This window comes from Triturus cristatus, chromosome 2_1, assembly GCF_964204655.1.
Source record: "Triturus cristatus chromosome 2_1, aTriCri1.1, whole genome shotgun sequence".
Taxonomy (NCBI): domain Eukaryota; kingdom Metazoa; phylum Chordata; class Amphibia; order Caudata; family Salamandridae; genus Triturus; species Triturus cristatus.
Window position 1 is genome coordinate 380,919,419 of NC_140581.1, and position 72,089 is coordinate 380,991,507.

The 72,089-nt window shown below is 44.3% G+C and overlaps 1 protein-coding gene across 2 annotated transcripts; it reads right to left on the reverse strand.

Moving 5' to 3' along the window:
- Window positions 1-8,768: 8,768 nt before the first annotated feature.
- On the reverse strand, window positions 8,769-28,710 carry LOC146865343 (uncharacterized). Of its 2 annotated transcripts, none has more exons than XM_085640728.1 (7): window positions 28,648-28,710; window positions 26,880-27,011; window positions 26,090-26,208; window positions 11,274-11,377; window positions 10,866-10,962; window positions 10,548-10,671; window positions 8,769-10,371 (listed from the first exon to the last, which is right to left on the reverse strand). In XM_085640728.1, the coding sequence occupies exons 4-7, from the start codon at window positions 11,323-11,325 to the stop codon at window positions 10,177-10,179; spliced, it is 468 nt and encodes a 155-aa protein (XP_085496854.1). In that variant the 5' UTR covers window positions 11,326-11,377; window positions 26,090-26,208; window positions 26,880-27,011; window positions 28,648-28,710; the 3' UTR covers window positions 8,769-10,176. The 2 variants fall into 2 exon arrangements, with proteins under 2 accessions (XP_085496854.1, XP_085496855.1); XM_085640729.1 differs by having other exon boundaries at window positions 10,340-10,371; window positions 10,548-10,652.
- Window positions 28,711-72,089: the final 43,379 nt, after the last annotated feature.

Below are 72,089 nucleotides of genomic sequence, written 5' to 3' on the forward strand. Positions count from 1 at the left end.
TGCCACCTCCTTGAAACAGTATTCAACATACTCTATCATTTTTTTTACTATTCCAAGATGGCAGACCAGTGCGAAGTTTTACTTTTTAATTTAACAAAAAGAAAACCACCACTTCGTTTTATAGAAGACAAGTCTGACTTTTGTTTAATGCTAAGACTCCCGGCTACTAAAGTACAGAAAGATCAGATTCACATAATCTGCAGTGCTAGTGCAATTGCTTCTAATGGGAGGTTAGATAACCTCACTAGAAATTTGATGCATGATTCACAACGGTAAAGTTCGATCAAAAGTCTAACTTTCCTTCTTTTCGGTATTCACAAGGGGAGATACGAGTAGTATCTTTACGACTCCAGAGGTTCTGCACTCAGGATGGAATAAGTGTAATTTAATACATCTGCAGATAATTAATGTCACCTACAACCCCTGCAATACAAACCACAAAGAAGCAGCATACAACCGAGGCTCTAGCTTTTCCTCACCCACACGTCACATCCTGCTTTGTCTCTTGCCTTGCCATCAGCATGCTAAATGTGAGGAGGAAGAAGAACTTTACTGAAGAGGAGACCCAGATGATTGTTACTTTTGTAGTGTGGAACATGTTGGCTATTGAAAGGATGCATGGCCCTAAGTGGCTCGGTAAATCAGCAGTAACAACACAGCACAAATCGCTGTGTTGTGTTACTCTGCAACAGGGAGGAGTTGCATGGGCGTTCGCATGCAAACTCCCACAGATTTTGATGCGTTCCTAGATTTACCATTAATATTAAACCGGAGAATGCGCCAAAATGATGTGCCTCCCAGAGGAGGCATAACAAGAATAAATATTGTCATCTCTCCTCATAACTTCCTATTTCTATGTGTGCTACATTCTGCAGTACACATAGATAGAGGGACATGCCTCAGGGGATTGTTTTGTGCAGGAAGGTACCCCTTCCTGCGAACAATGTCCTGCATGCAATAGCGGCATCCTTGCACCATGGTGCAAGGATGCCTGCATTGGCGCTAGACACCCCATTTTGCACCAGTGCCCTGTATTGGGAAAAATACTGCACATTGCAGCTCGTTCCTTGTAATGCAGCACTGTTACTTTTTTACAAATCTTGCCCTAAATTGCTTATATCGTCTCATCTAAAGAAGAGTATACCCCATTGTGTTGAAAGTGAATACCTATGACATGTAACATGATTCACATCATCCTTTGTATTGAAATATGGATATGCTACATTCCAGCTGCTGTCAGGAGTTCCTCAGTTATCCAAAGTATCTCATCCATGGATTTGAGAGACATACTAGCTGACCCACTACCATCCGTCCATCATACTGTTGCGACCTATATGCATTTCCAAATAGAACACAGTAGCAAAATCACTGGCAAAGGCAAATGGCAGATATTGCCACTTTTTTTAAGCCTCTGATGTTGGTGTGTGATATATTCCCAACATAATTAGTGATGCCTGTGTTAATTGTGCATGTTCACCTACTATTCAAGCTGGACGTTAATTAAGGTGTCACTACTTCTGAAGCCGCTGTATTGAGGACCATGTCTTCTGCCACACAATCAAGGAGCCAGGTTAGCAGCAGACATCATGGGTGATCTCAATGCCACAAAGAGCTATGGAAAGAGCTTGTGAGGGTGACTTTGCATTGAACGTATGCATTGAACACCTCAATGCTATAGTGTGAGCTGTCACATGTAGCTTTTCACAAACCAGATCATATATGGAACTTTAGATAGATACAAAGAAAAATGGGTCTAACCCTTGTGTCATAGCAAAATATACTATGGCAAATACTTATGTTTCAACCTCTATCTTTCGAATGCTGACAAGTAGCATGATGAAGCTGAACCATCTACTAGTGGAGGGCGATGGACAATCAGAGAAGAAAAAACAATCCACTTCCAAGCAGCAATATCAGCGGCCAGCACCGTTCAAGAAGAGAAGGATGAGCAGGAAGACATGCTGATGTTGGTTGTGGAGGAGGACCTGGATTACGAGGAGTGCATTGTCGGCCCACTGGCCAAAACACTGAAGCTTGCATCAGTTCTGGCCAGCATTGTACCTCCCACTTCACCTTTGCGGATTGCTGACTCCCATTGGACAGCCAACCAGCCACAGCATTCACCTACTCCAACACAATCATCACCTCCTTCCAGCCTTGACATCCAAGGGAGACGTGTTTTTTCTCCTATACTCTCCTCCCATGACAGTGAATCCCAGGCCTTCTCTCAAGCATCGAATACACCCAACACCCCGGGTGAGGAGCTGGTATCCCCGGGGAATGAATCTAATCTCCACAGCCACCCATGTGCCACCCTTTCATGAGCTGGAGGAGCAGACAGATTTATCATAGGTCATCACATACGGAGGGGGCTGTCAGAAGGTCATGGTGGCCAGTGGGAGGAAGAATTCTTTCACAGTCTGATGTGAGGTAGGGCACTTGTGCCATAGGGGCTACTCTGACATAACAAACTCACTACAGGAAATACCCCAGATTATTGACAGGCAGGCCTGTGTCTTGGACAGGATTGAGAAATCTTTCCTAGACATGTCAAGGAGGCAAAATTACCTAATATCAATCTATAGGGATGAGAGTGCAAGACCCCATGCCTTGGCCACGAGGAAGATGGAGGGCATGTTGAAACAGTTTCAAAGTCTACCGTCAGGGTCAACGCATAGAGGGGACCCAACACACCTACCTGCCCCCCATCCCAACCAGTTACCTGTACCACACCCTGCACTGACACTCCCCATATGTACACAGGTACCTCCCCATGCACATGCTTCACCCACAGTTATGTCCCTCCCTGCACAGCCACACCCCCCACCTGTACAGGCACCCTCACCACCTGTACAAGCACACCCATTAACTGTAAACGCACTTCCTCACAGAGATCCTCTCCACCACAATTGCGAAGTCGCAAGAGAGATCCCCCATAATCACTGTAAAATGTAAATGCTCACAATACACGTAAATCGAAAGATTTTTCACAATTCAATACAGAGTTGAGCTAATGATGGTCAAATGGTTACTCTGGATGGAGGCTATTGATGGGATGATAAATGTGTGCGAGTAAGACATGTAGATCAGTAGGACCATTTGTGTTACAAGGTATCATGTTAACAGCATAGCGAAACCCCTTCTGATGTAGACTTCCATACTTTAATTCCAGCATATGTTACGAAAAACACAAGACAGATGGCGTTGAAGAAAAAAATGTATATATATTGTATGAAATGAACATAAAATACTGTCCATTTGGAAGGAAGGAAGGAAATTAAATATCTTCTGGCAGAATGGACAAGGAAACTTGGACGGGGGTAGGGCAAAATAAATAAATCCGGAAGCTTCAGGTGAACCGGTACACGTACAAGGGGCCAAATAAATGTCCACCGTTCAAAACATTGCACAGTCACTGGCCATTCTCACTCTCTTTTTTGACCACGACGTTCAAATCCTCTGCTCTTGTGGATGCTTCCTGGCTGGGCGATGCAGGACCAGACACCCCACCAGAGTGGGAAACATGAGGGGTATGAGAGGTAGCAGGGAAAACAGAGAATGAAGACATACTTGGGGACACAACGCTGGTGTGGGCCGGATGTTGGGCCAATGCAGACAATATGGCTGCACCCAAGGAAGAGATGGAGGAAGAGATTCTATCAAAATGTCTGGACTGTGCCTCTCGAAGCATCTGGATCTCCTCTTTCAGTTCCTGGAAGCCCCGAGAGATCACAGTCTTGACATCCTCACTTGGCACCATCATTTCCCGGGATGCAGCCACAGGAGATAGAACACACAGAGAATTGTGGGTTGAACATGAGAAGTGCAGGATGTTGGGGGCAGATGTCTCCCTCAGCTCTACTGGGCAGGCACTGGGAGGGAGAATAGTGGCAGGGGGTTCAGCTGGAGATCCCGTTGGACTGGGGGCCTCATGAGTTAGGGAGGGGTTGCTGGCAGCCCCAGATGGTGTTGGGGCCTGCTCAGAGGACACAAATTGATTGTCCAGTTCTTGTGAGCCAATGAGAGACCCACTTTTGTCTGCCACCTGGCTGGCATTGTCACCATCAATGTCCCCCCCTTTGATCTCCGTAGCCTCCACCTGGGCTGGTGATGCTGCTGCTTTTGGTTTGGTCTGGGTGGGGGCACTACCCCTGCCTGCAGCTTGGTCTCCCTCCTCACTTGTGAGGTCTAGAGGATGTGCCCGCCGACGAGCCGGGGATCCACTGGTCTGCCCCTGTCCAGATGTACTTTGGCCAGCCTGGTCCACTGAAAATGAAGACAAATATTTATTTAGTTGGTGTACAATAAAGGTTTTGACTGCATAAAGAAAGTTCTGACTGTACTCCTTCGACCTTACTAACCAATAATATGTTGGTTGGACTTAAAGGTAGGTGTGCGAGTCACTAATGTCCAGACGTTACTTACACGTTGACATAGTTCTCAATTTTGGCCATATAGGTATATACAAACTCTCCCCTTCAGCATTAGTGCAATGTGAGGTCCCTGACATTTACATAGTTACCTTCCAATGTATTCTTATCCGTGGATATAATACACAGTCTGGATAGATATCTCCACACCTACAAGTGCATCCAGGTTCATCCTGTAATGCACAACTGCAACAGTCGTACACTTCCTAACAACTGTCATCTGCTGTGTAGTATAGTGAAACACAACATACATGCTAAATTTGGTGTACGTATGCAAACAATGCCTTGCATTTGACATTACATTTGCTACATTGTGATGCCAATGTTTGGCAATTTCACTGTACATGGCAAGGGCCACATCTTACACGACAAGACTGCTTCATTTGCTTCTTCCCTGGCAAACAGATGTGCTTCTTAATGCAGCTACCTATATGTTTGAAATGACATATGTGCAACTGTTGAGATTATGTGTGCATGCTGTACACTTTGGAGTGGTTTGTATAATTGAGTAAGAAAAGTAACACGTCAGCCTTTACTTCATTTCACAAAAATATACTAGTCATCATGCAAAACATTACCACCCCAAAAGCATGCATGATACAGCAATACAACACCCAAACCCCTCATGTGCCAACTATGAACATTGTCAAAGGCATTCATTCACCGTAGCATACAACTGTTATAAGGCCCTTAATGCACGAGTCATGAATAGGTAAGTGCTTTCTCTCATAGAAATGCAAATGTACGGGTAATTTAGTCAGTTGTATTTAGAACACTACAAGTCCCAGAATGCCCTTAGAAAACAGTATTCAATGTGCTGCAATGATGCATAGACATTATAAATACTACAGCCATTACACTGAGCAGGGGAAAGGTGACTAAACACACAATGGTACACCACTCACATCCTTCTTAAAGACCCATAATGCAAGTTTATGTGCTTACCAGCTCTCTGCTGCTCAAACTTCTCCAGCTGAGCATGGAGGGATGGCCAAGCTGTCTTCAGGACCCTCCTGTACAGTGGGCTCAGGCGGGGCCTCTGTGAGTAGGGCTGAGTGGGCTTGCCCATTAGGTCCTGGGCCTTGATCCTGGCCAAGTGTCGCAGGTCCTCCCAGCGCTTTTGGCACAGCTTGCCCCGCCGCTGGTATACCCCCACTGTACTGCATCGCACAGCAATATTTCTCCAGATTTGGCTGCACGCTGCATCACTCAGCTGATGTTCAGGGTCCCCATAAAGCTTAGGGTATTTATCAAGCGCTCCCTCAGTTAGGGTGCTCAATTCCGTCTCACTGAAAGGGGGTGCCTTGTCCCAAAGTGCCTCATCCATGTTGGGAGCAGGTATGAGTAATAGAGGATGGCAGGGGATGTTGCTCTGAGGTGAGGATGGCACAGAATGACAAAATGCCTGCAACTTCCTGTATTTAACTTCCTGTATTTTCTATATCCTGTTTGTCATTTCCTGTGTTTTATCATTGGGTTCTGGCCAGACTATGGAATCTCCGCCCTGAGTGCTGAGATTACGCCCTCAGGGCGGAGATTCTGTAGTCAGGCCAGGACCCAATGATAGTCCACAGAAAATAGGAAAAACAGGAAGTTAAATACAGGAAGTTGAAGGCAGCCATTTTAGGTCATTCTGTGCCATCCTGCTGCTGTTACTCATACCTGCCCCCAACATGGCTGAAGGACTTGAGGACAGGGTACCCCCCTATCAGCGAGACAAAATTGATCATCTGAACTCAGGGGGTGTTTGATAAGTACCCTCAGCTTTATGGTGGCCCTGATGACCAGCTGAGTAATGTAGTGCGCACCCAAATCTGTGTAGATATTGCTGTGGACTGCAATGCAGTGGGTGTGTACCAGCGGCGGGGTAAGGTGTGCCAAAAGCACCGGGAGTACCTGCAACAATGGGTCAGGACTAGGGCCCAGGACATCGTCAATTTATCCTCTCCGCCCCATTCACAAAGACCCTGCATTAAATCACTGTGCAGGAGGGTTCTGAAGAAAGTCTGGCTGATCCTCCATGCTCAGCTGGAGGAGTTTGAGCAGAGACCTGGTATGTGTATGAACTGCATTGTGTCCTGAAGTATCACAACATTCTTGTGAGAGAGATGTACCATCATGTGTGTTTGGTCACCTTTCCCTTTATCAGAGTAATGGCTGCAGTACTTATAAGGCCTATGCATCATTTGAACCTTGTTTTCTGAGGGCATTCTGGGACTTGTAGTGTTCTAAACACAAGTGACTAAATTATCCTCGCATTTGTGTGAAAAAAAAAATGCACCTACAGATTCTTGACTAGTGTACTAAGGGCATTGAAATGGATTGCTATGGTGAAAAAAAGGGTTTGGGCACTATGCTGTTGGTAAGTGAGGGGCTTGGGTGTTGTATGATGTATCATGCATGCTTTTTGAGGTTTGTTAGGCATGATGACTTATTTTTAGTAAACTGTAGTACATGCTGACATTGTGTTACTGGTCTCACTCAAAATTACACAAACATATTCAAGGTGTACTAACTATACACATTATCAGCGGCATGTATCTCACATCAAATATATAGGTAGTTGTACTGCCTGTGACTATCAGTGTACATCACAAAGAAGTCTTTTCATGCAAAATGTGGCCCTTGTCATGTAGTGTCTGATGTTGTCGGGGAATATACTAAACATTGGAATCACAACTTAGCAAGGTCATATCCAAGGCCTTGTCTGCATATGTACACCAAATTTAGCATGTATATTGTGTTTCACTATGCTACACAACAGATGAAACTTGATAGTAAGTGTGCAACTGTTGAGTCTGCAGCTTACAGGTTAAACCTGAATCCACTATAGGCATGGAGATATCCATCCAGATTGTATACTATATTCACTAGTAAAATAACATTGGAAGGCAACAGTGTTAATGTCAGGGACCTCACATTGCACTAATGGTGAAGCTGAGGGTTACTAAATACTGAAGCTGAGGGTTACTAAATACTGAAGAGCATACAGACCAAAATGGTCAAAGATGTTAAAATGGGAGTAATTTCTGGACATTGCAGTACACCTTCTTTTGGGTCCAACCAACATTAATGGTTAGTGAGATCACAGAATTACAAAGTCAGCACTTGCTTTATGTTGTCACAACCTTAATCATAACTTGTCCACCTACTACATAATTGTTTGTCTTCATTTTCAGTGGTCTAGGCTGGCCGAGGTACAGCTAGACTGGTGCAGACTAGGACATCCTCAGTGGGCACATCCTCTGGACACGACCAACGAGGAGAAAGAAGACAGCAGGCAGGGGTAGTGCGCCTACCCAAATCGAGCAAACACCAGGAAATTCACCAGCCTGGATGGAGGCTGAGGAGATGGGAGGGAAGTTAAGGGGAGTTGGAGGGGCATTGAGATAAAAAAAAAATCACCAGCCAGGGTAAAGAAGAATGTGGGCCTCCACCTGGCACACAAGAACTAGACATTGGCATGGTGTCCTTAACCAGGCATCAATGCCATCTGGGCCTGCAACCAATCCCTCCCTAACTGTTGATGCTCCACTGGGGCCTCCAGTGCACCTTTTCCCACTGCTCCCACTCAAAGTGCCTGACCAGTAGAGCTGAGGGAGACATCTGCCCTGACATCCTACACCACACCTGTTCCACCAAAGCTCCTCCGTGTGTGGTTTCTCCCATGGCTGCATCCAAGGAAGTAATCAAGCCACGTGATGTCAGGACTGTGGTCTCAGTGCTTCCAGGAGCTGAAGGAGGAGACTAGGATGTTCCTAGAGGCACAGTCCAGACATTTTCACAGACTCACTTCCTTCATCACTTCTTTTGTGCAGCCATACGGTCTGCGTTGGCCAATATCCTGCCCACACCACTGTTATGTCCTAAAGTATGGCTTACCTCTCAAATGTCCCTGCTGCCTCTTGCACCCCTCATGTTTCTTGCTCCTATCAGGTGTCTGGTCCTGCAGAGCAGAGGATTTGGATATTGTGGGCCAAGAAGAGAGCGAGGATGGTCTGTGACTGGACAAGGTTTTGGACAGTTGACATTTATGTGACCCTTTGTACTGTTTCCCCCCGACATGTTTTTTTATTTTGCCCAACCCCCTCCAAGTTCCCTTCCTTATTCTGCCATAAGATTTTATTAATTTCTGTTCTCCCTTTCCAATGGACAGCATTTTATTTTCATTTATTTCCTTACATTACCCAATATAAATCTCCAAGTAAGAAGCAACTCAAATAGATAAATTCACTAAAGAACAAAAATATATTTCCACTACAACGTTTCAGCTTCCGCCTTCCTCATGTAGGACAAGATGGTTTGCTCAGTGGCTGCACAGAGCCAGATCAAATTAGACCTAAAATTATTTACATCCTTTATAGATAGGGAAAATGCGATCAAATGTGATACTTTCTCGTCTAAACCCCGCTCTCTGCCCTGTGGAGTTCCTCAGGGATCATCGCTCAGCCCTACTCTTTTCAATATATATGTAGCGGAACTTGCCCCTCTTATTCAATATTTTGGCTTTTCGCTCACATCCTACGCGGACGAAATGCAGATCGTGCTGTTCACCTCTAACAACTCCATTGAATCCAGAACTGCATGAGACAAATCAGCATCTGGATGAGCAAGCACGGTCTTAAACTGAACTCAGAAAAGACGGAGGTGATCTTGTTCAGAAACCCCAACTTCTGGTCTGCACCCTGCTGGCCTGCAGAAATGGGAATGCGCCCTTCCCCCACAAGAGTCTTGGGGTTATCCTGGATGACAAATTAAATCTTGGTAAGCAAATTAAAGCAGTTCTCATTCTCCTACAACACGCTTAGAATCCTTCAAGAAAATATTAAACTTTCTCCCCATCAGTTCCAGGAAGACAGTAAATTCCACTCTAATACTTTCCAAGTTGGATTATTGCAACGGCTTATACAGCTGCCTGCATGCTCAATGCATCAACAAACTTGAAGTTCCACAGAATTCAGCAGCAAGACTACTGCTTGGACTACCAAGACATCAATCTGTCACACATGCCCTAAAAGATTTCCACTGGCTGAATGTAAAAACATAGGATCAAAATCAAATCTCTTTGCTTTACTTACAAGGGCCTCCACGATTCTGGACCAGTTTTTCTGAGGAAAACCTCTTCTTGGTACGTTCCCACTAGAAATAAGATCAATGGGATCTTTCAAAATAAACACCTTAAGGTACAAAAAAATCCAAATGGGGGTGGAAGCAGCTTCCGGGCACAGCAACCAAACAGTGGAATCTCCTCTCTTTTCACATTAGATCAGCTCTCTCTGTTCTAAAATGTAGAAAGTCCCTAAAAACCTTCCTCTATAACCAGTGGCCTTTTTCTTTTGCATCTGTTCAGCACTCTGACTAGTGCCAAGACGCCCCCAGGTATACGCTGCGCTCTACAAATTTCTTTATCATAACATAACCACCGGGTCCACCAGCACAGGGAGGAATGGCACATGGAGGGGGGGGGTGCTGTGGAAAGGAGATACATGCCTAGGTGATACCTGCTCCTCACCAGGGGTGTTAGGTCCTTCAGACACTTGAAAGAAGGCCTGAACTGCGCAATCATGGAAAGAGTGTGTAGGAGAAGCAACACTTCTACCTTGTATGTGAAGGCTGCAAGGAGGTGATGGTTGTGTTGGGGGAGGTGAAGGATGTGGCTGGTTGGCTGTCTGCTGGGAGTGCCCAATCCTCAGGAGGTGAAGTGGTACAATGATGTCCAGACCTGAAATAGGCATCAGTGTTTTGGTTAGTTGACCGATAATGACTCCTCATAATCCAGGTCCTCCTCATTGACCAGCACCATATCATATTCTTCCTCCTCTTCTTGGAGCGGTGCCGGCAGCTGAAACTGCTGCTTGGAGGATTGGGTGTTCTCCTTGGATTGCCTGCCGCCCTCCACTGGTGGATGGCTCAGCTTCATCAAGCGACTGATCATAGGCGCCTGAAAGACAGAGGTTGCAACATACGTACGTACCATAATATCGTGGTATAACACAAGGTTTAGACCCATTTATCTTTGAATCCACGTGTGACCTGGTGTGTAAATCTGCATGCGACAGCTCGAACTGTAGCATTGAGGTGTTTAATGCAGATGTGCAATGCAAACATCACACTCACCACATCCAGCCACAGCTCTGTGTGATATTGAGATCCCCTTTGATGTCCGCCTCTGAACCTGGCTCCTTGATTGTGTGGCAGAAGACATGGTCCTCGATCCAGCAGCTTCAGAAGGAAGTGACACCTTAATGTTCAGCATGACGCACGAGTGAATGTGCAAAATTAACACAGACATCACTGATTATATTGGGAAAACATCACACCAACATCTGATGTTTCATAAACCGTGGCAATATCTGCTAATTTCCTTTCACAAACATTTTGTTTTACTGAACTATTTGGGAATTAATGTTTCACAACTGTATAAAGCACACTTACCCGACGGATAGATGGTAGTGGGTCCGACTGTTACAGCCAGAAGGTCTCCCAAATCCCTTCTGAGGTACTTTGGATAACTGAAAACTCCTGACAGCAGCTGCAATATACCATACAATTCCATATATCAATACAAAGGATGATGGTACATGTATAGGTCACAGGTATTCACTTTCAGCACATTTGGGGCTACTCCTTCTAAGATGACAGTATAAGCAATTTGGTATATACTGTATTATTTCAATTTAAAAAAGTAAAGTCGTCCATTTATTAGACATCATGTTATGAAGTAGCATACTCTTATGAACCATATCCGTGCATGGGGATATTAGACACATACCACATACTGCTAACACATCATCCTATATTAAAGACTGAGCCTTCAATAAAGTAATCTTTAGGTGTATTTACCAGGATCTACCATCTGTGCAGTGTGCGGTGCCTGGCCATCTGCCATACCCATACGTGGAGCATCGATAGCTGTAGTAGGTGCTTTCCTGCCACCATCACAGTGCCTAAAATGATAGGAGTGGATTTAGTTTACATTCTAGTTGACACGTGATCAACAACATAGCCTAGTTCAGTTCACATGTGTGAGACTAGTAATGGATTCTGTGTGACATATCTTTGGGTTGTAGGATCACATTGTAGTAAATGAGAACCTCTTCTGATCATATTTCCATTCCAGTTTGTACCAGTGGTATAGGTTGACGGGCCCCATGATCTTGCCTCCATGCAAGTGCGGGGACCTCTTCTCCTGTGGGTGGATCTGCTCTGTATGTGGAAATTAAAAGTACTCAACAGACAATGCCAACAAAGGAAGATTATGTACAACTTCTCACATGATTACTCATTAACATTTACAAGACAACTACGATGGTTACTAATTCATGCACATTTTCATGTGCCATATACCACTGTAAAATGAAATGACTAGCAGTGATGGACCACTGTTTGTGAATAAGAAAATGGAAGTGGACATTTCCATCACCTTGGATTCTGAGACTTGTAGAGATAAAGAGAGACACATGAGAGTCTAAATCAGCATGAATATTTACACAAATCTGAAGTGGCTTCCATAGTGACATTAGCTGTTACTTGGACACATTTAGCAAATTAGGTCATTGTTTGAATCAACACATTACCTGGCACCACATTAAAGAACATCATTCATAGGCAGCCCATGCAGCAGGTGGGGGTGCATGGTGGAGAGGACATCCTTCTCAAGGGGGGAGTGAAGGGGTTGGTCCCAGTTTGTTCACCAGGGAGAGCTCTGGCTACCACTATCCTGGTGAACTTATTCTTCACCAGTCTCTGCTCATCCTGCCATGTTTTTGATCTTTGTGATGGTCTGGACATCCTCCCCCAATGCAGACTGACTGAAGTAGCCAACTGCTGCCATAGGGCGGCCTTCTGCGTTGCACTGCTGATGTATGGAGTAAGATCATGCAGTTTTTTGTAGTTCCGAACTACATAAGTAACAAGCAACTGGGTCTCCTTATGTTTGGTGGATTGTTTTGGGGTATGATCCTGCTATTGGATTATCTCCCAAATTTGTAAAAGGACTATGTGGCAGTGGCCAGATCTTTATTACTTCAAAGGTGGCGGGGGGAGAGGGGGTGGACTAGACATTTTGATAAATTGTGGGGGCAGTTTATGTTAGAAACCTAGAGGTAGGTCGAGACGGTAAAATGCTGAACTAGGAAAGGGAGCTGTTTAGATAAGTTTTTTCTAATGAATTCAGGAGTTTTAATGTACTTTTGATTTGGGGTTTATTCTGTGATGAAATATGATTTGTATATATATTTATTTATTGCTGGTGTATGGATAGATTTTTTTTCCTTCGCAATTTTGGATCTCAATTAAAAAAAAATATATATATATATATATTTAAATAAAAAAACTCAACTGGGTCTTTTCCTCAAAGTTCTTCTTCCTCTTCATGTGTAGCATGCTGATTGCAAGTCAAGGTGGAGAGCAGGCAGGTGAAGTGTTGTTGTGGAGAAACCAGAGCCTTGAATGTGTGCTGCTTTTATGTGGTTTCTAGTGCAGGGGTTGCAGGTATTAATTGTTTGCCGGGTATGAAATTAAACTTAATCCACCCCAAGTGCAGAGGTTCTGGCCCGAGTGCTGAGCCTCGGCATTCATAAAGACTTTTGGTCTAACTTTACCTTTGTGAATCGGGCCCTTAGGCTTTAGCGTAGCTTACTTCAAGATATTCGCATTACTCTAGAGGACTGATGCACCAGATGCTCAACCTAGGTCTCATTTGCCCCCTTCTGTCCAAACTCTTCTCCTTCCTAGTGAGTGGTGTACCTGTGTGCAGGGTAAGGTTTCAAGTCGTGCCTGTGTGAGTGCGGAGTGAGGCATATGCCTGTGCGAATGCAGTTTGAGGGATATGACTGAGAGCAGAGTGAATACAAGAACAAAAAGCCCCTAAACAGAAGTACATTTTTTGAGTGCGCTCTGGGATAAAATAATCATTTCCTCAGGAGGTTTCAATGACCAGAAATTTGAAAAATGTATTTCAAAACCTGCATTTCAACAGGAAAAATATAGCAATTACCCCCGCCGGAGTGAATTCAGATCAGGTGTTAAAAACTGACAAAAACAGGCCATTTACAAACATACAGTCAAGAACCAGTGACCATTGATAATGTACAACACTCGGGTCACTCAGACAAAACTATACACTTCTGCACCCAATCAGATTTTTATTTTAACAATCTAGAGGATCAGAGTATGTGTCGACAGCGTTTCGATCCTGTTAAAATATGGGATCATCAGGACTGGCAATCAGTTGCCTCATATAAAGCACATTAATTTAACATCATTAATCAATATGTGATCATGAACAGGCCAGTCACTGCTCTGCCGGTTACCAATTTATACATATATGAACCACCGGGCGAAGACGGAAACAAATGCGCAGGAGACTGAAGATGTTGAGTTTCCGGTGTTCTTATGCGACTAATCAATACAGCCATCAAGGGGCGACTGTGACCAAGTTCCGTCGTGTTCTGAATAGGAAATCCGGGAACGAGCTGTGCGATAGTTTTCAGGTCGCATGGAGAAATCGTCCACTGCGAAGAGATGCTGCTGTCGATGTGAGAGCAGAAGCATGTGTGTGGGGTCCCTGCATGATCTTTGTGTGCATGCACTTTACAAAGGCCGAACCTACTGGCTTTGGTAATCCTTTTTAAAATGATGGCTTTGACTTGCAGTGCGGGTAGTGGAAATCCAATACGGTGTGTGAATGAGAATGGCAGCGAGTTTTGATATGGTAGATGCAGGCTCTGTCAAAGGAGTTTGAGGAGTGTCGGGCAGCTGACAACTGAATGAGATGTCACCCGAGTGAGGAGGACCAATAACCCATGGCAGCCTAGCTTCTGCCACGGTTAACCCCCACCAAAGTGAATGTAACGTATAAAGCACGAAACTCATGCCCGAGGGCGTCTTGGCCTCGGGGATGTCAAGCTTAGGATGCGATAAGGTTTTCCAAATGGATGTCACATCCTTGGCAGCGCTCAGGACATGAAGGAGCTGAGCCCACCTGGATGAATGCGCTGCTGGGTCAGACATGAGCGGGTCTGAACACCTTCCCGCCCGCAGAGCTGCTCCAGGGAAGCACTCTTTGTTGTGCTCAGAAGGATGGTGGCCTACTCTCTCCCCTTCCCATCAAGCAATGCCACTTGAAGGGCTTATTTTAGAAATCTGTGGGTGTGCCAAAATACGCAAATCAAAAGAAAATACGAACTGATCTTTTAACTTCTTTTTAGACATCACTTCAGACCTTAGCATACTATCCTAGACAGACGTTTCTCTCTCATCATTGCCTATGTATTGCTCTAACAGTCTACAAGTTGCAACATACACGGTAATGGAGTGGAAACAAGTCCAATTTTATTTTAAGAAGCAGAGTGATAGTTCACGGAGTGCAGTTAAAAGAGATACATGTTAACTCTGCCCTTTTAAACATTCACTGTGTGCAAGGAGGGAGCAGATCACCGCAAAAGATGCCCAATTACTGATCGACAGAACCAAAAGCACATTAGCATAATCATCATTATACTTTCAAATAAGCCGCAACACTCATTGCTCATGAATAAAAGAAGCTAAATGGAACAAAAATCCTCACAGGCGATTCCCGCCACTTCAGCCAGAATTATGCGATGCGTCACGCGGCTCTGTGGAGATAAAACAGACTCGCGCTCAGCCTCAGAATGCGTTTGTCGCCCATTTGTGGAGAACAAAACAGGAGTTTATTTATACATGAGGTGGTATTTTCAATTGTGCTGCTGTCGTAGATGCTCTTTCGTGGTGAGTTTGCAGATGCGGATTACCTTTTCCTGGTCAGCTACAACTCTTCCATTAACTTCCGCTTTTGAAGGAAGAAAAGGCGCATTGTATTTGTTTATTGGTTAGTTAGCTAGTTACATGCCTGTGCACGTGACCTGCTAAACAGTTCAGTGGGGGGCACATATAGCTAACGCAGACCGCATAATACACGTGTTGAGAATTCTACAATAGACTGAATTACATTTAAAAAAAAATGTAAAAAGATTGAGATTTATGTCAAGTGTTCATCCCAATTTTATATCAACAGCAAGGTTATGATACGGAGCTTGAGGCATCGACGCTTGAGCTGTGTCCAAACTTCTCGCCATAAGGAAATAAGCATCAAAGAAGTAAAAACAGGCCCACCCTTTCCCTACCTCCGAGTCAGTACTAAAGCGTGTATTAAATAAGGCTTGATGTCAGTTGGGAACATGTAGAAGTGGATATGAGATGGGGACAGGTTTGCACGGAGGGGTTCCGAGTGACCTTATAGACAGACCTATACTCACATTTTTCTGTCCACTCAGGGCCTCGAGGAGGAAAGCATGCACTTGCTAACGATTACTCACGCACTATTTTATCGTACATAATAAGCCCCTTGTTCCACATCCCCTACGAGTTGCCTGTATGGACATACAAATTAAGGGTGGGAGATGTGTTGATGGAAGTCATAAGTAACCGTGTGGTATCACTGGCCCCCAATATGCCAATGCTCCCCAAACAAAAATATACACCTAGCCCCTTCCACTCTCCATAGCCACATGTGTGTCATTGAAAGAAGCCATTTAGTGAATGAAATTACAATAGGTTTTACAACCCAACCAAATATCAAATAAAGGAATATTTTTAAATCCTTTTGATTGGTAATTGTTGAGGATGTAGCATTGAACAGGAGAACAAGTCTTTTTCAGTGGCTGGCTTCTTTCAAATACATGAAAAGCAGCCATCTTGAGCATCCCACCCTAACCCCCATCCACTTTCACAACTCTGCTTTTTCCCTGGTATTGACCAAGTACTTCTGGCATTCTGCCACACCCCTTCACCTCCATCAGCATTCCCTTCCTCACCTAAAATGTAAACAAAAAAACAAACAAAAAAAAAAAAACACACAAAAGGGACCATAGTTTACCGCCACTCTACCACCTTCCTCACCACCAACCCACTCATGAGTTCAGACTGCTTCCCTACAGCCCTCATTACAAGTGCCTAGGGTTTACCATTATAGTAATCCTGCACCACAATTAAAGATCTAGACGGCATTTTTATTTTGTGAATGCAAAATTACAGAATTCAATTTTGACCCCTCAAGAAATGATTAATAACCAGGGAATTCTGTGTTACCACTCTGATTTCCACAGGTTAGTCCTCACTTTCGGTCCGTTTTCCACCTGGGTATTCTGCTGCTGAAGTATCCAGGGGTGGTGGGGAAACATCAGGGGTGTAGTGTTTCCACATCATTTGTGATCCCGATTTTGCCTGAACCCCTGGTAACCGCTGAACCAAGTTTACCAGGCTACACATTACAAGGGCCTGGTAGACAGTGGGCAGACTCCCAGCTACTGTCAGAAGGACACAGCCGCTGCTGACCTTGGGCACATCACAGTATTTCCATGGAGTCTAGTGACTGGAGAAGGATGCAGCAGCGGTCTCGACAGAAGTGGAGAACGCTGCAGACAGAAATCATCCTACCTACCTTCCTGCAAACTGAAGACAGTATAAGTAGTAGTAGCAGCGGCGGCGGCATTAGTTACATTGTTTTCCCCCCTTCCCTCGGGTCTGTGGAGAACCAGGGTAGAGTTTGGAGGCAGCTGCTGTTCCACTGACGTATTTCTAGGGTACAATCAAATTGGCTGCACACTGGCACCAAGAGTCAAAAGTTGAGAACAATTGCCAGTATACGTTGATTTGTATAATGGCTTCTAGTCAGAGACGTATATAACATAGAATTATAGATGCGTAACTCTGAATAATGTCTGTTTTTTGCTGAGAGGGTTCTGCCGAGTGACAGCAAATCGACGAGTGAACGTCAAGTTCCCGATGATGTCACACAGGACTCTGAAGTGAAAATCATCCCAGTTATTCACTTTTTACCCATCTATAATTTTATGTAAAGCAGATCCACAAAATAATGTGCCCCTGCTTTCAGCTGGTACGCAGTTACACGACTGTGCTGCTTTCCAGCACAAAAGCCAGACACCCTGGGACAAATGCAGCCCCCACGGGATCTTTTTTAGGAGCAACCTCATGCAAAGTCTAGACGGCCCAAATGACGTCACCTGTTCAGGTAAGCAAAACTCCTCTTCAGTAGCAAGGATCAGAGCTCCTCCAGGAAGGGGGCTTCATTTGGGGCTGCACAATCTTGCTTACTGGTTTAAAATCTTCAGCAGCCTGGTCGCAGGAAGACCACCACCACAATGGAATCAACCAGTGTAATGTCCCTCAGGAGAACCAGTCCTGGAAGCCTCCTCTGCAGTGGCGTAGATAGTGTGGACAGTGGGGTGGTCCACCACGGGTGGCAGAGGTGAGAAAGTTGTCTGTCGACTACTCCCCTCCCCCACAGCCCCAGGAACAAGTTGTCTGTCAAGAGCCATCCCCCACCCGCTCTTACCTGTACCGGGCAGCAAACTCAGGGAATATGTCTAACTACTCCACTGTTGATCTGCGGCTTTAGCGGTGTGATCGCCTTTTGAAGACCTCAGTTCTTCTGCAGTTTTAGGATTAGGTTGTCATATGCCTCCTTAACCACATCTTATAAGTTTACAGTTAAGAGTTTGTTATTTACAGGTATTTGTTTCACGCAGAGCAGGGGCGGCTCTAGGCTCATGGTGGGCCTGTGCAGGGAGCGCAGGTAGGGGGCCCCGGAAGAGGGGGTCCGGGCGGGGCGGAGCTCAGGAAGGTGTTTTAATAAAACGTCCAGAAAAGGCGTTAGATGACCAGTAACATGGTAACAGAAAAACAACGTTTACTTTTTGAGTGCTCATCACTTGGATACTTGGTTTTAGAATCTGGGTCTCTGGAGGGACCCCTTTCAACAAGAAAAACACGTTGCACGTCCGTAAGAGAGTTCGGCCACAAAGTAGGATCCCTCCAATCACATATATCATATTCAGAACACGGGTCTGTAACATGGTCTTGCTCTTTGGCTTCCTTTTCAATACCAGCATCATCCGTCTGTAAACTCTGAACCTCCTTCAGAATGCCAGATGTTGATGGACCGATGAATGATGTTTCAGTTTCTCTGTCTGAGGGTCTTTTGTAATAATCCTCATCCTGAGTTGGTAATTGCTGCATGTTTGTATCAATTTCAGAGTCACCTTGTTCATATTCATTGGTCTGCTCATGAGTATCATTCTGCTCATGGATATCATCATTTTTTTGTTCTTCTTTATGGTCGTCAGCGCCTGTTTTACCTAGTGCATCAGCAGTACTCTGGCCAGAGGATTCTCCATCTTTAGGTTTCCCTTGGGTGATAAAGTTCAGGATTGCTCCTTCCTGTGACACTACGAAAGCCTGCTGAGCCACCTTTCTCTTTCGTTTCGAATAACCAGATTTGTGTACTCGAATTCTCTTCATTTTGCTTGCAATGCAGCGGGCGAGGCTAGCAGTGGGTAGGGAAAAAAAGAAGACAATCAGCAGTGGCGGCTGCTGAAAGATTTTGATGTGTCATTTTTATTTTCTTGCAAAAACAACAGTTGATGGACAGAATGCAGAACAATGTCATACATTCACCTCAGTACAGAGATCTGGGCCTAAATCCATCGTTTTTTGCTCACCACACCACCCCAGTTCAGACATGGCCATATGCAAATCAGCCTTGACCCTGTGCCTCATGGGAACAGCCCAGCCCGAACTGCCAAGCCATGTCTTCCCTGGACTACACAATGAAGGACCAGCATACCTTAATGAACGAGTGAATTTCCACCAACCTACCAGGAAAATATGTTCCAGAACCATCTCCCTAGCAGCCACCCAATGCAGCCGCTGATAAAACAGTGGAGGCCGCTACTTCTCCCACCTGGCAGTGAAGACCTGAAAACCCTCCCCCTGCACCTCAGAGCCTCACCATCGCTCCAGCAGTTCAGGAAGGACCACAAGACCTCGCTGTTCAACCAACAAGCAGCATTATCCAGCAGCATGAATCCCACACCGCCTCGAGACCCTTATGTGTGAAGCAGCTGAGCTTTACAAACCCTGACTGATTGATAGTAATTACCCTTCCCACTACATGTATGACACATTATGAGGACTAGCCACATATGGAAGGTTTATTTGAAGAGTGTTATAAAACTATAGGGTAGATCATGTGACTTGGCATACAAGGTCTGTTTTATCAGTCAACTGAGAACAGTAGAGCCTGGAGAATAGTTCATGATCTATTTGGGAAGTGACCTTAGCAGGAAGAGAGTAAGCTACCTTGAAATCATGGCACACAGAGACCTGTCTCAGTACGTCACTAACTGAACCTGAAGACAGCCTACAGGTAACCAAAGACTCGTCCACTTTACCACATTGTCAAAAGACAAAATACAATATATTTAATTAAGGTTTCTTGTATAGTGCCATATTCCAGCAACCAGTTCTGCTCGCTTTACAGAGCACCTATTAAACAAGGATTAATTACAGTGAGTCCTAAGGCTATGAAAAGGCACTAGAGGTTCACTGAAGCAAAATGAATGTGCAAGGAACATCCAGTCAGGAGACAACTTTCAAGCAGACGTACGAATCACTAGCACAGCGTACCAACGACCCCATGGGCCGTGGCATAAGCAAGGAAAATGGCCCCTTTGGCTGCTGCTCAGGAAGTAAAATATAGCAATTATCAGGGTTCAATGGGCCCCTGAGGGTTTTGGGTCTCAGTACCACTGTACTTGCTGAACCAATGGTAACTATGCCCCTAGTATGGACAGAGAAGGCTGCTTCACCAATTGCAAACTGAGGACTAGTTAAAACAGTTTTCTCTGCTAGTCACATGACAAGCACTGGAATGTAATTAAAGAAATGATCAAGAAGCCAGTCTCCTACCAAGGTCTCTGCAAAAGGGCGTTAGATTGAGTTAACATGGGTAGGCACTGCCATCCTATTCCAGGCGTCCATCCATAGGTGCTTGCATTTCATGTCTGCCTCAACACCATAAAAACAGACATAACCAAATGCCAAGTACATTCGAACACTCGATGTTATAAAAGATTTGTGCAGGCAGATCCGCTCCTTAGAACACAAGTATCAGCTTCATACTCTGTTTTCATGATTGTTGATAAGTAATTGTAATCATTTTAATGAATCCTTAACATTACGTCTAACACCTCGTATCCTGCTCTCCTCTTCCCCCAATACGACCGTGCCTCCCAAGTTACACCTCCAAAAGTCACCATGCCTCCCCTCAGCCACAAGTAAACACCGCCCCTGCACTCTTGACTCACATTTCCCTCAACATACAGCGCCGATCTGTACCACTCCCTACCCCTGGCGCACAGTGACCACCTATCCGACCCGCGCCCTCTCAGAGATGAATCGTGAGAGAGAGGCTCTCTCTCACGATTCATCATGCCCTCCCTTCCCATGACCACCAGAATACCTCCAGCTCGCCACCTCACATGGCTTACCTCCACCCAGGCCCAAAGCACACACCATCTACAATAACATCCTCACCCAACCTTCCCCACGCCCCCGGCTCCTCACCCCCACGGGCTGGGATACATTCCTATGCCTGATCTGCCCTCCTCCCCAGGGCTCCCCACACCCTCGTCCAATGGCTCACCTTCCCTCGGATTCACTCTGCAGTGGCACACGTTGACCTCCTCACTCCCCCTCCCCATGCCCTGACCCTCGGGCTGCTCACCTCGCAGCTGGCACCAAAGGTTGCACACTGGCATGCTATCCTCTGCAAGGCGGCCTTTCTTGCCCAGGGTCGCTAGGCGCGCCGGTGCATGGCCTCGGCCGGTCACGGTGCTGCTCGCTGGGCACGGGTGCTGCCACCCCTCCTGCCGCCAGTGATGCATGGTGCTTCTGTAACCCCTTCGCTGCAGGACTCGCGGGCACTGCGCATGCGCGCGCATGCGAGCCTCCGGAGGTGCCAGATCTGGACTATTAAAACAAGCTCGATTCTCCTGGAAAAAAGTCCTAAACAAGCACAAGACCTACCAGAAGAGCCCGAAACAAGGCCGACCCCACACAAAGACGAGACTGGGTTAGAAAGGAAAAGAGTATAAGAACAACCATTCAGCGTGCATCACATTAGATTTAGCACGCCTCAGTCGTTCATGCGCCAAATCCCTGCCAGGGGCCGCCACGAATATGTATTGTATCCGATTCCTCGTGGTGGCCCCTGGGGTTTGGTGGCCCTGTGCAGGTGCACATGCCTAAGGCCGCCCCTGCGCAGAGTGAAGGCTGTTAGGCTAAACACGGACACCTGCACTGAAGCCCGGGTTCCGGAAATTCGTGAAAGGACTCGAGAACTGGCTATTTGAATGAACAGAGCACCAAAGAGCAGCTAGCAACCCCAGCGCCTTGAGACCCTCACGGGTGATTTCCGCGCTTTATAAACCCCGATTAAGAGCTGGAGGCCGGATACTACCAGACCAGAGACCGCTCCTGGGGAACGGAGACTTTCCTACCCGATTTCTGAGGAGCACAGCACCGCTCGGGATGGCAGATGGTGGGCCAGCCTATGGCATGGGCAGGCCAGTCCAGATCCACGGGGCCATCATTCAGAAGGGCACTTTGAGATCCCAATGCATGTAGGTGCTTTTGGTGAGTTGGGGGAAGCAGGCCCCAAATTTGATTTTGCCCATGGCGCGCACTCAGCAGAGGCCGCCATGAGAGCTGGACTAGCTGATCAAAGAGGAGGATAAACCGCGGAACCCCCAACACAGGTGATTACATCATGGACACACTGGAGCCTGCAGCCCGGCCTCATTCTGATGCATTATTTCTGCCTCCAAGGGGGACACTATGTCCAGACTTGCCCAGAGGTGGTGAAGTTTATGTAAAGGACAAAACTGTACTTTGTGACAGCAGGAGGTTTCGAGTGCCTGCCAGTGTTTTGAAGCTTAAAGCAATAAAAAAAACAAATAAAAGAAAACAGGGGCTCTTAAAAATGCCCAGCGCGTGCCAATTATCCTTCGTGATGCAACGCACGCTTGATATGAGCTTCAGGGGTCACTCTTCGCACAGCTAACACATGCCATCTTCCGGTCAGGGACCAAACACAGGCCCTTGGGTGCAAGGGGGGGGGATGACACCACTTTAGGGGACCCCAATCCTTCAGAATGCCCATTCCACCCAAGGCCAATTCATATTTGTGAGCTAAGGCAGATTCAAGGGCCCCTCTTCATATTCTGTAAGGGGCCCCATCCTTTTACATTACGTACGCCACTGCTTCCAGTGACTCCTGTATCGCAGCAGCTCCCTTGGGAGTTCTTTATGATAATAATTCATATATAGTCCAGCAAGTGGTTTAACTTCTTCAGTTCCATGAGGTATCGCTTAAATGGGTCAAACTCCCACAATTCCTGCTAACTGATCTTTGATTCAAATAATATTCAGGGGCAGAGATTGGAAGGGCTTTCCTTTTGGCTAGCATCTGTAGAATTCACTTCACAAAATTATGAAATGCTCTTGAAACTAAGACAAAACCTCTGGTGACATCTTAAGTGTACAATTGTTGCAGTGACCAATTAGATAGACTACTTGGGTGCCAACGCTCCCTCATTTACATGGGGCCACATACTATGCAGACACGCCCAGGAAAGTGCCTGCTGAAAGAGTGAGCACGCACCCGGTACTACAGGATGGACCCAAGAGACTGTAGACAGTGGTGCATCAACGGTGTCACGGTGGCCTAGATGCAAGCCTGCAGCCCTAATGGAAGTTACATCTCTATTTGCAAAGCTGTTGCAGAGTGCCAATATGACCTTGGTGCAGGGCTTCATTTGTGCCAGTGGGTAGTACCAGCAACAGTTCGGGGGACCAGTCTAACTGTCCATCAGACTTTTACCTAGGAGTCAGAGAAAAGAGTTAAAAGGAGGAAGTGAAAAATTTGAAAACTGACAAATTGAGAAAGCAGGGATGAAAAAGAACCTACAAGATTCAGATAAAGAGACTGGGAATGTAGTATGGTGGGAAAATGAGGAGGAATCAAAGTAGACGACCCCTATTGCATTGGGTATCCCTGGCCTTTGGCAGCACCAGAGGCCAGTTCCTGAGAAAACATTTGGTCCCCTTCAATTGCTATTTTATTTTATTTTTATTACGCACATCAGGTGCCATTGCTTGAATTCTGATAAAGGATTTAAATTGCGTACATCTATTTCTTTAACATAAAAGCGGCTTAGAAGCTGCATGGTTTTGGATCCTGCCTAGGAGATGTCTTTCATGGGGTTGGGTTTGTGCATTATTGGGCCTCCTGGCCTAGGAGCAGACCTGCACATATTTGGATAGATTTTGCTCCTCCTGCCTAATGCAGAAAAACAAACAAATGTCAAATTGCCATTAGGAGTGATTTTATTGCATCCATCCGGCCTCTGTTGGGTCTTAGCCAGTGGAAGAGTATATTTTCTAGTCTGCAGTTTTCTTCGTGGATAGGTTTGTGAAGCAAGAGAGTTAAATTCTTCAACTAAACAAAAAATCATCCATAACTAATGTGCTACACTGCTTGCTTTACTTCTCCAATAACAAAGGATTATTAATTCATCAAAGGCTTTATGTTTACACTGTTTGCTATCTGTATGTGATGAATGTTTGGTTTTTGCTAGTTAATGTACCCCTTGTCAATCGACTTACATTTTTGGTCCAATTTTAAAGCTCATTAACTGAGGGTCTTCACACCTATATGCCGGTTTGCTTTGTTGATTCCGTTACTAATGTTGACAGCACTTATACCATAGGTTCGTTCTATAAGGTTGTGTGTATAGGTATACGAACAATGTACAAATGTTCTTTAAGCACACTTGTAAATGATCCCCTTGTTGGCTATTCACCTCAGTATATACCCTGCCACCCAGGGGGTTAATTAGGCTGCCCAGCTTCCTTTTACTAGTTCTGCAGTGACAAGCAGTCTTCTCTGGCAGAACCTAGTACACCTACATCCTGTGGGTCATCTGTAGGATGGCACCTTTATACCCACAGCGACTCTCGATTCAGAGATTCAAGCCAGTGTTAGAAACCTCAGTCCACAGACCCATGTGAGGCAAACCGCAAACAACCAGGGCCGCAAACAGGAAGTCTTCTAATTTACATCTGTTCTAGGCAGGTCTGCCCTTGGAATGTGCCACAGGGCTCTTAAAGGTAAACACGGCGAGCAACTGATGGCCCCAGAGTGAGAAGGACTAATATTTCCAGACTTGCATGTTTCAGATTATAAATTGTGTTCTAAATTTTTTCCATGGACTTGCTTTTTGGCAAAATGCTATCTAAGAGTTCCATTCACCACAAAAATGCAAGCTAGTGCCTCATTTATTCATTCTTGCTGAGCCATCCATTCCTCTCTTCACCATCCTTGGTCTGCCGAGCCCTCATCAGGACTCACTGGAAATCTCCCCCCAGAGAAACCATTTGCTTCAGTCTTTTCGATCAACCTTGGTCTAGAGTTCAGTTCCCATCATAAGAGGCATACCGGAAGAACTATACAGATGTCTGACTCTGAAAGGCATGGAGCTAAACTTCCCTCTCCATCACGACTTTTGTGTGGATTTCTTTTGCACTGCCAACTACCGGCCCCTCGTGGACAATGGTAAATGGAAGAAAAAAAAGAAGTCCAATTGTTCAACCATGGCTTTCGGGGTCTTGCCACTGAGCCTTACAGGACAACTCAAAAGATGAGCTGGGTGTGCTCTGCATGCATGTAAAAATGTGCCGCTTCTTGAGGAAATAATCTGGCTAGGGGGTTGCAAGTATAAATTGAAAAGGATTGGGAATAAAATTGATCCTTTCAGGACAACATAGTTTAGCTCTCTAGGTCTTGAATAAAAAGGGTGTCATGTGATCGATTCGATTCTCTAGGAATGACTTGATCCAAGTCCATGCCGTGCAGAGTTACCAGCTGTAATCAATGACATGGTCAGGATCTGGCGCTTAATTGTTCTGTTAGCAACTAACAGATCCAGCAACGTCAGTGTTCTGCCCCCACCTCCAGCCACCGGCTGCTGAAGGTTGCCCAGCATGGACTGCACTAATACTTCAGGGAGGTGGTCTACGGAAAGGATTGAAATGGGTCAAGCATTGGTCCAAAATGGAGCAAATGGGACACGCATCTTCCTCAAACCTTGGTAGCTGAGGAAACTCTAGTCTGTGCAAAATATTCTTTAAAAGAAAAGGGACAGAGTTGCTCATTGCTGAGACATGGTCTGCTTTTTCTACTTTCTCTATGAGAAATTGAGATATTTTGTCACAGACTTATTGGGACAGCAAGAGGGCGGATTGCAAATCGGGGGGGGGGGGGGAGGGGTTGAATTTAGCTATAATGTGGGAAAATTCTTTGGGAAGATTGGAACCCTCCTTCAGTTCTGCAAACTATGTATTTTTCCCCATGCTAGTTAACTTTAGATTGTTTTTGTTCAGGAAAATAGCCCTTCTGAGGAGACAGAGAGGTGTGCGGAGGGGGGAGGAGAGAGGGGGGGGGGGGGAGAGGGATAGTGGTCTCACTGGCCCACCAGTGAGACCCCTATTGCGCACAGTGGGTCGGTCCGCAGTCCGCACAGACTTGCAAGACAACAAAGCAGGCTTGTTTTAGGTGGATAACAATTATTCACTAGGGTAGTGTAGCAAAAACAAAGTATTTGTTGCAAGGAGAATGAGGGCAATAACACAGGTAAGGAATACAAAAAAAGGAATACAAAAAAAATACAAACATTTCTGCTGCTGTGTGAGAAATGTACATAGGCCTCGCATACCTTTCTGACGCCGCCAAACCTTGAGTGCAGTCTAGGCCTTCGTCCCACGTTAAAGTCCATGGACAAAGGACGCCTCCTAAAGCTCGGGCCTCAGAATGTGTCCCAGTGCAGCCACCGTCCTTTAGAAGATAAAACTTGGGTTTTTTATACTGCGGTAAACCGAAAACATAACCACAGGACCAGTCCGGGGTAATAAAAACATGTACATAGACTATAATTATTTCCCCCAAGATGCTCAAGAGGCTACGGTATAGGAACTGTACATGTCTTAGAGGCAATGATAGCAGTGAGAATTCGGTTTCCAACTGGGCCCATATGGAATATGAATAAGTAAAGAATTAACAATGACGAGCATCAATAACAAAGCATCATTAATATTCAAGCATAATATAAACACCATAAACATTTATAACAAAATGAACTTTTACAGTAAAGCCCAGATGAAGTTACCCTTCCAAAGGCAGAAGTAAAGGTTCTGGGTTACAAACCCGGGGTTTAAAATCATGGCCCAGGACAGCGTTCGTTCCTCCCAGAGACTCCCACTTCTCATCAGTTCTTTAGATCCTCGCCAAACACTGGGCTAATTTTCAGCCTTTAAAGTTTTCGGGGCTCTCATTCTTCCATGGTGTCTCAAGGTGTCAAAGTAATGCGGCGATAGCCAGCTCTCCGAGTACATGGATGAATTGGTTAATTACTCGTCATCTCTGACCCAATGGTTTAGTCTTCTTGTTGGCCCTTTGACCAGATTTTAGAGGATGGGAGTGAAAAAGTAAATAGGAAGTGAACTCACCAGTGTAATATTTCATCGCACATTACACATGCACCTTTTCCCCCAGCAAGGATCCGCAAGCCGGCCCCCTCCAATCCCTGGTGCCAGCCTCAAGAGGCCACTGGTGCCACACTTCACAATCTACAGAAAACACTAACAAAGAAAGTAAGGGAGACATTTGTTGACTCAATCATACTGCTGTTTGTTAGCAGTAGCCAGTGTTATGAAACAGAATGAAATAAAACGGTGTGCATCAATGGACACTTTAAAAACAAATACATTTATAACTGGTCGGGTATGGGGCGGGCATTGTAGCGGAGAAGTGACGCCATGTGATCTGTTGCATCCTTTCCACCTATCTTTTCGGCTGACTGCACGTTGCATGCTGGGATTGTTGAGCCCATCATCAAATACTGAAAGTGGACCACACACTCAGAATGAAACAGGCTATTGACTAAACGCTAGAGTTCGCTCCAGGTGCGACAGTAAATAGAGCCACTTAGCAACTATGAAGTTAAAAAGGTTTAAACATGTTTGCCATTTAATTGCAAAGTGGGGCCATATCATGACCTGTGTATTCGTCTAGGGCTCAGCTGTGTTCCTGTTTTTATGCGGATAAGTTTCTACAATGCATACATTTAACTCGGAATTTCTTGGGCTTATTGTGGCAGACAACGCAGCTCAGAAAACAAAAAGAGGCAAACACAGCTCACCGTCACCGAGCTGTGCATTCTACGTTCAGCCACATACATACCCACGCTTCAGAATTAGCGGTGGGATAAAAACAGGCGCATATCTGTACTCTGTGTGAGGACTCCCGTACCTGATACGGCCCTGGGCTGCCATCTGTATCCATCTCCGTAGAGCATTAAATCCTGAGCTCCATTTTGAAATACAATGAATTCTGGGCATTGTAGTTTTTTTATTTGGTTGCTTCGAAGCAATTAGACTAAGCACCGAACAGAAATTATTTGTAACAAATGCTTTGAGCCTGATTTAGAAAAATGGCGGCATGGAATACGGTGCAACTGAAGACTGCATGGACTATTCGACAGCATACGACTCATTCAATAAGTCATAGAGAACTCCAAAAAGTTTGACATTTTCAAAACAATCTACTTAAACCTACTTCATCTTTAAACTAAAATAATCCCTTCAACTAGCACACGTTTCTTTCATGTTTCTATGTGACCGAGGCTGTGAAAGCTTTCTCGAAGCAATTATCCCACCAGCTACAAAAAACGAGACGTGAGGTTTGACAGAAGTGTGAACCAGCTGTTCGTGTGGGAAGGGTGCCTGTGCACAACGTGCAAATTATGGCGTTATGAAACGTTCTCCAGCAAATAATGCCGCGCGCCCACTCGCGTGAGCTGAACACCAATCACAGTTACGCAAATGCCTCTCAGATGTCCCTGCAGAGGGGATGCGTAACTTTCGGACCCTGACGAGCGCCATTACCTAAATAATACCTTCAGGTGACTCACTAACGCTTGTGAACGAAAGGCCCAGCGTTTTTGAAAACAAAGAAAATGGCTTTGGTTGTACAGGAAGCAAATATGTACACATTGTGTGGGAAAGGTATGAAGGTTTGGCTAACAGGAATGCCACAGGAATACAGTGACTTCTACGCATGTGGGCTGCCATTTCCAATTTACCTCAGATTAGCAATGTTGAGTCATTAGTAATAACTCATTAGAGCATAAACATTTCCCGTGAGCATCTTAAACTTCCCCTGCAGGCCTTTCACCCCAGAGCCAAGTCATGTATGCGTTCGTTTAGGAACACCCACCTCATACACTCCAGTGCACTGCGCAAATACACTCCGCTGTCTAACTGCTATCTGGTGTCTTTTTCGGTTTGGGTCAAACAGACGTACATAGGGCTAACAATATGCATGAGTGCATTCTGGGTACCTTTCAATCATTGGCTTTTTTCGACCAGCCTCCTTCCGCCATTGGGTTGGGATGTTGTCAGTCACGTCTTTTCTGCGACCACTACAGTCAGTAGCTGTCTCCCACCTTCTCTTATTGGCTATCTGGGTGTATCCTTCCACCTCTACGCTAGTGCTTGTATGGTCTGTATGTGGGACTACATTACGACTTTACTCCTCGCTGTTTCCTGCTTGCTCTTTGCATGTGGCTCGCTTTCATGAATACATGTTGTATGTTTTAGTGCACGAATCCCATACCTATTTGCTTTGCTAGAGTTTTTTGTCAGAGGGACTTTCAGCCTCGCTAGTTTTCAGCTTGCACCACTAACTATGCTGGGCCGTGTAGTTTCAATTTTCCCTTTATAATTGATCCCACAGAGCCCAAGATCCTGTGGGGTTGACTAAAAACCAGGACGGGTGGCTTTGCTCTAGTTAGCAGCAATGAGGACTGGCTGGCTGCCACTGACATGAGTTGGAACCGATTGAACGTGTGACCCTGCTTGCATTTTGATTCTGTGGAATACAAAGCTTTATGCTATTGCGAATTTTAGTAGACCTAGAAATGGTGTGGGAAGAGTACTCAAGTAACCACAGCACAGGTCTGAGGATGGACAGCCAGTTCTGGCTTTTTGCTTACATTACATTGCATTCTGGTACAAATAGTCTTATTTTTGCAAATAGATGTGAGCAAAAATGCCAGGTCGGATGGGCAGGAAGTAGACGGAGGGCTGGGATCATAGAAAGCTGATGAAACACCTATACCCATTGGGAACTTTGAATTTTACCTGCAAGTTGCAGTGAAAGTTGTTTGCAAACTTTGAAACTCCTCTTAACCTTGGATTTGTGTGGTATACGTTGTAATTTAAAGGGGTGGTCCAATAATACAGATGGGCCTCTCTGGTTTAGGCACAACCCACAAACGTCCTTTGCGTTCTAGTTAAGGGTAGGTTTGGACGGATAATTAAGCACTGAATGTATCGGTGGTGAATTTGCGTTCCAAAACTGGTTTCACATATTTTAACAGTCTGGGTGTTGGTGGTAATATATGTTACAGTCTTAATGAGCATGATTGACTGGTGGTAGTTGACCCACTTATAAGGATTTATAGCCTACTGCTGATTTGCACGGGTGCTTGCAAATGTTTGACTCATTCATAATTGCCTACTTGCCTAGGTTTATGTGTGACGACTTCATCCCTACCTGGCCTTTTGGTCAGCAACACTCTGCATTATGGGAAATGTAGTTTTGCTATAAGTGGGGCCTAATGTTTGTGATCTGGAAGCTGCTTTTTCAAAACCCCTGGACTGGCTGATTGTGCCTTACATCAAATGTAAGAATCCAGAGCTCTCAGGTTTGCCAGTTTGATGTGTGAGTAGCTTATCCAGTCCACGTTTTGGTCTTTGCCCTCTGGAATTTGCAGTGCCGATGAGTCCATTACAAAATCGAAACTACAAAACCCAGAATGCACAGAAAAGCAGGAGAAGCTACCTGGGACCAGGGAAATTCAATAACTCTGCAATAAGTGTGCATGTATGAGTGTATGTGACTTTTGTTAGTGATGGAGGTATCTTGGAAACTATTGTGCCGCAGCATTCAGAGTTATTATTCATGGTTCAGGGAATGTAAGCTAAAAGTGAGTCATTAAGAGTGGAATTCTCAGGGTGTCCTGTTAACTAACAATCCTTTCATTGCTAGGGTTTTGCAAGGGTTTTATGACTTTTCCTATAATAGGAAAAGGCTAACCAACAAGGCCCCTTTCGTAACGGTGAAGGTGAATTGTCCAGAACTGAGACGATAAGTCTTGTGACATGGGGTGTGTGAATGCTATTGCAAAAACTTGACATATATATCAATGCTGATAAATATTTTTTCAGACATGTCTTTAGTTATCCTCAGACCTACAGCACTGGAAGTACTGTACTGCCTTGTACTACATATTATTTTCTTTCTCCCACAAAGAGTCTTTTCCATGATTCTGGCCTGTCTGCAAATGTAGAAATCCCCTTTCGCCTCTTGAGGAGATGAACACTGCAGAGATTCTTAGAAGACTTTAGAGTCTAAAAACGTGAATAAAGTACCTCACTCTCAAGGCTCTGAGCAGAACCACCCCACACATGCTAAAGTTCATTTAACAGGATTTTAAAAACTGCAGATGGAGTCTAGGCTACCAATACAAAGGGGGACCCCAATAACGAGTTAAAGAACCGGTAAATGCGGGGTAAGAGGCAAAATACTTCAAAAAGTGAACAGAGCCGGTTCAATAGGAATGTAATAGGGCCTAATAAATAGGTACTTGATAGGAAACACGACAGAACTGGAACAGAATTAGACAAATAAAAATCAAATCATAAGAGATTATAGGTATAAAGATAAACCTTTAATGTTTATTTAGCTTTTTTTATAGAAAAATTCATTTTCAATTTATATAAATATATCTCATCAAGAACAAACATATATGAGTTTAATACAAACAATCATATTTCGCCAATACATTAATCAAAAGCATTGTGAATACCCCACTCATAATTTCAACTCAACCATACATACATTCAATCATAACCACATTCATAACATCAAATCGCATTATGGGTGACATCAAATTATCCTTGGGTGTTCGAATGGATGAATTGATTGTATCTCATCCAGAGGAAGCCAGATGGTACTCAGAAAAAGGGAAGGTCATCGAATCAAGCGCCTACGCGCGTTTCGGTATAGGACCCACAGGGGGGCCCCACCTTCATCAGGGCGTAGACCAGGGATAATGGGGGGCAGACACACGATCTAAAAATTTAAACAAATATCAGACCATATGAAAATATGACTTAAACAAATACAATAATGTGTTCACAAAGTTACAAATAAAGCAACAAATTAGGTGTCTTTTAAGTCCAAAACGTTTCCAGTTATATCACAGATAGCTTGCAAATAAACAGCTTAATGTATATGGCCCTTACGGGTCCAACAGTAGCATAAAACGAACAAATCACCACTAATACATGGATGTGACATAGGAAGGAAACAGTGAATCAAACCAACTGAATAGAAAGAATAACAATAAAAATAAAAATAAATCTGCACAGAAAGGAGAATAAGGTAACTAAAAAGTTGTCAAAGTTCAAGTAGAACAAAAGATAGTTTGGAAAAGGAGACCCCAATCCAGTGAGTAGATGGAAACCTACAAAGGATGTGGAACCTATAAGATAAAGACAAGAAATAACCAGAATAGTACATACTAAAACAAACGTCTTTGGAGGGCCGTAGATATTTAACCTCCAGAACAATGTGACAACACGGTTCAGTGTTCCGTAGGAGCGTCGGGTGAGGCTCACTATTAACAAGGGTTTTCTTTCCAATTGTGGGGAGCCGACCTGAAGTAAGCACTAAAGTCAAGTGCGCCTGAAATCTAAAAAAGGCAATAAATGTGCAATATGTAAAGAGTAACTAACAATTAGCCCATGTCTCTCTAGACCGGCTCTTCAAACAGGATACTAGTTGGGGAAAAGGAAACAAATCAGTGTATGTTTAATAAACAACCTACTTGAGTTCAAAAATGGATCCTTGATAGGCGCGAGCCAGGAATGCTTCGATAGAGATCTTTATAAAATTGAGCGCATCAGACTGCAGGGTTTAGTAATGGTAAATAAATAACCCATAGCCCGTGTCCGGAAAATTGCTGGCAGGCATCGATAAAGTTTCTACAAAACAAAAGAAGCGCAATAAATGAGTGCGGTTTCTGAAGCTAACTAAGAGCAGTCTTATACAATCAATTTCCCAAGCCCGTAGTTAAGTACCGGTATAAAGGTGACACGGATAAGGTAATTACAGACTCCTATCAAGGCTTAAGCGTGTGGGGCGCCGTGATCAGACCGTCCCTCACGCCGATAATACATAAACGGGAGCAACAGAAGTTATGGAGGCACTGGTAGGTTTACGTAGGTGAGCGTAGACATGTTGACCGCTGCCGTACAACTACAGGTAGCTAGGAAAGTGAACGAGGACAATCCCCAAGGATGCGAGCTCAGTAGACGAACACAATCGCATATCGGCTAACAAAGACACTCGCATTAGACACTTACTGGCTCAGAGCAGTTCGAATCCCACACACGTTGATGTCAAAGGTACGAGGAAGGAACGGCGTCTCAGTCTCCTTCACAGTGGATTTGGAGAAAAGCCCGCTCTTGTCAAATACCTATCATTAATGATCCACCAACCAATGAAATCAAGGGTGGGAGGGAGTAGACTAAACATAGAAAGAAGATTTAGAGGAGTAAAGACCATCACATAGTTAGGTATAATCGCGCCATCTTTGAGTCATTCATACGGGATAGACAGAGCTAGTCCGTGCAGGTCTAAAGGTGTACCCGTGGCGGCCACACGATAATAGAAGGTGCAGCGCAAATAAAAAATGAAAAAACAGGAGAAGATATCCAGATTTTATCCTCGTAACCGGAATGTTGAAAACATCATCCAAAGAGGTGCAAAAGCATCACAAGGCTATCCAAATTCAAGAAATATCGAAATGAAAGAAAATTAACCATCGGGACGATAGATGCTAGTCGCCCCCACAAAGATGAAAACGGAGATAAGCTAGAAAATAAAAATAAAAATAATGATAAAACATTAAGTAAGACTTAGAAAGGCAGATACAGAACAGGGCAAATTAAAACTGAGATTGTACACAAGAAAATGAACGAACCCCATCCAAACTCCCAAATGGAGAATAGGTTCCTGTACAATCAAAAGTGGCAGAAGAGGTCCAAACGCACTCAGAGCAATTATATGATGGCATTTTCCCATAGAATAATTTCATTGAGGCCATGCTGAACAGAGTCCAGATAAAAAATCCAGAATGTCTCCCTTTTCTTCCTGATAGAGGTGGGATTTCTTCCAGGGGGGGAGTGTATTTTTTCCAAGATAGTCCATTTCAAGTCAGAGTCCTTGTGATTCATGTTTAGCCAGTGATTTACTAGAGGGGCAGATGTTTTATTAGTGCGAATATTGGACCTGTGTTCGCAAATCCGCAATCTAATTTCCCGACTCGTTTCACCGATGTAAGGAAGATCACAAGGGCACATGATGATGTACACCACATTGGAAGACCTGCAGTTGGTCATTCCGTGAAGGGTAATCGTCCGATTATTTGCCAGAATAGTGTTGCCAACCATAGCATGGGAACATGCTTGGCAAGTGCCACAACGATGGTTGCCCTCCACTGGTTTCAGTCCAACAATGGCTGTTTGAATAGGAACTGCATTTCCCGTGATTTTACCTCTAATCAAGCAGTTTTTTAGATTCTTATTTCGCTTGAACGCAAAAAGCGGTTTAGGAATGCTGCTCCCATCATTACCGACATTTAACAGGTACCAAAGGGAATTGATAGTCTGTCTGACCCTATGGTTGATGTTGGAATACCTAACTATGTGCTGGTCTTTACTCCTCTAAATCTTCTTTCTATGTTTAGTCTACTCCCTCCCACCCTTGATTTCATTGGTTGGTGGATCATTAATGATAGGTATTTGACAAGAGCGGGCTTTTCTCCAAATCCACTGTGAAGGAGACTGAGACGCCGTTCCTTCCTCGTACCTTTGACATCAACGTGTGTGGGATTCGAACTGCTCTGAGCCAGTAAGTGTCTAATGCGAGTGACTTTGTTAGCCGATATGCGATTGTGTTCGTCTACTGAGCTCGCATCCTTGGGGATTGTCCTCGTTCACTTTCCTAGCTACCTGTAGTTGTACGGCAGCGGTCAACATGTCTACGCTCACTTACGTAAACCTACCAGTGCCTCCATAACTTCTGTTGCTCCCGTTTATGTATTATCGGCGTGAGGGACGGTCTGATCACGGCGCCCCACACGCTTAAGCCTTGATAGGAGTCTGTAATTACCTTATCCGTGTCACCTTTATACCGGTACTTAACTACGGGCTTGGGATATTGATTGTATAAGACTGCTCTTAGTTAGCTTCAGAAACCGCACTCATTTATTGCGCTTCTTTTGTTTTGTAGAAACTTTATCGATGCCTGCCAGCAATTTTCCGGACACGGGCTATGGGTTATTTATTTACCATTACTAAACCCTGCAGTCTGATGCGCTCAATTTTATAAAGATCTCTATCGAAGCATTCCTGGCTCGCGCCTATCAAGGATCCATTTTTGAACTCAAGTAGGTTGTTTATTAAACATACACTGATTTGTTTCCTTTTCCCCAACTAGTATCCTGTTTGAAGAGCCGGTCTAGAGAGACATGGGCTAATTGTTAGTTACTCTTTACATATTGCACATTTATTGCCTTTTTTAGATTTCGGGCGCACTTGACTTTAGTGCTTACTTCAGGTCGGCTCCCCACAATTGGAAAGAAAACCCTTGTTAATAGTGAGCCTCACCCGACGCTCCTACGGAACACTGAACCGTGTTGTCACATTGGTCTGGAGGTTAAATATCTACGGCCCTCCAAAGACGTTTGTTTTAGTATGTACTATTCTGGTTATTTCTTGTCTTTATCTTATAGGTTCCACATCCTTTGTAGGTTTCCATCTACTCACTGGATTGGGGTCTCCTTTTCTAAACTATCTTTTGTTCTACTTGAACTTTGACAACTTTTTAGTTACCTTATTCTCCTTTCTGTGCAGATTTATTTTTATTTTGATTGTTATTCTTTCTATTCAGTTGGTTTGATTCACTGTTTCCTTCCTATGTCACACCCATGTATTAGTGGTGATTTGTTCGTTTTATGCTACTGTTGGACCCGTAAGGGCCATATACATTAAGCTGTTTATTTGCAAGCTATCTGTGATATAACTGGAAACGTTTTGGACTTAAAAGACACCTAATTTGTTGCTTTATTTGTAACTTTGTGAACACATTATTGTATTTGTTTAAGTCATATTTTCATATGGTCTGATATTTGTTTAAATTTTTAGATCGTGTGTCTGCCCCCCATTATCCCTGGTCTACGCCCTGATGAAGGTGGGGCCCCCCTGTGGGTCCTATACCGAAACGCGCGTTGGCGCTTGATTCGATGACCTTCCCTTTTTCTGAGTACCATCTGGTTTCCTCTGGATGAGATACAATCAAATATCCATTCGAACACCCAAGGATAATTTGATGTCACCCATAATGCGATTTGATGTTATGAATGTGGTTATGATTGAATGTATGTATGGTTGAGTTGAAATTATGAGTGGGGTATTCACAATGCTTTTGATTAATGTATTGGCGAAATATGATTGTTTGTATTAAACTCATATATGTTTGTTCTTGATGAGATATATTTATATAAATTGAAAATGAATTTTTCTATAAAAAAAGCTAAATAAACATTAAAGGTTTATCTTTATACCTATAATCTCTTATGATTTGATTTTTATTTGTCTAATTCTGTTCCAGTTCTGTCGTGTTTCCTATCAAGTACCTATTTATTAGGCCCTATTACATTCCTATTGAACCGGCTCTGTTCACTTTTTGATGGAGTCTAGGCTGCCATAAATGGAGTCACTGGATTGCAACATGGAGCCAATACGCGACTAATGGCCCATCAGGTCTGCCAGCGATTCTGGTTGCAACAAGCACATGAGAAACCTGAGGAGGGCAAGAAAACCAAGCAGTAGCTCTTTGCTCATTTTCATGCTCTTTGCTCATTTTCATTGGCCTGGTGTGGGCGTATTATTCAATGCATTTTTTTTGTGCCACCACTTGAGAGTAGAAAAAGGCTGCACTGGTACAACAACTGTCAGTAGTACAGCCATTGTTCGAGAGGCTAGAGATTTACATGTTCTTAATTACTTTGGAAAACAATCAAATATACACAAATACAACACTGAAAATGGCAAGAAATTTCAGAAACAATACCTTTCGGAAATGTAGGTGAACGAGTAACTATATATTGACATGTATGAATGAAACTAAAAGAGTAAACAAAATTGAACTACTACTATCTGGAGACATGACATATATAGAATAAGATAGGTCACAATGCAATAAAGTCATCATAGAATTAAACATGAGCCAAGGACTTTTAGAAACTGAAGTATCAAGAGGATTAAAAAATGCATGTTTTGGCAAATTTTTAGGGAGCTTGCAGATAGAAACACTATCACCATATCTACTACAAATGATCCAAGCCCATTATGTCTGGACAGTTGTGGAACCAAGTCCCGTGAACATGTTTTAGGTTGATGGTTTTAGTGTGAAAACCAATATTTAAAGAACTTTTTGTGCAGAAATTATGAAGGTCGACATCAGGAGTATCTTAATGAAGATTTTTATATCAATCCAGATCCATATAGAAAGAAAAGACACGTGTTTCATCACAAAGTGGTACAATTGTGACTCTTCAGGGCCTTAGTAAAAATAATCTGTGGAGTGAGAGTCGCAGTACCGGTGATAATTCCAACCCGGTAAGGACATGAGTTCATCGACTGAAAGGACAGGCGGGAAGGGTAAAGGTCGTCCTTCCCCGGTGTCTCAGTAGTAAACTGAAAACACGAGTGAACGGACGTGTAAGTCTGTGTAATGGGGTGATCTAAGCTCCCTGGTTTTAGCGGATGGTAGTCACGTCTCGATTTCCTGGGTAGTGGAAAAAAAATCTTCATTAAGATACTCCTGATGTCGACCTTCATAATTTCTGCACGAAAGGTTCTTTAAATATTGTTTTTCACACTAAAACCATCAACCTAAAATGTGTGCACAGGACTTGGATCTATATCTACAGTGTGGGTCCTGACCTACACACTCGCAGGGGTTGTTTTGTTTGGGTTTGTTTCCCCTGACATGGCAGCACCGTATTCATTTTTTCACATCTTAAACTCCTTTGCGTACTTGCTTGAGTGCCATTTCTTCCTGTCCTTAATCTAAACCCTCCACCGAACCAGTAGATAACAGTTTTGCTTCCTTGCATTTAGATGTGATTGACTTGACAGCAGACGAGTTAAGAAATACAATTTTTTTTTGTCTTAAATAGACAAAGAACTAGAAAGTGCAAATGACTTGGAAGTAATAATGTTGCATGAAAGCGTGTTAGAAATATTAATGATTTTACCAATTAGGTCCCACTCATTAGACCCAAATTTAAAATATAATAGGATAATCAATTAATAGGTGTTTCAAAGGGCCAACATTGACTTTACAATGCCAACATAGAGAGTTGTATAGTAGCTTAGCTTTAAATAGTTTGTATGGGGACCAGAGACAGCTGTATAGCCAAAAATATTTCATTGATAAAGAGAGAGAGGTAGACAGAAATATGACTTGAATTTGTTGCCAATAATCTATTCAGAAACATGAAGAACATTCAGGAGTCCAAACATTTCTTATTAACCTATAACTTAGATACAACTGTGGTTGAAAGCTTCTTCTATACTTTAGGTGCAATATGTCAACTTCTAATACATCAATTTAAACAATGTTCTAATTCTGAAATCTTGGCTACAGGAATAGAGTTAAGATACACACTAAGAATAGCATTTCATAGTATTTCATATCTATTATACTTAAATGGTAGGAACAAAAATATTTCTGCTTCTAGAAAGGCTAGAAATGTACTGCCTTGACATAAATCACAAGCACATAGTAATTTCCAGGGTCCTTCCAGGATTTCCAAAATGTAAGATTATTATTTAGTTTGATTACAGAATTATGCCACATAGATGTTCATTGAAATATTTAGTACCTGGGTGGAAAAAGTGCATAAAAACCTAAAAAAACAACTTTAGTAGGTTGATTAACTGAAGAGCTCTTGACCAGTTTGTCCTTACTAACTGGGAAGACATCTCTGATACATTCTTGTCTACGGGTTGTACTGCCAGTCCTTCTTTCTCAGCCACTACATCTACAGGCCCATTGCCTAACTCTTTAAATCCCACCCAACTCCATATTGTTTGTGCACTGATGTATTTTTATTGCAGAGTCTCTCCCTCTTTTTGCTAGTCTCAAAAACCTTTCTCATGACAATAGCTGGGATAGAGTACTTAGGGGTCTATTAGTATGTCGGGTGGATCGCTACAGCCCGCAAGGCGGTGGCGATCCGCCCAACATAATCCCCTGCCTGCCTCCCATTTCCCCCCACCATATTATGATGGCGGGGGTACCGCGGCAGACAGGAAGACTGTCTGCCGCTTTTCCGCCCGGTCGATGAGTCGACCGGGCAGAAAAGGTTTGCATATGGTGGCGGGGTCTGCTAGATACCGCCATCCATATTGCTATGGTAGCGGGAAGCAGCCTTTCCGTGGCGGCAAAGGCATGCGGTCCTCTCAGTTGGGGGCCTGTTGCGGGCCCCCAGGGTGTTGGGGGGTGCACATGGGAGGTACCTATGGTACGCCCCGGCATTTGCATGCACAAGGTGGCAGGCACCATGGCGGTGGCATCCTAATTGCCGGTGCGGGACTGCCACACCACTGGCGGCCAGTCCCAGCACCGCTAGGGTGACGAGCGGACGAAAGTCCGTCTGCCATCCTAATAGGCCTCTTAGTATCTGTAATAAATAATAAAGTGGCAACAGCATAAGCAAATGTTTTAATACCTATCTCCCCTAAAATTATGCCTTTGTTATCTCATGATTTTGTAAAAAGTTTAATTTACAGTTTTGCAAAAACAGGTACAATGTCAGGTAATAAGCATAAGAAATTACACTGAAGTTCCATGGCAGAGCATATACCACATGATTCCAATCAGTATAGTCTACATTTTTAAATTGACATAGGACTGTTCAGTGAGTCTAAATTTTGCGCCGCATCTTCTTCTAATCAGAAATCTGATGAATTTTTAATTAGCCAGAAAAGAAGTTCAATTTCCAAAAGAAAAAGAAGGGAGAGTGAACATCTCTGCCTAGTACCTTTCCATAAGTTTAAAGAAATCAGAAGTGACCCCATTAACAAGAAGTTTGGGCAAAGGTTGGATATGAAGAGTCTTAAACATATTAATCGCATTGGGGCCAAAATGACAAAAGTTTTACTAAATTGAATTTGTCAAATGTTCTCTGAGCATCAAGTGCAAATAAACCAGAAGGAGAAAGTGAAGTTGGTGTAGACGACAAAACATTGGTACACGAGTCCTGCATTAGGTGAAGAAAGTCTACTTTTCAGAAAACCAGCTTGATTAGGGTGGATGATATAGGTTAAGTTTGTGATAAATTATTTACCAAAATGTTTGTATAGATTGTACAATTTTTAGTTATTAGTGATATACTCCTATAATTGGGTACAATCGTTGGATACATATCTGCTTTGGGGAATACAATTTTAAGGTTTCAGTAAATGATCCAGTAACTAAATATCTGTGGGCAACCTCAGTAAATAATGGTAGAAGATTGGAGACAATTGAGGCCTGGTAATTTTACTGAATTATGGGATGAGATAGCAGTATATATTTTGTCTGGTTTTATAGGAGTATCTAATAACTCTTTGGCACTTTGAGAAGGAGCAAACATGTTAAAGGAGGTTAGGAAATGATAAATAACCTTAAAATTAATGTCTTCTAATTTATGATATAGATTAGTGTAAAATGTATTCATTTTATCTTTTGTAGAAAGTAATAATTTCCAATTTGAAAATGGCACGTTGTTTATTTCTATCTTTTTAATACACGTATAGTGACTTAATTAGTAAGAAATTATCCAGCTCTGTTAGCATAATATAAAGTCCAGTTTTGTAGTCTGACACCTGAAAATCAACTCTGTTGTTAAGAATAGTCTTATATTCCAATCTACGTTTTTGTCCTTCGAATTAGTACCTAATGTTGTTGAAAGTAATATAAATTCATTTATACTTCGGAATTTGTTTAGCCATTTAAATAATTTTACAACTAAATAATAGAGATTTTATGTTTGTTCAAGGGCGTCCCATCACATTACATTAGAAGTTGCTTACTCAGTGTTAACGACAAAATATTGTTGGATGGCATTTAACAATGCTTGTTTATTCTTTTCATGAAGAATAATTTCAATGTTCATTCTCCGTCTATGATGGTAGATATAAAAATCATGGAATTTAAGCGTTAAAGAGATTAGGCGATGGTTAGATATATCAGTTCAATTTATGGAGTTGTACTCAAATGAAATAAACTTTTAAAAAACAATAAATAGTCAAATCATGACTGTGAGGGATGTGAATTTGAGAAACAGTTAAAATCTTTGTGGGTTGGAAAGTTAAGCCGTCAATGATCATCAAGTTTCTGTTTTAAAAAAAGTCTTTGGTTAAAGGTGAAACCCTAAAACTCTTGCATCCGACTCCTATTTTCGCTTCTCAAAGGGAGCTATTGCGACTGATTTGATCTTCTACACGAGACTCCCTGCCAAAAGGTGGAATGTACTTTACTCCCTCAAAGCAGTTAATGCCACACAAAACAGCCCCTATAGTCTTAAACTCACAATATCTCTTTCCCCCTTAATCAAAGGGAAAGCTACAGTCTCAGTTTTCAGAAATGGCAACATCCTTATACAAGACAATGACCTACAAGGTTTGACTCAATTTTTAGCAACCTGAAACGACAAGTTGCATCCCATCAGAACCTCCTAGTTACCTGCCTCATACTCCTACCCCTCACCATTACCTTACATCAACTAACACCGCCCACAGAACTTCACCTGACGGCAGTCATAGCTTAGTAGTCTACACAGCTTCACAGAGACTCCCAATTAGATCCTTCTACAAATAGCCCTGCAGTCGGCACAGCTCCATTGAGAATCCAATGAGATCCTTCTACATACAGACCTGTAAACCTGAGGTGCAACTACTCAACTACAGGTCAGTGCCCAAGAAACACCCCCAAACAAAGAGCAGTAACCCTGTTTATGTACACACAACCTATCAAAAAGCCTAATCAAATCAACATTTGAACATTGTGACTAACAGGGAGACCAGGATCTCAGACACACCCACAACTATAGAGAAGGAAAACCCACTCTCACACATAGAGAAACCAAAAAATACAACCAGGAGACCCACAACCAGGGACATCCATGTAACAACACTACAACACCAACCACCATATAGGTTAAACTTGAATCGAACGAACAGTCTCCATACTACACTTTTACCCCATCTCAGGGGTTTCTCGCAAAACAACCTCAAGCAGAGCCCGAGTGATCTATTTCAAAGAGATAACCCCCAAATGGTCGCAGATGAATGGCCTCAGACAGTCACACTCAATATAGCCACGACAAAAACCTCCACTGACAACAACTACACACTGCTAGGTTGTAGTCAGGATCCCCCATTCCAAACTCCAAATCTCTCTATCTTCCCCTTTGGGAGTTACACTTGCAAGACAGCTCAAATGAAAACCTATGGGAGAGTTAGTCCTTGCAATAATGAAAAACTAAATTGTCAGTATTTCACTATCAGGACATGTAAAACACACCAGCACATGTCCTACCTTCTAAATACACTGCACCCTGCCCCTGGTCCTACCTCAGTGGTGCCTTGCATGTAGTAAAAGGGATGGTGTGGGCCTGGCAACTGGGTGTTTTTGCCAGGTCGACGTGGCAGCTTAAAATTGCACTCACAGACATTGCAGTGACAGGTCTGAGACATGTTTTAGGGCTACTCATGTGTGTGGTGCAATTAGGCCCACTAGTAGCATTTGAATTACAGGCCCTGGGCACACACAGTGCACTTTACTAGGTACTCACCAGTAAACCAACTGTGCCAATCATGGACAACCAATCATAATCACAATTTACACAGGGAGCACTTGAACTTTAGCAATGATCAGCAGTAGTAAAGTGCCCTGAGTTCTAAAACCACCAAAAACGAAATGCAGCACACAGTTAAATACAGGAGGTCATGAGCAATAAAGAGAGGGGAAAAACACACCAAAGATGCCAGGTCTAACAATGGTGAATCAGATCAAACTATCATGAGGATGAAGGGCTTTTAGAAGTGCTCCCAGAAGTGCTAATTTCCTTATACCAGAGCCAGCTCAATTAAAAAAAATGAAAACACACAGTCGCAGTTTCACTGGATCTGCTCCAAAAATCTTGAACCCCCTACCACCCTCAACAAGAGCAATTACCTCCTTCACGCTCTTCAAGAATTAAGTTAAAACCCTACTACTAGAGAAACATTTGCCATAAAAGAACTCTTTTGAAACTGTCATTCACCATGTTGCATATTGTATATTCTTGGAATTAATATTTCTTGTTGTATCCTGTGGTGTTGTACCTTGCTCTTCGACTGCCATGTACAGCGTATCATTAGAAATAGGTGATTGACTGTACTGTAACCTCATCAGCTCTCTATGTACAGCGTTCTGATATCTTGGTGCTTTAAAGTTATTTAAAGAGAGTCTATCCAGATCTTATAAAATTAAAATATCCAAATAAAAAAGGAAAATTATCGAGTTGAATAATTTCTACAGTAATTTCCCTCCCAAAAAGTGGAATCATCAACCATAGGTCCAAATAAAAAACTAAGTGAAGCATACATTTATTTAAGTTAATCTTAACATATACATAGCTACCAATATTATCATAATGTTTATCTGGAATTTAGGGGCAGATATTCTTTAAAAATAAAATGGCAGTACCATTTTCTCAATAGACAACAGGAGAGGGCACAAAGTTGTCGATCAAATCATTAACCATAGTGGACAAAAAATTGTGATTAATATGAGTTTCTTGAATAAGGCAGATATCAGCCTTGTGTCTGGTTAAATATATGTTCATTTTTGTCCTTGTAACTGGTTGTCTACTCCCTTTAGCGTTTAAGGATATTATTTTAAGATTATATACACAAGAATATACACAGTGGTCATAACTCGCAGTAGAAATGTAAGGAAAGGAAAGGAGTAATGAAATTACCATATTATGACTATCAACATTCATAGGTATCTAATTTAAAATGGACACCTGAGACAAATAATGTGAAAGACAATGCAAATATAGAAATACATTTGAAATATGTGTGAAGCTCAGGGAAACAAATCAGGAAAGATAAATCAACACTCCATCTCTATAGTGTTAGCAAATAGAACAGTGAAGCAGAGGTATGATCATATTTGTATTCTTTTCCATTGTCTTCAGCAATCCGATCTTCCATAGGAAGACGTAGGGTGATGGTCGAGTAAATCGATCAAATCTGGTGGTGAGCTAAAGGATTAGGAAATACTACGTTTTCAGATTCTCAATGTAGATGGATCGAAGGGGCTACATTTATAACAATTGTCTTTAAGCTTACGGTGAAGAGCAACAACTTCTTTACATACAGCTTCAGTTTCCTTAGCAAAGTTTTGGTGAATTTAGGTTTTAGGACTAGCTACTGTTAAAAATGGAATGTCTCCTAGACAGTTTTCTGAATCATAACCAAGTAATGGTGACACAATACTTTGAAAATAACTTGTCACGGTTTAGATAGAGTTGCTTTATTGTGAGATGGTATGCCATGCCTTTTATCAATTAATTTCAAATTTCTCCAGGAAAATTATTTTCAGCACTTTAGGCAGTAAGTGTTTCAAATAGGATCTGCAGTTTTGACATTCAACATGTTCTGTCAAGTTAAAAATGCATAGATTGTATGATCTGTTCCTACTTTCCAAATCGCTCAGCAACTTACTTAGTATTGGAATGTTAGCTACTATAGAATCAATTTTGTCAGTTATCGTTTTATTATCACAGATTTTTTATTTAATTATCGAAGACTTTCATTCAGAAACCATCTCAGTGTCTTTCAATATCTGAACGAATAACATCAGTGTTATTGCAAAAATCTTGAATTTCCTCCAGAATATTACTCAGGAAAGACTATTGTGATTCTGCAATTTTAGCTCATTATGGTGGAGGTGAGGTCTCTTGCTTTCTTTTATTTGCAATGTGTAGCTTCTAAAGATAGCACAGCCATATAAGTCATAAAGCTGTAACTCCCACAAATATAAAAGCAGCTTTTCATAGTAGAAAATGAGATGGTTGAAGCCAGCACAATATCAACAGAAAACCTCATAACAAGTTAATAGTAGTACTTGTAAGTTGTTAAATCAGAGCCTCCTCAAAATTGGTTTAATAGATGAAAGTCAGGAGAGAAAACCCAGGCAATATTGAAAGAGTACTAGAGTGGAATAAATGTTAATGCTTTAAAAGTCAATTGTCCTCTACTAGCAGCAAATTTGAGAACAGAAGAAGAAGCAGCCTGACAAAGGCTGCACGCATCACTCTAATGACGCCGCCTCTCCTTGCAGGAACTTCCGGGATAGACGAGGAGAGTGTTGATCCCAATGCCCGTTCCTGAATTGAAACCTCAGGGCTAGTAAGGCTGATACAAATTACAGCATTACACAGCTCCGGCCTCGAGCGTTGAAATATCCATCATTAGAGGTCAGTCACTGTCTTAGCTGACATTATAGATCATCAGAAACTCTCAGGTATGAACAACCAGTTCTGGTTCATTTACACTCTGAATTCCCCTAGTGAAAGGTTCATGCCAAGGGAAGTACCTTCATGTCGAACTAAATGAAGTGGATAGACTTGTATCAAAGTGGACTAACCTTTAAGTTCCTAACCTCTTAACATGCCTAACCCCATTCCCTTGATGCGCTCTCAACAAAACCCTCAAGATCATAGATGCATCTGAGAAAGTCTTCATGGGGAAGTGGCATATCTCCTATTCAAACTTTGGATTTACTGCAAATGTAAGTGCTCTTTAGACTATTTGAACCCTTGTTTGCAACTTTCATCGATGGCCCCTTTAACCTGATAAAATAGGGTATGAGGGCAAAGGAAGGTCTGGCACACATAGCCAATGGAATATGTGCTGGGGTGAGGAACTATATGGCTCAGCTTATGCATAAGATGAAGACCAACCTTGATGCCTGCTATGAGCTGAAGAAGGGCATATATAACTAGAATGTCACTTTTTCTGCTCAGTAGGATGACCACGGTGTCCCAGTTTTAAAGTGTGTGAATACTCTTGCTCTGGAAGACCAATATAGTATATTATACACCATCTTGAGCTCCACAGTTAGAATGCCTCAGTCCTAGAAGCCATAGACCAGACTGAGGTGGACAATGATCCCCTCTTCAACTTACTGTAAGGAGGATCTTAGGGTGGCTTAGTTAGACTTACAGAGTAACTCTCCCAAAGATACACCCAACCAGCAGTAAAAATGTTGAGCGCTGAGAAAAGCAGTGCGGGAACATTCCTGGGCCTATTCTCAATAATTCTGGAGTGGAAATGTTTGTGCAAGTGCTATATTGATGCTGTGCACAACCTGTTGGGAAGGAAAAATCCTCTCCATGGTAAAAGACATGAACCCTTGCTGTGAGTGCCCAACTGTACTGTTGTCTGGATCCCTAATGCTTACTTTTATTGTCATAGGCAAACACGGATAATGCATGTGTGCCATGACATAGCCCTGTCTCATGGATTGTGGCCTTGTTGGACCAGGAGAGGCACCCGAAGCTCTACCCTCATATTGGTGGAAGGCTACCATCTTCACCAAAACATAAGCAGCACAAGCGGGTGGTAGCAGCATACTGTGAATTGATCGGCAGTAGTGAACAGGTCATTTTTACCCTGTGGCACTGGAGTGAGGCCTACGGGCTCACTCCACTTTTTAAAGTTCTGCTGCTGTGTACTTAGCTCACCCTTGGCCTACATCAGGTAGATGTAGAGTGCTGTGCTGCATCTTTCTGTGCCTAGGATGTTTGTGTGCCTGGGAAGGGTACAGTACAGGGGTAGAGCAGTACTGTGTAGTACATGTAAGATTAATGCATGTACTGAGTATGTCTATGCCTGCGGAGAATACATTACATGAGAGATCTAGAGCTGTGCAGTGCATGTGCAAGGAAATGCATGTACTGGGTGTGTGTGTGCTTCAGATAAAAACAATACATTAAGGGGAAAGTGTTGTGCAGCGTACACATCGTGAGTGTGTGTGCTGACAGTGTGTGTGTTTGCAAATAGCACATCCTGGTACAATACAGTACTGAACAGAGGTCACAGATTGAATGTATGTGCTGAATGTATGTGTGTCTGTAGTTGCACAATGCAAGGAGGTAAAAGTGCTGGATAGCATTTGTGCTGTGAATGTACACTGAGTGCAAGTGCACCTGCAAAAGTAAACTAAATGTTGGAGCCTGGGTTCCATTTTGCGACGCCCAGGTCTACCTGATGAAGGCATGAGGAGCACAGGAATCCCCAAGACAGATTTGTGTATTTCTCTGTTCCCGTGAGTTGGGTGGGACACTGGGGGAAGAGAGGAAGAGATTCGTCCTTTGCATTTCAAAAGGTTGGACTTTGATTCAGTGACCGATCACAAAGAAGGGGCCTGGACACATCTCAGGAATGAGATTGGGCTGATAAAGGAATCATAAAGAGTAGGGCTGGGAGCCCAGATTTAACCTTCTGATGCAATATCACTGTGGCTGACATCCTGGGGTGAACTTTGGTCACTCCCATGAACTGTGTTGTGGGCCTATCAACTTTGGAGTCTTTCCTGCTGTAACAAACAGCCTTTCAAGGGGGAAGAAGAGAAGGAAAAGTATACACTTCAAAAGAAGCAGAACACCAACACATAAGTTCAAAGACTCAGATGCTAAATCACATTTGGTGTCTAGAAATGATAAGAAGAAGGGGCTAGGCCCCAACATTTGTCATCTGCCAAGCAGCCAGATGGGTTGTGTGAGAAGGGAAATCTCTGCAAGGCTTTTATGCTTCTGAACACAACTGGAGGCCAAGGCCTGTGAGTCTCCCTGCTGGGTGAGGGGACATTATCCAGGGAAACCATGACCACCTGCCCTGGAGCACCAGCACCTGCCTGCTTGCCAAGACCAGTGGGCCTCGTGAGGGAGAGGAGAGCATTGGTGGGAGTGAGGTCCATTGAGGAGCCCTACTGAGAGGACTCCATGAGCAAAGTGTGAGGGAACAGTTGGGCACAGATCGGGTCATTGCCCATGTGCAGAACTGATCCTGTGGCCCCCGTATGCCATAAGAGGGCCACCGTGGACTGAGCTGTGCATTGAGCACTGTGCAGGAAGCGCCAAATCCGTACCACCTTGTTGTGGTGACCCCGTATGCCAGAGGGGGCCACAGTTGAAGTTACTGTTGCCGGCACATCCTGAGGATTGAATTTCTTCGATCCCCAGGATCGAGGGAATCTTATCTTCGACCGGGAGACCAAATTCCCCCCTTGTGGTTGGGAAGATTGACTTACTGCAGCTTTGTAGGTTGGGAGCCCCTCTGATCATTGGGAAAAGCTGGCAGCGCCTTTCGAGAGAAAGAGCCTGTGCCCGTCGGGTACTGCTGCATGTGCTGTGAGCAGCCTGACTTCTCCGAACAGGCTCAGGACTTGTGAGTGTCTGCGGTCAGGACACCTGCTGCAACGCTGAATGCTTCTGTACTGCAGGAGTGCATAGGACTTGAATTGGGTCTGTGGTGTCCAAGGGGACTCGCTGCTGATGGTGCTGCGGCACCATAGATACTTTTGACTAATTCCTAGAGAATCAACGGGGAACTCTTGAGTATGGCCTACTGGTGAGTGTTCCCTGGATCTGGCCACCAGTGAATGGGGAATTACCCAAACCATGTTACAAGGGAGAGCGTCGGACAGGGATTTGCCTTACAAACTCTAGTACCCCGACCTCAAGGGAATTGTTTTCTTGTTTTCTTGCTTATGAATGTCAATATTTCTTTGATTGTGTAGTTAAAAATAAAATACTTATTTTTCTTATAATAGCAAATATTTACTGGACATTTATTTATTGACAGTACTGTGTGCATTTTGAGATATGACTCACATTCACTCACGTGTATTTCCACTTCTCCTCCGAGGGAGCCTTTGACTAGTCGTCCACAGCTACAACTGAGAGTCAAGTGCAGAAGGGGTACTTGGCCTAGTTGCTCAGGATCTACATCAGGTCTAAAAAGCCTCAACCAGCGCGGTTGGGCCCAGTAACCCCTGCATGCCCCATGGATGTCTGAAAGCGTTCTGACAAGGTCAGTGGAAGTCCAGGACTGTATCAAAGCTGCCATGTTGCAGTATACTAGACTCGAGATGAATGCAGGCGGTACACTCAAGAGTATCTAAACAAACAGGCAAGAGTTGATCTAGTGAAGATGTGAAGAGGTATCAGGGCCCACTTGGCTCAATTGATTGACTCTGCAAAATTTCTCTTCTTGAAGGACGCAGAAATCTCATCCTCTCTGGCGGCATACTTCATCATCAAGTTGCTACTCCTCACCCAAGACCTGGATGGTGTCGGAAGTGGGCTCATTCTGTTTGGTAGTTATTAGAGTATTGTCTCTTTTTCTGACACCATATATGAAAAAGGTTGCTGGCACTTCATCATTGTAGGTGGGACTGTCGGTTAGAATTGCTGTTAGGAAGGCTAGATACCTCTATATTAGTGTCTCCCTTTAGCATGATTAAAAGCACGAGGGTTGTTTATGAACTTTCATGTTGACATGATTCTTGCCTCTATTTTTGCCCACAATGGTCACAAGCAATTCATCAGGACAGTATCCCTACCAACCTAAGTGCTCACTGACTACCTTGAGCATGAGGTTATTAATTGGTGCTTACCTGTAAACAGAATTCTACTCAGAGCCATACTTAATAGCAGAAGAGTCAGGGCATAGGTCAGTGTATATAGTATTGGTGTGTGTCAGTTCATTGGTCACTAGTACTTGACCTAGCGAGACTGCAACTTGGAAGATTGGAAGACGTCTGTTTGGTTATCTCTCTACAGTCTCCTCAACTGGGTCACATCAGGTGTCAGGTTGTAAGTCGTCCTGTTTGCCTCTACTATGTCTAGACACGCAGTTGGTGACAGACTATATTTGATTTCAGGGAAACTTGTCTTTTTTGCACCCCAATCTCCCATAACAGGTACCCAGCTCTTTTGTTTTTTTCACAGCTGTGTGTATATGTGTGTTCTTATATGCGTCTGTTGTTCAGAATTCCATCAATCATCTGTTCTTCCTGCATTTGTCGCCCTAAGTGAGAAGATATGCCCAGACCTGGGTCCCTTGCTCGCTATGCCACTGGATTTAAGCTGGCCTGACTGATATGGGGTGATACCCTGAAACCGGTCCTAGGATGCTTGTATCTGGTCCAGGTACGACCTGGGCTGGCCGTTCAGGCTGAACTGTTCCCATGGGGAGCAGGGTCAAGACCGATGTGCATATGGCTGGGTCCCAACTGGAATGGCGTGGTGAGCAAAGAAAACAATGGATTTAATCCAGATCTGTGACTGGGGGGTAAACATCGTTTACAACGATGTTTACACACATCGTTTACAACGATGTTTACACGTTGCATGCCATTACAACGTGGTCATTACAATGGCCGGATTGTTACATTGTATGCCATTACAACGCAAGTCATTACACCGACTTGCTGTAGGGGGCAGAAGGTGTTGGATTTTAAATCCAACACCTTCCCTACTGTTGCACAGACTGGAGTTGGAATAGTAAAATATACTATTCGACCATCCAGAAATGACTTGTGTTGTAATGGTCTGCAATATAACGTGGTCGTTGTAATGACCGCGTTGTAATGGCATGCGTTCTAAACCTGTGGTGAATGTTTGATTTGTTCTGTATTCCGTTCATCATCTGTTCTTTTTGGATCAAAAAGTTTAAAAATCATATGAAATAATGCTTAGTGGCACTGAAGTAAAAAAAATAGTCACAAGTAGAATAATAGATGCAAAAGAGTATTGCTTATTTTCACTTATTCACTTTTAATTAAACCAATCCCTATCTCTACTGATAGGTGGGCTTCATAATATGTGTACACGTGTTGAAAACGTGTCAGCCCTAGAACCTATAAACAGCCGTTCATTTAGTTCACTCACCAATTCACTGTTCTTTACACCGAAATATCACCGAGCACGTGTTACTACTTTACAAAAAATACACATTTTAAAGTACTTTTCACCAACTTCGATTGCAGCGATTACACTGCGGGGTCACGTCATTACAGCATGTGTTTTGTTTGGGAAATAGATATAGAATATGAACTTTGTATGCAAATTCCAGCCATGAAAAATCAAAAGCCCAGGCTATGTGACCGCCGGAATCGAAGCTAATTTTGGCTGATGTGGCTGTTTTTCGAGAGAAATCCTCCTGTTTACATTGCTCAAGATGTGAAAATACTAGGACATTTGACGATTTTAAACTCTGAAGGAGTGATCAAGGTTGCTCTGTTGTATCTATTATTAAACTTGTGAATACAATACAACACTATTGACTCCAGGCCACATGGTCAATGATGCCTTGCTCCAAGAGACTGTGGAGACAGAAGTAGATGACTCCGAACATATCATTCTGGGCAAAGTGTCCACTGAATTCGCTAACATGAGGTGTGATCTGGGATCCCATGACATACCCCAAAACCGGGGAGCAGTGCGGGGAACCTTTTAATGCACAGGCAAGTGTGACCCAAGAGCCATCAGTAGAAACTGCAAATGCTCTGGTCGATTGTAACTGGAGCGTCGCATCTCCTACAGGAAATGAGGTCACAATCTCCCAGCCACTCAACAGACAACCCCAGACATAGGAAATCAAACACATCTCCAGAGCCTCACGGGCCAATCAGACAGAAAAACAGCAGCCACGAGGCCACCCTCACACATCGCAGATTGACTGCATATTGTTCACTCGTTTCAGCATCGAGGTGCACACACGGAAGACTAAAGGCAGCACACGTGACAGAGACTGTCAGTCATATGAACAATTATCCCTGGACCACCATGCATCTGGACTGCACACTCAAGTTGTGAACACAATTCCATCATGCCAGTTCCACCATGCCCCTCACTAAATACACGAATTGTTAACACAACTGTCCCCACTGTTTGTGGTTGGATTAATTGACAGCAGGAAGTAGCATGTCAGATACATCGTGCCTTCCAACCACATGATTCACAATTACACGTATACGGGCATCAACAATGTGTAACATGCGGCGGAATGATATATTTCTGAGGGTAAATCGTCTTAAAACACCTCATCATTGGTGGGCACCACTTCCATGTACCCCAAGCCCTCACACCGACGTCTACATCTGCTGCCTTGATGTTGGCACTATCCATGAGTGTCAACATGTTCACACAAGGCACTCACATAACCACTGATGCACCTGATGTCTAGGCACTGGAGGCCACGCATGGCAAACGAAGGGCAGGTACCCTGATAACACCAGAGTAGGGAAGAAGTGACGCTGGGCTCAAAAACAAACCGTAAAGTTATTTGCAGTAGTCTGCCTCTTACAAGAGTAACCCTTGAAATAATGCATGTATCCACTGCATAACTATACACAAAATGCCTATTCTGGACACGTTAGCCTTGCATACCCTGTGCAGTGACAAGATGGAATCCTGAGTATCTAGTGCCCTGTCCAGTGCCTCTCTTAGTTGTACTGTGATTGGGCAGATTCATCAGGGCTGGATGCAACAACATGTTTCAGAGGAGACTCAACTATCATAGCAATCCTTATCATAACCACTGGTGAGACAAATTGCCTCCACTGGGTGACACCTCACTTGCATTGGGTTCCTCATCATCAGTGCTTAATTTGAGTCAGTGGTTTCCCGTGCTTGGCACCAGCACCTAATTGTCAACTCCGGCACTTTTGACAGTCTACCACAAGGTGACGCTGGCTGGCTAATTTAGAGATGTCCACAACAACAGGTAATTATTAATTCAATGTACATCAGAAATGACTATTACCTTCTATCATAGCAATTCTTAAAGTTATGGAGGCTTGAAATAGTCCGAATTGTCATGCTTGTAGGGGTGTAATGGTTAGTAGTTGAGCTGTTACTGCCATTAGCAGCGCTGGCAGGGGGAAGGGGTAATGTAAGCTGCAGTGACCTCCTGACGAGGGCCCTGGCACTTATCTTTTCTACAAATTAAGCACCGCTCATAATTACCTCTGCTGAGACACATTGCCTCCATTTGGTGGCATGTCACATGCTTTTGGGCTCTTCATCATCATCACTGGTAAGACACATTGCCTCCACTGGGTGGCACATCACTTGCATTAGGTACCTCATCATTACCTCTGGTTTGATACATTGCATCCGTTTGGTTGCATGACATAAAGTCATATGCTTCTGGGCTTGTCATCATTACCACTGGTGAGACACATTGCCTCCACTGGGTGGACCCTTACATGCACTAGGTTCCTCATCATCACCACTGGTGAGACACCTTACCTCCACTGGGTGGACCCTTACATGTACTAGGTTCCTCATCATCACCACTGGTGAGACACATTGCCTCCACTGGGTGGACCCTTACATGCACTAGGTTCCTCATCATCACCACTGATGAGAAAATTGCCTCCACTGGGTGGACCCTTACATGTACTAGGTTCCTCATCATCACCACTGGTGAGACACATTGCCTCCACTGGGTGGACCCTTACATGCACTAGGTTCCTCATCATCACCACTGGTGAGACACATTGCCTCCACTGGGTGGACCCTTACATGCACTAGGTTCCTCATCATCACCACTGGTGAGACACATTGCCTCCACTGGGTGGACCCTTACATGTACTAGGTTCCTCATCATCACCACTGGTGAGACACATTGCCTCCACTGGGTGGACCCTTACATGCACTAGGTTCCTCATCACCACTGATGAGACAAATTGCCTCCACTAGGTGGACCCTTACATGCACTAGGTTCTCCATCATCACCACTGGTGAGACACATTGCCTCCACTGGGTGGACCCTTACATGCACTAGGTTCCTCATCATCACTCTACACCACTCCAGTCTAGGCCACTCCCCTCTACTCTGCCCAACTCCACTCTAAGCCACTCTACAACACTGTATTCCATGCCACTGCACTCAATGCATTCTATTCTGCACCACTCTACTCTGCACCCGACCACTCTAGGCCACTGCACTCTACTATGCACCACTCTGATCTACACAACTTTGTTCCACGACGCTGCATTGTACGCTCATGAATTCTCTGCCACTGCACTCTATGCCACTATACTCTGCAACACTTTGCCAGTGCACTCTACATCAGTCCACTCTACTCTATGCCACTCCCCTGTACGCCACTGCACCCTATTCTACTCCACACCACTCTACGCTACGCCAGTCTACTTTATGCCACTGCACTCTACACCATTGCACTGTACTCTGCACCAGTGTACTCAACACCACTGCGCTTCACGCCACTCTACTCCACACCACTATACTCTATTGCACTTCACTCTACACCAATGGACTCTATGCCACTCTACACCACTGCGCTGTACGACACTCTACTCAGCAACCCTGCACTCTACACCACTGAATCAAAAAAGAACATCTCTCACGCACTCATAACCAGCAGATTGGATTACGGAAACTCTCTCTACGCCGGAATAAACAAGTTCCTGCTCCGCAAACTCCAGACCGTCCGGAACACTGCAGCCAGACTCATCCTCGGCATCCCTCGACATGAACACCTCACCCAACACCTGCGGAACCTCCACTGGCTCCCCATTGAGACGAGAGTAACCTTCAAGGTACTCATCCACGCCTACAAGTGCCTCCACAACACCGGACCCCAATGCCTCAACGAGAGAATCATATACCACGTACCCAAAAGAAACCTCCAATCCACCGACCTCGCCGAAACCCCGCTCATCCACAGAGCCAGAACAGGTGGAAGAGCCTTCTCCTACATCGCGGCCAAGACCTGGAACGAGCCCCTGATCGACATCAGACGCGGTTCATCCCTGAACATCTTCAGGAAGATGATCAAGACCTTGCTCTTCGACTGAGCTGAGCTGCTTTTTACCCTACTCCCCCAGCGCCTTGAGTCCCTCACGGGTGAGTAGTGTGCTTACAATTATCCCTGATTGATTGATTGATTGAACTCTACACCACTCTACTATGCAGCACTCCTCTCTACGCCACTGCTGTATTCTATGCCAATGCACTCTACGCCACTGCACTCTACTCCACTCTCTATGCAGCACTCCACTCTACGCCACTGCAGTTTATGCCCCTCCTGTACTATACACTACTCTTAACCACTCCACTCTGCACCATTCTACGCCACTGCACTCTATGCCACACTACTCTACTCTGAACCACTGCACTCTATGCCACTGCACTCTACTATGCAACACTCTAATCTACTGCATTCTACGAAGCTGCATTGTATGCCGCTGAATTCTATGATGCTGCACTCTACACCACTGCACTGTATGCCACTTTACTCTGCAATGCTCTACGTCAATGCAGTCCACTCTACTCTACGCTACTCCAATATGAGCCACACTACGTGACTCCAATCTATGCCACTCTACTCTATGACATTCTACTTCACGCTTTGGCATTACACTCAAAGAGATTCCAAGGCACTCACCTATGCCACTCCCCTTTAGCCATACTGAACAGCGGCCATGCTGAGTTACAACATGGCCAATGCTTGTTCTAGGCCTTAGCATACCACTTCCTGCTCCAGCACTTTTCTTCCCACACATGCACCTCATACATCGCTTCAGCATGAATCATCCCTACCTAAGCATTCAGGCTGTGTGGGTTGAATTAATACTCCTCTATAGTTTTGTATTTGCCAACTGCACAATATAGCCAAAAAGAAAGAAATGCAATACATGGGCGTCCTATCTTCTTCACCTGGAGTGCAGTATGTTTTTCTCTCTATTTATCCTGCCCCTCAGTATAGATTATTTTTAATCCTGAGAGTATCTCTTGCCCTAACAACGTCCGATGTCACACCTCTTGGCTGCGCCTCCTCGCTCCCGACCTCTCCTTTGGGCAGTGGTTCAAAAGAACCAGTTAATGACCGCGCCTCCAGGGGAATCCAGCACCTCATGGATTCACCTTTAATGTGGGGTGGAGTCATACGTGTATCTCGGGTGTCTCTTTGTGGCAGATATGTACACGCTTGTTCAAAGCTAATTGAAAGGTTTTAAGCAGTAAAAAATGCAGCAAATATTTGTGCAACCTAAAAGAATGAGTCATTTTCCGAAACCGACCTGTTATAGCTAAGAAGGCACTTAAAGTTAGCTCGACCGACATTCTTCACAGAGGATCGGAAGAGGAAAGTGAGAAGTTAAACTCCCTCTCTAACTCCAAATGGAGCGGTTTTTGGAACCAGTGTTAACCAGAGCGGGTTTTGCCGTCAGTGTGTATTTTATCGGTTAAAAACTCAAAATGAGAGTTGCAAAGAGGCCTTATTCGTAGTGCGAGCTTAAATAATCAAAACCAACAAATAATAAGCATCAAATAAAAGATAACTGTAGGAATATAGAAGCAAAAGAAGAAGGAAGGACACGCCTTCTGTTTGTTTGCAACCAAGCAACAGGAGCGCAGCGTTAGGATCCAGATTGTCACAAAGGTGAAGATGATCTAGTGTCTCACGCAGCACGGCGCAGCACCTGCAAATGCAGCGCTGAGAGCGCCATATTTACAGAAACATGGCACTCTGCCCTCCTCTCCCTTGCGCATTCACAGAAATATACAGCTGTGCACCACGGACACACCTGTGCACTATAGTGCAAGGGTGTCTCCATGAGTCTAGCATAGGTTTTGGACTGGAAGGAACCCTTCCAGTACTAAATACCATGCTTAGACTAACTTGAAACATTTTCCCATTTTGTATGTGTGCTGTACAGTGCAGCACACATACAAAGTCCGCAAAAAAAGGAGAAATTAAAGCATTTTTCCTTCATAGCGCCTATTTGAATCAGGTGCTATTTTCTCACACTAAGCACTGTCTACTTTGTCAACTAAATAGGGCTTCGAGTCATAAACCTAGGGTGGTTACATGGGAAGGGCTTTGCGCTATGCGCTGCTTTGCGCTACTTTCGAGTGTTTTCCGGTGCTAAACGAATTTATCATGAAAAGTAAATTAGTAAAAAAAGATTTTGTGTCATTTTGAACCACTTTTGTGACACAAACATAGCGTTAAATATTAGTAAATAGACCCCTACGGGCTTATTTACGAGGGCCCTGTGCTGCCGGAACATCACTTTTAGTGACAGTCTGGTGGCGCACACTGGAGGGCCATATGTACAAGGCCATGTGAAGCCACCCTGCGTGGCTTTTCATGGCCTTGCAGATATGGACTTAGGGTCACTGCGTTGCCTCCCCCTGCAATAGGGGGGCGCGTGTTGTAAAGATTGTATATGATTGTATTATCCTGTGAGTCGCGTGGTATCACGCGACTCACGATCATGCTGTTTATGTTTGTGCTAGCATTCTCGAGCGTTGCTGCTCGGCTGTTGTTGATTCCTTGGCATCGCCATTCCTCGCGTTGGATCCTCTGCAGCTGGGTAACTCCGGTCTTGGGTGCAGGAATCTTATGAATAAACCCACAATGAAACTCTACCTGTCTCCTGTGCTTCACTTAACAGCGTGCCAATCGTGTTACGGTGGCTGTTCCCACCTAACACCCATGGCATTTGACGAATTCTCAGATTTGCGAGATTTCATACACCTGGGAATGCGTCAAAAGCCTACCCCTCCCCAGGGATGGCATAGGGGAGACGCAACAAAGAAAAATGAAATTGTATCTCCTAGTTTTTTCCTATTTCTATGTGTGCTGCAGTCTGCATTCTGCAACACACATAGAAAAAAGAAATTGCCTCTGATTGTTTTTGTGCAGGAAGGTGTCCCTTCCTCCATAAAAAAGATCACCCCTAAAATCATGGTGCAAGGGTGCCTGCGTGGGCGCATGGCAGCCATTAGTGCGCCATTGCAGGTGGAAATGGTAGGAATGCGCCTACGGCACATTCCTGCCCGTTCCTTTTGACGTAGGACAGCGCAGCAGGAAGGCTTGCGGCCCTGTCCTAAGTCAAAAGATTGTAAATGGGGCCCTAATACCATTGTTCTTATACCAATGCGGGATTCCAAATATAGATATTTTATGCGCATAAGTACAATCGTGATAAACGTTGGGTATTTATCTTGTGTGGCCTCAGTGGGAAGTTCATCTTTCTTATGCCTTTTAGGGGTTCTGAGGGCCGACTTTCTATGCCCAGGGTACTCCTGCGCTGATCCATATGAACAACCTGTTCACCAAGGGGTACATCAACAATCGAAGTTGCACCATGTTGTGATGGAAATATCCACTCCATGGTTTTGAGACTGTGAACCCGCTGCTCTGAGTTACCCAAGTGCAAGTCTCTAAGGTTTGTTGACATTTTTATGGCCTAGGCATGCCACAATCATGCATGTGCGCTGGGACTCAGGTATAGTGAATGGGGCTATGTACCCATGGTGGGGCTTTGTTTTCTGAATGGACACACCAAGCTCACCTTTCTTGATGGGGTCTACTGTCCTTGTGGACTGGCAATTTCTTAACCCAACCACAGCATCCAAGTTATACTGGTGGTTTCAAGGCATGTAATAAGCAAAGTTTGCATTCATGGAGTTGGGTCTGAGTCCTTTTTATGGGGGTCCCTTCATAAACTAGGGCAGACATCAGTGTGATGCTGCCCTTTTGTTACTTAGTTTAGTTTTGATGGCTCTTCTTAAAAAGGTTGCACATTGGTTTATTATTTTATCAGAAATCTAAAGTGCTGTCAAAATGTTCATTTGCTTCACCCCCTGAGGAAGGTGGAATGGTTCAGACAACTCTTCAGTGGAATTGGTTTGATGCTGTGTATCACACTATTTCCACTAGCCATAAAGTACACCCATTTCATTCTCACCTGTCATATTCGCCAGGTGTGCTGGTTCTGGATATGGCTGTCAATTCTGGCGGACGCAATTGATTATTTGTGGAAGATGCACTTCAGCCAGAAATACTCTATCATCTGACTTTCCTTGTCAATAATTACCTAGGACAGACAGCTACCTTTAGGACAACATGGACATCAATTCACCAAGCTGCCAGGGGTAGCGGAAGTAATATTGCACACCTTTTGACTTTAACGGCCTTACATGAAGTGCCATTATATCACTTTTGATCTTGAGTATTTCCAGGAAGATCAACATCTTAACTCTGCTGAAATCACAACAATTAACATCACTGAAGTTTAGTAATAACTACATGATTAATATACCAACATAACACAGATAAAGCCCTAACTTAGATACCACCTATAATAGTATACAGACAGGATCTTTGAACTTTCTGGGGCATACATCTACCATTGTAGCTAATGAGTGAGCCAGACCACTTCTGGAAGGACTCTTGGGGAGGAGGAGTTCTCCCTCGAGGAAAATTTTGAAAAAAATGGGGTCATAAATGCACTGTAAGCATCATTTTCACATACATTTGCTAATATGTCCTAGGCTTGCAAGGCTATTCCTGAAATATTCCGGTTTCATGGAGTGATAAGCCAATGAAACCTGACCCTCTCCTGGAGTTGCCCTGATTTTTTCATGGTACTCCATATGCCAAAAATTACCCCGGTTGTGGCTAGACTAGAATTTTGTCATGGGTGCCATGACATGCCATGTATATCCCCATATGCCAAAAGTTGATTACAATATGCCAATGCCAGGAGTTTGCCATTAATGCTGTCCATAAACCATGGGTGATCATTATGTCAAAAATTATATTAGTAGAGCAGAGCCAACATTTTTTCACGGTTACCCCATCCGAAATGCTGTGATTGTCCTCCTTTATGCCAAGAATCACCTCCATTACGCATGCACCAGTATTTTCCAATAGAAGCCCTATGTGCAAATAATGTCCTCAAATATGCTAGAATTTTTGAACAAGTGCCCGATGTGCCAAAATACCTCTAGTATGCCAGTATCAGTATTTTACCATTGGTACCCATTATGCAAGGGATTACCTCCAGTATCCTAGTGCCAGTATTTTTAATGGCTGTCTCTATAAGACAAGAATCACCTCGAATATGCCACGGCTAATGGCAGACTTGCATGGGTAACACCACATTCTCACATGCACTCGCTTACATTCACTCTCTCATATTCACTCTCACTACCACTCACATTCACTTATTCATTCTCACTCACTCTTGTTCATCCTCCCTCATTTACACTCACTCACTCTTTCATGCTCTGACTCATTCATACTTTCTGACTCATGCTAACTTGCACTAACTCTTACACTCCCTCCCTCAGTAAGTGTCACTTTTTCTCAATCACTTTGATTCAGTCCGTCTTGCTCATTCCCCTACACTCACTCACTCTCAGTCACATTCACTCTTACTCTCAGTCATACTTTTATCGGTCACTCACACTCTTTCATTCAATCACTTTGACTCACACATTCACACTTACTCTCACTCACACTCTTTAACACGCCTTCACACTCATTCTCAAGCCCTCTGACTCACTCATTCCCACTGACACTGAATCTCTCTCATGTTCAGTTACTACTGGCTCTCACTCACTTGCAGTTACATACACATCCTTACACATACAGAAAAGAATTCTCAGACATACACGTTTTGTCTGGATAAACGTACGATTGCCGTCAAGCACGCACACGAAACACATTTTAAATTGTTTGTCACTCACCTCAGCTGCCAGCGAAGGTCCCGTTTCAGCTGATTGAGCTTTACTTTTTTTTTTTTTCCTAATAGTAAATAATACTACTTTGTTTATTGTGAGTGTCCCAAAAAAACACAGGCGGAAAACAAGGGAGTGCGGAGCACCGACGACCCTGCGAGTTCCGCACTGATCTTTCCACCTCTGATGCCGGGGGGGCTGCGAATGCAGTGTCAAGGGTCACACGGGGAAAGCCACAGGTTGCAAATGCAACCCGTGGCAACCCCTAAATGAGGACCACGGGTACCAAAAAGCCTTCCACCAGAACTGCAGATAATAGTTTTTTCAAAGACACGATCACTAACATTATATGATTCTGTCATTTTAGTATTTTCTGCATAATTATGAATTTGTTGTTCATGCGATATAAACCAAAATATCTTACATAATTTGCATATTTCAACAAAAAAAAACTTGTCATGGCTTAAAAAGTTACTAAAGACCATCTCCACGTGTGGTGATGCACAGTGCAGAGCCTTTGAAAATGTTACCTGCTCACCTTTCAGTCGCTGATTGCTGAATTCAGGGACAAATGACGCGAAATGTTTGCGCAGACAGTATTCACGTGTCTTAAAATGAAAAATAGAGAACTAATATTATTACAGAATGTGTTTCATTATGCCGCATACTTTGCATTTTCTTGCCACGTAATTTAATTAACCCTGTCACATAGGTTGATCCTAAATTGCTATATAATTTCGGTGGTTCTTGTCACAGGTGGCTGAACGAGTCAGGAAACGCCGACTATAAGCCCAGTAAGCTGCTCGGCACTGGTGAGCAGCGCAGCGGTGCTGGCGCGGTGGTATCATTTGAGTCCAACAAGGACTCTCCGGCGGCTTCATACGTAGCACCCTAGTTAGGAACGTGACATTTCCTCTGTTTTACACAAGTGCTGTAATAAACGCAGTGATGCAAGTGTCTGCAAGCAAACTCTGTCATGCAGCGGTGCCTCAGTAACATGATGTAAGGAGGGCTGGCCTGCTGCCCAGTGATTCACAGCACGTGACTTACTACTGAGTAACCCTGGGCGTAGTTCGCGAAGTAGCACTTCACGAAGCTACGCAGAGTGCACTTCGCACTACGCGAGCTACGCGTAGCACTTCACGAACTGCGTAGTACCTTGTTCGCACTGTGCCAGATGTCGTTTTCAATGATTGCACAGTGCGGAGAAGCAACCGGCACTGTGCAATCATTGAAAATGGCATCTTGCACAGTGCGAGCTGTAGTTTTCTGCTGCTCGAGTAGATTTTTACTCGAACGGCAGCTTTCTCAACGCAAACTGGTAGTTTCTCATCACGAGCGGTCGCGAGCATACGCGACCACTCGCAATGAGAAACCTGACCTCCTCGCGTTGGGAATCTCGCCGGGAGGTTTATTTCCCATGCTCGCGATCGCCAACTTGATGTTGCTGATCGCGAATAAGGAAAAAGTCTCGCGGGGATGTCATTTTGCTTGCTCGCGGTCGCCAACTTGACGTTGAGGACCGCGAGCAAGCAAAAAATGACCGCAGCACTACGCAACACTATGCCACGTGTGTTCGCACTGTGCTACGTGCAATTCGCGTAGTGCGAAGTAGCGCGAACTTTGCAAACTACGCGAGCGTAGCGTAGTGCTTTGCCCAGGCTTACTACTGAGACCCCCCACCCCCCAATGACTAAAGGTCATATGCAATCCCTCTTGTAATGGGACGTATCTCCCATTCATTATACCCGCAAAGAGCTCAATATCTCTATGTAAGGAGTGCACAATACAAGCATTCGCTGTAGGCAACATATGTCAGTGGTACAGACGTGAAGTGTGAGTCCTCATGTCACTCAAGCTGAGTGCTGCCAATGAATGCAACAGTGGGGCGCTTCTCCCCAAACGACAAGTTTGTGGATCTTAAGCATGAACTCCTGTGTGTGCCGACCACCCAAAGCGTGGCTCGCACTGACTCATTTTGATTGCTGTTCAAAAGCAGGTATTGGCAAAGCCAATAGGTCTCGCCTATGCATGAGCTATTGGCTTTGCCACTATGTTTTAGTAATGTTTTACACCAGAGCTCCTGCTGTTAAGCATGGATAAAGGTTAGTAGGGTAAAGGAGAGTGGCATGGAGTGGAGTGGAGTGTCGTAAAGTGGAGTGTTATGGAGTGGCGTAAAGTGGCGTACAATAGAGTTGAGTGGCATGGAGAGGAGAGGAGTGAAGTAGAGTGTCATGGAGTAGCATATAGTGTTGTGTACTGTCGTGGAGGGAGCAGCGTGTCAGTGAGTGAAAGGGTGAAGAGTTAAGTGGCGTAGAGTGGAGCATATTGTCAGAGTTGAGTAGAGTGTCGTAGAGTGGAGCGGCATAGAGTGTCTTGGAGTGGTGTAGAGCAGAGTGGAGTGGCGTAGAGGTTGTTGCGTAGAGTGGAGTACAGTGTTGTAGAGCAGAGTGACATACAACTGAGTAGATTGTCAGAGTGGAGTGGCATAGAGTGGGGTGGAGCAGAGTGGAATAGTGTGTCATAGAATAGAGTGGAATAAAGTGACATGGAGTGGAATAGAAGGAGTTGCCTAGAGTGTCATAGAGTTGGCTAGTGTCGCAGAATAGCATAGAGTGCTGTAGAGTGGAGTGGCATAGAGTGGAGTAGAGTGTCAGTGGAGCAGAGTCTAGTGGAGTAAAGCATCATAGAGTGGAGTATTGCAGAGTGAAGGGCCATAGAGTGAAGTATAGTAGACTGGATTAGAGTGGCCTAGAGTGAAGTGGAGTAAAGTACAGTAGTGCAGAGCAGATTGGTGTAGATGGCAGTGAAGTAGAGTGCATTGTTTCTGAGTAAAGTGGTGTAGAGTGAATTGGTTTAGAGTACAGTGATGCAGAGTAGCGTAGAGTGCAGTGGCATAGAGTAAAGCTGTCCAGAGTAGATTGCAGTGGCACAGACTAGAATGGCATAGAGTGGAGTGGCACAGAGTGGAGTTGAGTGGCACAGAGTGGTGTAGTGTGGCGTAGAGTGAAGTGGCATAGAGTGGAGTAGATCCCGGGTAGAGTGCAGAGGTGTAGAATAGAGTGGTGTAGAGTGCAGTGGCGTAGAGTGTATTGTTTTTGAGTGCAGTCGCGTACAGTGCAGTGGAATAGAATTCAGTGGCATAGAGTTCAGTAGCGTAAAGTGGCATAAAGTAGAGTCGCAGAGAGTGCAGTGTTGCAGAGTATACTGTTGTAGAGTGAAGTGATGTATAGTAGAGAGGGGTGGAGTGCATTGGTGTAGAGTGCAGTAGCGCAGAGTAGAGTGGTGTAGAGTGCAGTGGCACAGAGTAGAGTGATGATGAGAGCAGTGGCATAGAGTACTCTGAGTGTAGGGTATAGTGTCGTAGATTGATTCTCGCAGAGTGCATTGGTTTTGAGTAAAGTGGTGTAGAATGCATTGGCATAGTGTGCAGTGGTATAGAGTGCAGTGTTGCAGAGTAGGGTGGCGTAGAGTGGCGTGGAGTAGTGCAGTAGTGAAGCGTGTAGTGGTGCATAGTAGAGTTGAGTGGAGTTGTGTAAAGTAGAGAGGTGTAGAGTGGAGTGCTGCAGAAAAGAGTGCAGTAATGCAGTGTGGAGTGGAGTGGCGTAGTGTGGAGTGGTGCATAGTAGAGTGCAGTGGTGTGGAGTGGTGCAGAGTAGAGTGGGGTAATGTGGAGTATGCATGATATGGTAGCATACTGCCATTATAGACTCCACATCTTCAATTGAAATGACCATTATTTTTGCACTCGCACCCAGTTTTACTGATAAAATTATACAGCACACCAACAATGACGTGTGGAAATGTCATCACCCAATGTATCTATTTGACCGTCACCCAACGTATCTATTTGATCCTCAGCACAGTTCATTTATGGACATTTACATTTTTTTGTGTGCTAGAAAAAAAAATCTGTACAGCTTTCCTCAAACAGAGTCCCTCTAGCCAGTATAATTGTCACATAAATCCTCTCTTTGAAGTCAGAGAAAGAAAAATCATCATCAAGTTCCCTAAAAGACACATCCTGACATTTGACCTCTGTCTTTGAATGCACAGCAAACATGCCAAGATAAGAACAAGATTTAAAGGCCTGTTTATCGAAAGCAAGTTCATGGAAGAATACAGTAAAAAAAAAAGAGTTTGGGCAACGGGAGGGACAAACTGGTGCTCAACAGCCTAAACACAGCAAATAAAGCCAGGAAATAAAAAGCCAGAAAATGTTAGTTACAGACCACAAAGCCAATGGTAAGCAACGGGCGGAATACATTCCTTGGTCAACTTTATGAATGCTCCCAAGATGTCCTTAGCAAACCAGACAGGTGTGCTGTCTGGTAGGCTGTGTCCTAACCACAGTTCATACTTCCTGTGCTAATAACATTACCAGAGAGTTCAAAGCCTGTGTAGGAAAGTGCACCCTTTTGCATGGCTCCCTAAGTGTTTCGGCCAGATAACTGATGCTAACTTGACTGAGTGTGCCCAGGGTCCCTGCCAATCAGGTTCGCAGGGCCTGTGTTCTTTCCCAAAACTGTACCTTTGTTTCCACAACTGGCACACCTCTGGGCCACATGTAAGTCCCTTGTAAAAGTTACCCCTGTTACCAAGGGTCTTGTGACCAGCGAGGGCCTCTGAGGGCTACAGCATGTATTATGACACCCTGAGAGACCCCTCACCTTAACACCCACACACTGCCTTTGCAGGCCGCATGTTTTGGTGCAGACCAAACTGTAGAGTCGACATTGAACACATCCCTGTGTGCCATGCCCACCAACACTGCCTGTGACATGGGTAAGTCACCCCTCTAGCAGGCCTTACAGCCCTGAGGCAGGGTGCACCAAACCACAGGTGAGGGCATAGCTGAATGAGCACTATGCCCCTACAGTCTATGTGCCATTCACAGATATTGTAAGAGCAGTAAAGCCATTTTGAGTACATGTGCTGGGAGTTGGTCAATATGAACTCCACTGCTCCATGATGGCTTTACTGAAAACGGAGAAGTTTGGTACCAAACGTCTCAGCATAATAAACCTACACTGATGCCAGTGTTGGATTTATTATAAAATGCAATCAGAGGGCATCTTAGAGATGCCCCCTGAAAAATTACTAACTGCTAGTCTATTGGCTGACTGGTCCCCGCCAGCCAGCCACCACCAGACAGGTTTATGACCTCATGGGGTGAGAGCCTTTGAGCTCTCAGAGGTCAGAATCAAAGCCTGCTCTAGGTGGAGGTGCTTCACACCTCCCCCTGGCAGGAACAGCAACACTCAGCGGTGAGCCTTAAAGGCTCTCACCTTGTGATGTGCTGATTTGGGCAGCTTCAACTAGTGGAGATGCCCGCCCCCCTGCCCAGACCCCACTGTTGGCCGAGGGACCGGCAGGGAAATTAGTAAGCACAGTAGGAGTGTCCACCTTAGCCTGGAACACCCCTAGGGTCATCAGGAGCTGAGGTGAACCCCTCTTTTAGAAATTATCTATCTTAAATTGGAGAATTAGGGTCAATAGGAACAGGGATGTGCCCCTTTCCCCCAAAGGAAGGGGGCACCCCAAGGGTGTAGTCAACCTAGGGGATAGTAGTCATTGGCTACTGCCCCCGACCTCAGTAACACCCTTAAATTTAGTACTTAAGGGCTCCCCTGAACCTAGTTTTTCAGGGTCGACGACCAAAGAAGCAGGAGATAAGAGCCATGTAGCAGTGGCGAAGAAGACAATGACTGACTTGGTCCCAGCCCTACTGGCCTGTCTCCTCCTCCAGTGACCTTGCTTCAAGAAATTGGCGTGGCCCGTGGCCAGTAACCTCAAGAACCCTAGAGGACCTGTGTTTTCTTCGACAAAGACTCTCGTGGACACTGGATTTGTCCTGCCAAGAAACCAACACGAGGACTCCGAATCCAGGCGGATCTGTAATACTTGCACCACGCTGCACCAGACGCCCACTGCCCGAGTCCAGGTAGCACACCGACCCAGTAAAGTCTCCCTGACGATCCCGACCAGAGATCCAGCGCTGGATGACCTCTCCTGACATCCGTCCCAACGCCTGCAGCCTCAACCTGAATGATCCCCCTACTGGATCTGGTGAGAAAACCCGATGCAAAAGACACCCCTGCACCCGCAGCCACCTCAGTTGGCCTTGGTGTCGCCAACTGATGGTGTCCCGGCATCCCCCCACTTTCCAACTTACCTCTCCAGTCATGGGATTCCTTCAGCCAACCCTTGGAAAAAATCCTGCACCCCTTTTGCCCGACTGAGGATCTCCATTGGTTTCAACTCGGCTCCTGACGCCTCCTTTGCACTCTGCACCCGGCCTCCCCTGTGCCGCTGGAGGTGCAGTCTCAGTGCTCTTTAGTGTTTCAGTGCTGATCTTAACCCCAAGGGCCACAGTGAACCGCAGGTACTTAACTGTAATCGATGCCTCTTCGAGGTGCCTGCAGCCTCCATAGGATAGCATTGGACTCAGTGAACTCTGCACCCGACCGCCCCAGTGCTGCTGGTGGTGCTGTGCCTACCCTGGTCAGACCCTGGCCCAGGGTTGATCCAAAACCCCGAAGACTGAACTTGAGAACCGCTTACTTACCTGTAAGGTAGTCACTTGTCTTTTTCCCATAGGATTGCATTGGTCTTTCATTTTAAGTGTGATCCTGCATACATAGTATTTCTTTATGTATTGAAAGCCATTGCATGCACATGCAAAGTATTGTTTGATATTACACAAAACATACTGTCAGTAATTGAAAGTATTGCATAAAAGTCTACTTACCTGTAACTGAGTTCACCTTGGTTCCTAGAAAAAAAAGTAACAAGAGTAATATTTTTCTACAATCATTGGCCTGGAGTCAGTCATTGAGTGTGAATTCCTGCCTTGTAGAAGTATGTACACCAAATGCATTCACACTACCCTCTGATACGTCTAGCTACCACTAAATTGAGAGTAAGGTGTTATCCACTTTAACCTCTGCCATACCTTTGCCAAGGTGATCTTGCGTGGCTTGATAAATCAAACTTAGAACAGCGTTGCTCTTGCGCACTGTTGCGGGGCGCAAGGCCGACACAACTTCTACATAAATATCCCCCTGAATGAGCATGTGAATGTTTGAATCAGACTTTGTATGTATGTGTGTATATATGTATATGTATGCAAATTGTATTGTATTGTATTAATTCTTGTATAGCGCTACTGTGACCCTACGGGTATCCTGGCGCTCTGATATAGCACAGCTATTACCGGTTCGAGATGATAAACACACGGGGGATTAGGCTTTCGGAAATAGCCAGGTTTTAAGGCTCTTTCTGAAGTCGGTTAATGAGTCAAGTTGTCTAATCTTCTGTGGTAGCTCATTCCACAGCAAGGCTCCTGCCACGCTGAAAGCCCGCCCGCCCATCCTAGACCGTTTGAATCTAGGAACTACCAACAGGTTAGCGCTGGAAGAGCGAAGCTGTCTCTGTGGGAGGTACCAGGTGAATTTTTCCTGGAGGGGTATTGGGCCCATCCCATGTGTTGCTCTATATACCAAACAGAGGGATTTAAATTGGACCCGTTCTTTGATTGGCAGCCAGTGAAGCTCTCTCAGAGCCTGAGTAGAGGATGAAGCACGTCTACGGTTTAACACTAATTTGGCTGCAGCTGATTGGACTCTTTGCAGCCCCTGGATGATATATTGAGGGGCCCCCAGATACAGGGAGTTACAGTAGTCCATCCTACTTAACACTGTGCTGCTCACGACCAGGGAGCGCATCTCATTCGGTAGAATCGGTAAGATCTGGCGCAACAAGCGCAGTAGCCCAAAACACACACTGGCTGTCTTGCCTGCCTGAGATTCCATTTGGAGGTTGTTATCTATAAGGACCCCCAGGTTGCGTATTGTCTTAGTCGGGGTCAACGAATCTTCCTCTGGGGCAAGCCTGAATTCGACCGGGGATAGTAGAGGTACTCTTGCTGGTGAGTAGTACAGTATCTCAGTCTTTCCTCCATTGAACTGTAGAGAGTTACGCTGCAGCCAGTCTGTGGTCAGCCGCATGCACTCATGGAATCGTTCCGTGGGGACAGCATGTTTACCCTCCATGGAGAATACCAATTGCGTGTCATCAGCATAGTTGACCAATTCAACCCCGAATGCTTTGATAATAGAGAAGAGTGGTTGTAAGTAAATGTTAAAAAGAATGGGGCTGATACTGGAGCCCTGCGGTACTCCATGGGCTATAGAAAAAGTCCTAGATGTAAATGGTCCCAAGGTTACCATCTGCTGTCTCCCTGTCAGATAGGAACGGAACCACTGCAGTGCCCGTCCCTTTATCCCGATGCCCTCCAGTCTCCTGAGCAAAATTGGATGACTCACTGTGTCGAATGCGGCCGACATATCCAGGAGCACCAAAACCGCTGTGCTCCCGTTGTCCGCCCGCATCCGTAGATTATCCATCATAGTTGTCAGGGCTGACTCTGTCCCATGTCCGGGTCGGAAACCAAACTGATCCCTATCCAACAAGTTATGCTCTTCCAAGTAATCTGAAAGCGATCTGCTCACAACCATTTCCAAAATTTTAATTGGGAAGGGAAGGAGGGAGATTGGCCGAAAGTTGGCCGGGTTATTCGGGTCCAAAGAGGGCTTCTTGATCAGAGGTGACACCACCGCCTTCTTCCAGCCCTTTGGGACTGTACCTTCTTCCAGAGAGTGGTAACATATCTGTCGTAACCAAGGGAAGGTCAAGCGGCCATATGATCTCCACACCTTCTGGGGCAAGGGGTCGAGTGATGAGCCCGAAGATATGCTTTGCACCGTAGAATTGAAGACAAGGTCTGAAAGGGTAGGAAACCTATCCAAGGTGCATTGCTGACCCGGGACCCCTTCAGTTACCTCTAACCCATCCTGGGTAGCAGTTTCGTTGTCCTTGAAGGAGCCCACGATCTTTGCCACTTTTTCCTCAAAGTGGGTGGCGATCTCGTCGCATAACTTCTGTGAAGCCTCCACTTTGTTTTCTAGGCAAGTTGGAGCTGAGAGGTCTCTAACAATCTTAAAGAGTTCTCTGGTTCCATTTGTTGCTTGTACAATAGTTTTGGCGTAGAAAGTGGCTTTACTTTCTAGAATAAGCGTCTTGTACTTAGTCTGTGCCATCTTTAGCACTAACTTATCCTCCTCCAAGTACCCCTTCCTCCATTTCCTTTCTGCCTGCTTGCACCGGAGGCGTAGCTGTTTCAATTCCTCATTGTACCAGGGCGCAGAAGTTTTATTTCTGGTTTTTATATTCTTCAGAGGGATTAATTGATCCAGGGCATCCGTAATGAACTCCTGATAAATAGCATAGTTTTCCTCCACTGTGCTAGATGCACGGAAGGGGTTCCCTATAGGAGGTATCAGGAGGGCACCGGTCCTGGCCAACTGAGCCCAATTTCTACCTCTTCGAGAAGTCGCAGAGGCTTTAACTTGGTCCCGTCGGCCAGCTAGCAACATTTTAAAATGAATTAGGTAATGATCTGTCCAGTTTTGAGGAACAATGTTTAGTATTTCAGCTTTCAGCTCATTTGCGAACAGGAGATCGAGAATGTGCCCTCCCTGATGGGTCGGGGAGGTAACTAATTGTTGGAGATTAAAGTTGGTGCAAGTACATTTCAAATCTCTCAAATAGCTACCCATATTTGCATTCTCCCACAAGTTGAAGTCGCCCAGAATGATTAGATTAGAGTGAGTTAGGGATAGGTTGGTAATGGTATCCAAGAAGGACTGATACATAGTGGTACTCCCTGGAGGACGATAGCAGATCAAACCTGAAAAGAGATTACCCTTGGCTTCCTGCAGCGAGAATCCCATCAGTTCAATGCCGTCTACCTCGTCCACCTGTAGAAGGGTGAATTTAAGTTCTTCCCTAAATATCACCCCCACCCCTCCCCCTCTGCCTCCTTTCCTTGGGTTATGTAAGATTTTGAAGCCTTCGGGGCAGGCGAGGCCTATCTCTACTATCGATTCTGCCCTGATCCATGTTTCCGTGAGGAACAGGGCATCAAGCTTCATATTGTCAATCAGCAGAGCAATTTCCGTGTGGTGTTTTACCAATGACCTACAATTAATCAGCCCGCAGATTAGGCTACTGGGCGTTGTAGTGCCCCTTTTACCCACAGTGGGACCAATGTGTGCAGGCTCAGGTTCAACAGTGGTACCTAAACTGTTGCCTATATCCAAAAGCTGTTCTCTGGCAAATGTACATACAAAGTCATATTTAAAAAGTTTGAGGAAATGTGGGTTCATATACCATTCTCAGCTTTGCAATGTAAGGTGGTTGGACACATTGATGTGTGTTGTCTTTCAGTATATTGAACAGCCTCAATGGGCTAAGAGGAGGCCAGGACAAAGAGAGCTGGGGCACAGGCGCCCATCTGCCCTCCCCCCCCCCCCCAAAGACGCCTATGTCAATGTCAAAGGCCCAAATGCATCAATCACTGACCCAGCAAAGTAAAAGCATCCGCAAAGGTATCACACATGCAAAATGTATGGGAAATTTTGCAACGAAACACCATAGAACGAAACTTCACTTAACAGCCAGTGTTATAAAACTGGGATACACCAAATGTGAGAAACAAACTGTTGGCCCGGGAAATGCATTGCTAGCCTGGGTGAAACAGTTCATCTGAGTCCAAAACTACTTGAACTCTGTTGGTGTCCATGATAAGATCGTGATAGATCATAAAAGTTGTAACTTTGCAACTGCTTCAAGTCAAGGAAACATTCAGAGTACCGAAGTTGTGCATGACGGCATAAAGGGAGGTACGCTTTTGAGGCAGGTAGAGTCTGTTACCTGCAAGCAGAAGAAACACCATCTTAGCCAGTGAGAGACTAGGTATAGGTAGGCACCTACATTGTAAGCAAACATGTACATATACAAATATATGTGTTATACAGTGGCGTTTACCACTGTGTAGTTATAGTGAGGTTAGAGTTTCCATAGGAAGTGTGTTTCTTCTTTTGCTAATAACTTTGGCATTATTTGACAAATGTTCACAAAACTTGCCAAAAACATCCCTTCACCTCAGCTCTTCTAAGAAAGATTTGGGGTGGTCTGCCAAGTAAGGAGCCAAAAAAGGGAGATTCCCAAACTGCAATTTCCCAATGCAATTTCAATAGAGAAAATTAAACAATGATAAAATTAAAAAGGAGGAACAGAATACACTTAATTTGGCAGAAATGTAGATCTTTACCCAAGAAGCGATTGTGATTTGGTGTAGATGCGTTTATTAGTTTTGGAGACATTAAGGTTAAAAAACTAGAGCTATATTGAGAGTTAGTTCCTCAGGAGTCCAGCGGGAGATTACACAAAATGACTTTCTTATTGGTCAAGCAAGCTCTTTCTCCCGTCACTCATTTCAATCTCGTAGGCACGAGATTGGTCCCCCATGAGCGAGCCCTCTAATGGTGGGCTCTAATGGTGGGCACAACATCTGAAAAAATGCTGTGACTGGCATTGCAGTTACAATATTGGGGTCACTGCGATTAAGCAGGATTCACGAGAGACACCTGAGAGATTGGGAAAATGAATTACAAAAAAGAAAAAGTGGGGTCGGTGTTTATTAGGGAGTTAGCAGCCCGCAGGAGGTTGAGCGCAAGGCCTTGCCGAAGGTCAGGCCTTGAGGCCGACCCCATGCTACGCACCGCCAAAGACCCTGCCCGGCGGGTGGCTAGCTGCCCGTGGGGTTTGGGTATGGCAATAAAATCTTAATTTATGGTAAAAAGCCCTAGAAATTAACTGAGAAAACCAAAGGATAAATATTTGTTATAGTTAGGTATGGTAATAATATCGTACTTTACATTTAAAAACCTGAGAAACTCACTGAAAAAAACAATGGTTAAAGTGACGTTATACTGAGAGGAAAATGTCTGTTATAACATAACATTTTAAACTAAACTAAACACTTAAATTCAACAG

What these genes read in the sequence shown, in the direction of transcription:
- LOC146865343 (XM_085640728.1), bottom strand. Translation starts at nt 11,325, where the DNA reads ATGGGTATGGCAGATGGCCAGGCACCGCACACTGCACAGATGGTAGAT. An exon ending in TGCACAGATGGTAGATCCTG is followed by an intron (nt 10,963 to 11,273) that starts GTAAATACACCT and finishes GGTATATTGCAG; the next exon opens with CTGCTGTCAGGAGTTTTCAG. An exon ending in CAGAGCTGTGGCTGGATGTG is followed by an intron (nt 10,372 to 10,547) that starts GTGAGTGTGATG and finishes TCTGTCTTTCAG; the next exon opens with GCGCCTATGATCAGTCGCTT.